This window comes from Camarhynchus parvulus, chromosome 4 (assembly GCF_901933205.1).
Source record: "Camarhynchus parvulus chromosome 4, STF_HiC, whole genome shotgun sequence".
In the NCBI taxonomy this organism is placed as follows: domain Eukaryota; kingdom Metazoa; phylum Chordata; class Aves; order Passeriformes; family Thraupidae; genus Camarhynchus; species Camarhynchus parvulus.
This window is the reverse complement of record NC_044574.1, coordinates 10,783,611-10,855,290: the sequence shown is the minus strand read 5'-3', so window position 1 is coordinate 10,855,290 and position 71,680 is coordinate 10,783,611. Positions and strand designations below refer to the sequence as shown.

At 42.0% G+C, this 71,680-nt stretch overlaps 2 protein-coding genes across 2 annotated transcripts; both read left to right on the top strand.

Moving 5' to 3' along the window:
- Positions 1-9,949: 9,949 nt before the first annotated feature.
- GPR78 (G protein-coupled receptor 78) lies at positions 9,950-15,829 on the top strand. The gene is made up of 3 exons (XM_030947927.1): positions 9,950-10,630; positions 11,347-11,460; positions 15,360-15,829. The coding sequence occupies exons 1-3, from the start codon at positions 9,963-9,965 to the stop codon at positions 15,595-15,597; spliced, it is 1,020 nt and encodes a 339-aa protein (XP_030803787.1). The 5' UTR covers positions 9,950-9,962; the 3' UTR covers positions 15,598-15,829.
- Positions 15,830-32,211: 16,382 nt separating this feature from the next.
- On the top strand, positions 32,212-67,476 carry CPZ (carboxypeptidase Z). The gene is made up of 11 exons (XM_030948264.1): positions 32,212-32,485; positions 44,695-44,718; positions 45,620-45,994; positions 47,123-47,335; positions 49,386-49,582; positions 50,524-50,685; positions 56,455-56,613; positions 60,747-60,882; positions 61,966-62,105; positions 64,717-64,816; positions 66,671-67,476. Exons 1-11 carry the CDS (start codon positions 32,398-32,400, stop codon positions 67,024-67,026), a joined length of 1,950 nt encoding a protein of 649 aa, XP_030804124.1. The 5' UTR covers positions 32,212-32,397; the 3' UTR covers positions 67,027-67,476.
- The last annotated feature ends 4,204 nt before the right edge of the window (positions 67,477-71,680 follow it).

Below are 71,680 nucleotides of genomic sequence, written 5' to 3'. Positions count from 1 at the left end.
CTTGGGAGATAACATAAGATCACTGACAAAAGCTTCATCTCAAAAATAAAATGGGGACAAGTTACAATGAAGAGGAGTGGTCTGTGCCTTATAGTGGTCCAGATCGGTCAGCTAAATAAAAAGAACTGTGTGGTGAGTGCTTTAAAACAGCCAGTGTAAAACCACACTTATAGAACCATTTAATTTACCTTATGTTGTAAAGAAGGTCTTCCCTCTGAACTCAAGAACAAAGTGCTGCAATATGAATTTCCAGGTAACTTTGAAATCAGCCACAGATGCAAACAAATGTTGTTTAATATAAACCTTCAGTTCATAGCAGATTATTTTGCTCCATAATCAGTGTGGTGGGTGTTACCTATGAGGGCATCTGGAGGGCTGTGCTTGATTGTGATTTCCCCTGTTAAAGACATGTTGAACTGGAGAGGGCTCAAATTAAGTACTGGGTATTGGTGGATTTAATCTCTCTGCTTAGAGTAACAAAATTTAGATTACTGGCTCTTTAATCTGGTGGGGAAATGTATAAACCATCCCCTAGCTGAAGTTAATTCTGAAACTCAAACATGAGCCATATCCTTGTTAGCAGTGAGAGAAATTAGCCAGGACAAATGTGGTAGGTTCCCTGCAATTGATTCCCTGCATAATTCCCTTTTTTTTTTGTCATCAAGTTTGAATTTTTACTCATCCTGTAGTAAAAACAAGATAATTGCATACATGTTTCTGAAATAATTTCAGAAGAAATCATCACAGCTGTTCCCTTTATTTGGTTTGATGACCTATAAATCCTCCTAACATACCTTGATTATTGATTTTTAACATTATCTAATTAAAAACAAAACAACACAACTTTTGAGGCTATTATTAAACCCATTTAAAGTTAGCAGACCCCTTGCTTTTGAATACAATTATACAATATAATTGGAAAGGAATAGCACATACATAATCTCACAGAACATAGAGAATTTCACAAAATGAACATAATGGTTGTTCTTGGGACCTTTTTACTAGATATATCCCTTCATAAACATTGAGAAATGCTGGCTTGAATGAGCATATTTGAGGAATTCTACCTTAAAAAGATATCAGAACAATGTGCTTTTCTGAGATATCTCAAGTCCACCGACTCCTCATGAAATTCAGTTTCATATATAACAGCTCCGTGACTTTGGGGGTTCTGTTGGTTTTAATCCCAACCTTGTGTCTATTCCTGGGAGAAGCTAAAGCCCAGCACCTGAAAGTTTCTCAAAATAAATTAGTGGAGTTCTTTTTAGCTTGAGGAATACAGTAAGGGATGTGATAAAAATGAGGACACAGTTTCAGAGAAAACATATCATGTTGAAATACAAGGATTATTAAATAATGCTGAGAAAAAATTCCATGGAAATGTGCAGTGGAAGGTTGCTCTACTAAACAAATATAAAATCTAGCAGCAATTAGCATATCAAACACATAAGGATCAGATACAATAAAACAAGGCAGAATTTTTACCCTGGATTACTCGGGCAGATTTAGGAATTAAACCCAAAAATTTCCTGTCTTAGATTTGCAACTTAATTAGCTCAACTAGTAAGGAAGCTTCTCCAAATCTTGGAACATTCTTTGTGGGAATTAAAGGCATTTTTCAGATTATGTTCTACCTTTTTCTGAAACTGCTGTGTCAAAAATACCAGAAGCTGACTGTGCATTGGAGTGGCAGGGAGAGTTCACTGCAGCTCTACACACCAGTTTCCCAGAACAGCTCTGTGTATGACAACACATATGAGAACAGCATATTTTCACTTGCCTAACTCATAGCATAAAGCTGGATGATGGGTACAAAGCTCTGCTTAGCTGTTTCCAAGACTACTGCTATGTTAATGAAAACAATTATCCACAAGAGAGACAAAATTCTAAATGACCTTAAGAGACACAAAAATGAACTGTATTACCAAAAAAAACCCACTTAGAATTCAGAAAAAATTATTAATTTGAACACATCTCCAAAGAAATTGCAGAGGTTACAAAACTCGAGGGACCTCATCAACAGAAGGAGGAAAAATGTTGTTTTGAAAGTAATTGATTAGTACTGGGCTCACAGGGTAAGAGTTGGGGTACTGCTGATGACCTGTGAGCAGTGAGGTACAACAGAGAGATTCAGCTGTGGGTGATCTCCCAGAGCCCTTGTATGGGAAGGAGCTCATGGCATTTCTTCTCCATCTGTCTGTGAAAAGCCTTCATTCCCATCTTCCTCCCTGAGACCACGGTTTGAGGAGGCAGCATGCAAAAAAAAAAAGGTGGCAAGAAAAGAACCTCTGTGTGGCAGAAGTCCAGCCCAGGGGTCACCCAGCCTCTGCCACCACAGACACAGGTCAGGCAAGGTCACCCCATCCCTTTGTTGGGGTAAGAGAATCCTTCCTGCAGCCTGCCCCACAGGCGGGCAAAGGTGCTTGTAGCAGGTGTAGGAGCAGTGGAGAGCCATTATTTGCACTTGTGCTTTGTTTCCCTATTCCTGTGAATTTCTGAAGATCTTGCTGACTTTGATGGCATTTGTTTGTGGAGGGGTTTCCAGCAGGACTGGGGAATAACTTGTCCTGTGTTCACCTGATGAAAGCCCATCCCAGGTAAGGATGAGAGTGAGACTCAAGGGAGGGTATAAATATTTCTCTGCTATGCTTCTGGAGGGGGACTGGGCCTCTCTTGCATATTTGAAGGGCATGATTGGGGGGCTACATCTTATTATTGTTCCTAAGCAACTCTCTTGCTGTAGCCAAGTGCACAGAGTTTGCATTATACAGTGTCAATTTTGTCCTGGCAGTTTCTTGATTTTCTTTCTTTACCCTACTGAAAGAGGGGCTTTTTGGTGTTGTTTTTTTTTTTTTTTAATACACTCAGTGAAACACACAGTGAAAGGTGCAAGATAATAGAGGCTCCAAGATAGCTGTGCACTCATAATAACCTGTGTTCACATTTAAAAGCCTTAGCCCCTGAGTGTTTCTATGAAAGAAGCATAGTGCAGGCCTATTTATTACCTGCCAATTCCATTTCTTAGAGTGGAGTTGCCTCTGAGCCAGAGTATTTTCTGCAAAAACATGTTCCTGAGGATGGATGTGGGGGTGGGTGGATGGGTGGGCAGGCAGAGGAAAAGGATGGGTGTGATGGGAGGACAGTGCCTAGATATTGCTGTAAAAAATATCTTGGCTATTTATTCCTCGAGGCAGATGGTGCTCATTGGTTACCTTCACCAAAAGGAGCTGTACCTGTTAGTGAGGGTGTGAAGAAACATTTCTGCAGTGAGGGGCTGAGGAAAGGCAAACCAAGGGATTCGAGCAAGATCCTGATGTAGAAAGATTAATGTGTGAAGGTTAAAGGGCTGGGGCAGGGTGAACAACACAGAGCTGTTACCCTGAATTATGGGCACTGGTCTGCTGCATGCCCATAAGATAAATGATGCCTATCCTGCAGGAGGGGTTTTTCAAAGCCCAGAGGCATTGTGCAATAATGCCAGAGAATATTGTCCTGCAATCCTGCAGCCACTCTGCTCATGTGTGATTTCAAACCAAGGTGGCTTGTCTGGCCCAGCTTCTTCTGCCCTTTTGATCCAGAATCTGCTTAAACTGCTCCTGAGCAAACAGCTTAGGACAGAGCTCTCATCTGTGTGCTTGTGCTCCTTCCTCTGCAGCCATCCAAAGGGCTTTGTGCATCTGTCCCTGAGCAGCTCTGCACAGATCCCTGGCAGATCAGCCCTTCCCCTGCACAAGGTGGGGTTAATTTTTTCTTGATGTGCTTGCTTAGAGTGCTCTCTGTAATAAATAACTATAATCAAAATGGCCTCGTCTTAGAAGCTTCATACTGTTTTACAGTCTTATGTTTGATTGCTTTCATTTCCACTGCACTGGTTTCTCAGTAGCTTTAAGAGACTTATCTTGGATTTGCACTGACTCAGGGAAAACAGAATCAAACCATCTTTGTAAGATTGGGGGGAGATTTTGAACAAGTAAGGCAGGAAAAGGAGACTTACAATAGTACAGCAAAAGAACACATGCCGGCTTTTTCATGTGTTGGCTCCTGGAACTTCACCACAACACTAAATAAATTGCCTCAGCAGTTTCTGAAAAATGCCATTTAATGTTTTCTGGCCGCTGAAAGTGCTAAACATTGTCACATTTGTTGAAAATGCCAGTAAAAGGCTCCTGGGAATTTTATCCCCATGCCTGCAGCTTTGATAAATTTCATAACAATCTAGTGTAGTACAGCATTTCTAGTAAGAACTACTGTGTTTGTGAGGTACTGAAAAATACAAAAAAAAAAAAAAGGCACTTTAATCTTTATTCCCATCGGGTTAGAAATATATCTATAAACCAAATCCTTAAAAAGAGACAAAACATATGAAAATGGTAGGCAACTATATGTGCTCTTATATTCAATAACATTCCACTCACCACTTTATTTGTTCTGGAGACTGCAGAAGAATTTTATCTTCACAAAATATAAAATTCTGGTTATAGCCCAAGTCCTGAATGTTTAATTAAATCAGGAGTAACACTATTGTAGAACCAGTCTGGGGAAAGCAAAGACATATTTTGGATATTTTGAAGAACTTGTCCCTGAGCTATGAAAGGCAGAGATTCAAGTACCTGTGCCACTTGCTTGAGGCAACAGCATTCCTCCATTAATATTTCAGACTTGCATTATAGTTGTAAAGCTTCTGGGTGTAAAAGCTAGTTAGTGTTTGTTTACCTCCTGACACAAACTTCACTGAAGTCAATATATTTTGCTGCTCAGTAGAATAGCATATTTTTGCCTTCACACTTTTGCATTGCACTCTAGGAAAAAACAAAAAACAAAAAACAAAAAACAAAAAAAACCCCAAACAAATAAGCAAACCAACCAGCTTGATTCCAAAGCCAAATTTTGCAATCCAGAATTCTGGTTCTACCTTCTGCCTTACATTGTGGAAGAGCAAAAAGGCAAAATGAATTAGTGGGAGAAAGAGGAAGCATTGACACATATCCATACATAACTATTTTTAGAACTGTATGTCAGCTGAAACTGGCTGAATTTCTGTGAATATTTTTGTTTTCCTGTCATCTTCCAGTACTTGTGCACTTCCATTTCCATTAAGAATATAAAGAATACAATCATAGAATCCCTTAGGTTGGAAACGATCCTAAAGATCATCAAGTACAGCGGTTAACCCTGGCCTACCAAGTCCCTCAGTGCCATACCTACATTTAAAAGATATTTAGATATCTTTTAAACACCTCCAGGGATGATATGTCAACCTTTCCCTGGGCAGCCCATGTTGCTTGACAACCCTTTTGGTGAAGAAATTATTCCTACTGTCCAATCTAAACCTCACCTGGTACAAGTTGAGGCCATTTCCTCTCATCCTGTCGCTTGTTACCTGAGAGAAGTGATTGACCCCACCCGTTTATAACTTCTTTTCAGGTAATTGCAGAGAGTAATAAGATTCTCCATGTGTCTCATTTTCCCAGGCTAAACAACCCCAGCTCCCTCAGCCACTCATAAGATTTGTGCTCCAGACCCTTCACCAGCTCTGTTGGCCTCCATCTTTCAAAATAAAATATTGAAAATAAAAATTCTCTTCTGGAATAATTTTGAGATCAATTTTTGCAGACTGTAAGAATCTATCTAGTTTGCATAAACAGAAATATGACAAAAGATTTTTGTGAGTGTAGGCTTTTGATACAGCTACAAGATTATCTGTTGAACTTTGAGATTCCTCATTATAGTACTTAGGCAATTTTGAAGCAATTTCAGTCTGCAGAACTGTGACATGGCTGAGCTTCATATTTCTGCTCCAAATTTTTTCCCTAAAAAGTAGAGGCTTAGTGAAGGAATGTGTGGGCTTTACACACATGGAGTTTTTCTTTGTTCCATTTTAGGAAGATCTTTAGGACAAAGTCATTCCACAGGTGGTAAATGTGCCTACTGGAATTCTGCCACAAGAACAGTCTTTCAGAATTGTATTAGACTGAGTCAGGCTTCACATCTTTTCTATAGGGACTAACAAGATGTCACTTGTCACAATACTACTATCTGCTTGCTTATTTGTCTCATTGTTCCAGAAAGCATAAAATCTATATTTGTGTAGTAGCCCTGCTTGCTCAAAGAGTCTATAGTTCAAATCCTAATAAAACAGGCCTCTGAAAAGAAAGAGGGGGGAAAAAAGAACAAAGGAATAATAGGAAAAAAAGTTGTTGCTGAGACTTGAAGGACTCTGACTTCACTGAAGTTTCATTAGCTAAATGTAATGTGAAAACAATAACACACCTGCAGTCATTGTGGAAGTGAGAAGAGATATCTCTGTGCTTGTCAGGATCTATCAGTACCAGATCTATTTAGAGGACATATTGAAAAATCTCAGGGGTATTAACCAGTCTTACTAACTTTTGAAATGGGTCACTTTTTAGCAAGTGCTCCAGAAGTAAAAACCTTTTTTCATAACATCAGTTCCATGAGTCATTCCATTTCCCCCCATATTGGTTAATATAATTTAATTTCCCTCTCTTCACCTGTCATGAGAGAATCAGAGGAAAAGGGTTGCTTTTCTCTGTACTTTCAAATTAATTGATATAATTTGTTTGAGGTTTCCTTCTTTCATGGTGCTTTCTTAAAATTAGAACCAAATTAAATGTGTTCCTAGCCTTTGCAGAATACATTGATTAGAGCTGAATTATGTGCAGTTCTGATGTACACTGAAATTTGCATGACACATCTCTCCTGGAGTGAAACTAAAAAAGGAATTTGATTCTTACCCTATTTTTTCCAACAAATACAGTCCATTCACCACTAAATCAAATAAGTTGTGGTCAACATTTAGGACAGATGAATGTGTAGATTTAATGAATGATGCAGCTGTTAGAATAAAAGTCTTAAGTACTTACCTAATCTGTGTTAACTGAATAGACTATGTTTATTAAGGGATAATTATTGACAAGAATATCTCTATTTTTCCTTTTCTAAATCGTACTGCAGCAGTCTCTACAGTCCCCAGTTTCCACCAAAACAGCATCTTTGATAAATACTGTAAAATCTTGATAGGGAAAATACATCTGTTTAGTATGACTGCTGTGAGCATTTGGAATTATATAAGCCTTTGTCTGCTGATATATGAAAAGGTAGCATCTGTGTTTCCAGGGGCTAAGGAGGCACTGCCCACATTTGCAAGCCCACCACAGCAAGTCTGAGCCTTCTGGTCTCAGGTAAGTGACTGTTTCCAGCCTCATAAGCTGCAAGTAAGACTGAAAGCTATCTGGTATGAAATGTTACAGGGTTGCTGCCTGTAAATTGGAAAGGGTTAGCAGAGGACTCACATCCCACAGGAACTTATGTGCACGTTTAAGTTGTCACATTGACAAAGTTCCACTGAAAGCAAAAGGAGAAATCCAACAAAGTCATCTCTGCTGGGTTCTTTGAGCCCAGAATATTGTTACAGGGTACTGTAAAACTCACTGTACATCTGAAAAAATCAGAACAATTATTCTCCCATCTTTTTGCCACCTTTTTATTTTCTTGTCTTATTTCAATGTATTCTTCCTGCAACAGTTTTGAGAAACAGTTTGTTCTTCATTTGAAAAGGCCATATGGGAGAAATTATGCATGCATGCATGTGTAGAAGAGAGAGAGAAAGAAACAGACAGAAGTTGTCCTCTCTCTGCATCCAAGAGGAAACAGCTTCTCAGGTAGCTATCCCAGTAAGGAAACAGCACATCTAGGTTGTCTCTGTGATGATACAAAATAGCCCCAACAGTGACACCACTACTCAGACAGTCTCTATTCCCAGATGGCTAACATAAAACCCCATAACCTTGGGATACTGTTAAATGAAAGGTAGGTCATATATGGGTTCTGACTAGTGGGAAGTGTAAGAATTGCTGCTGTGGGGGAGGGAGTAATTGCAGAACCTTTACTCTGTAAGGATACAGCCAGGTTCTCCCATGATGGTTCATTTCTTCCCAACCCTTCCCAAACAGTGTTGGCTCTCTGATGATAGAAGTGCAACAATTGAACGCTGAAGAAACTGATATTGTCATGCTTTTATAGATTTCTTTTCCCTCAAATGCTTACACAGATATATATTGGATTTTTTTCATCAAGCATAAGCCCTGTCAAATGTATCTGCACTTTTTAAACTTTGGAAATGGCAGCTTTCTGATCAAAGAAAACATTCATTTTCTTTCCATCCTGAGGAATAGTACTGCACTGGTTCACTTCCAAATAACACATCTCATGTCTTGCTGCTTTGCTCTTTCCTTAAGACATACAATTTACCATAGCAAGCTTTTCAATTAGGGCCTGATCCAAAACTTTAACTACTCTTGGGGGAAAAAAGCCCAACAAAACCTACATTGCATTCAGGCTCTTTCGAGCAGTTTTATGTACAGTTATTCACACAGTGGTCACACTTGCGTGACAAGGCTACACTAAAGGGACAATATACACAATACAGCATTTCCTTAGGATATTAACAGTAATTTTGGATAGTAGGAAATCTACCTTTTCTTCTCTCCTTTTTCTTCATGTCAGTTCTGGCGATCAACTGTAAAATGTGACAGTGATTAGACATGGCAGCTTTTTTCTGTGCCACTATTTTGATGCACCAAAACTTAGTCTCTTTTCTCTCTCGCTCCTTTTTATTTATTTTTTTTAATCTAAGACAAAGATTCACAGCATTTTTGGGAATTAGCCATGTGATCTACATTTCTGACAGCTGCAGGGGGAATTTCTGTTCTCTTTCTTGTCTGTCTTTTCAGCTTTTGCCAGAATGTGATAACAGAGAAAACCTTTCTGACCACCATACTACTGTGTTATCAGTGTGATTGGAATATAGTAAAGAGAGAGACTTTAGCTTTCCACAGAGTGTGCGAGCACCACCCTAATGTGGGTACTTGTTCAACCAGCTGGGGAGTCCAAGCACTCAAAGTGGGGTCTCTTACCGAGAAACATCACTCACTGTCCAGCAGCGTGATGGTGTGAATACCCAGAGGGCAATCACAGCGAGCATTGTAGGGGAAAAAGGGCAAGCAATCCCTCAGATGGAAGGGGGAAAGCCTGCCAAAGGGCACAGACACCAGATTTTGAACAGGTTTCAGGAGCACCAGATACAGCTGGTGCACTCAGGGTGTGCCTGAGCACAGCGCAGGGATCAGACTCATCCCAGTAACTCATCTCCAGGTCTGATCCTTCCTGAGCTGCACGCTAGCGGAAAGTTGGGCTCCTGCTGCTCTCGCCTGCGATCCGGGAATGGATCAGCCCGACGCCGCGATCCCTGGCTGAGCCTGTGCCTCGCAGCCGCTCGTCTGCGCATGAGTCGCTGCGGGAGGCTCCGCGGCTGGAGTATTTGAGGGGCTGGGCAGGGGAAGATGCTCAGAGCCTGCGGAGGCCGTGCGCCCGGCGGAGCGGAGCGGCGGCGGGGCACGGAGGGGGCGCGGGCGCTGCGGGGGCCGCGCTCCGCGGCCTGAGGGAGAGCGCGGGGGAGCGGCCGTCGGGGCAGCGCCGCTTCAGCACCGCGGACAGCGCCCGGAGCACGGCGCCTCCGGCCCCGCTCCTCCGGCTCCGGGCGCCTCGGGCCCCCTACTCCAGCTCCGATTCTCGGGTACCCCCATCTCCCCCTGTCCCCCGATCCGGCCGCTGCGTACCCTCGGCTCCGGCCACGCTCCCCCGGGCCCCCGCTCCCCGCCGCTGCCTGACTCTGCTGTCAGAGAGCCCCGGCCCCGCTGTCCCTGTCCTCCCCCGTCTGCCCCGTCCCGCAGCCCAGTCGCGCTCCCCTCGCCCCTCCCTCGACTCCGCTGCCCGGCCCTGCCCTTCCCGCTGCTCCCCGCTGCCCCCGGCGCTGCCCCGGCCCCTGCCCCGCCGCCGGCACCATGCGCGGGCGGCCGCGGTGGGCGGCAGGCGAGGCTGCGGTGCCGGCGCGGGTGCCCCCTTCCTCCTGCCTTCGCCCGCTCCAGGCGACCCGCTGAGAGATGGACTTGGCAGGCGTGCTGCTGGCGCTGCTCCTCGTGCTGGTGCTGGTCGTCTCTCTGCTCTCCAACCTCCTGGTGCTGCTATGCTTCGTCTACAGTACGGAGATCCGCAAGCAGGTCGCCGGGGTTTTCCTGGTGAACTTATCCTTCTGCAACCTGCTTCTCACCGTTCTGAACATGCCTTTTACCCTGCTGGGCATCCTGAGGAACCAGCAACCCCTCGGGGGCTGCGTCTGCAAGGCGGTGGGTTTCCTGGAAACTTTCCTGACTTCCAACACAATGCTGAGCATGGCAGCGCTCAGCATCGACAAATGGATTGCCGTGGTGTTCCCCCTGAGCTATACCAGCAAGATGCGGTATAAGGACGCTGTGATACTGATGGGCTACTCGTGGCTCCACTCCCTCACATTCCCCTTGGTATCCTTGTTTTACTCATGGGTAGATTACAACAGCGTTTACGCCTCTTGCACCTTACACCTGAAGGAAGAGACGGAGAGGAGAAGGTTTACAGTGTTCACCATTGTCTTTCACTCCACCAGTTTCATGCTGTCTCTGGTGATCTTGTGTTTCACCTATTTAAAGGTGTTGAAAGTTGCCCGGTTCCACTGCAAGCGGATAGACATAATTACCATGCAGACTCTGGTTTTGCTGGTGGATATCCACCCCAGGTAATGGTGCGCGCTCGGACCCACAGCCCCCGGTCACCCGCGGTAGTTCCCCCGGGCAGAAGCGATATCCCGCCTCCCCAGCACCCTTTCCTGCCTGCCCCGGCCGCATGGCGAGCGCTCCTGCCTCTAGTTTCAGACGCTGCTGACAGTGCCAGGAACGGTGACTTGTGCATTTGTAGCCTTCTCTGTTTGAACGCTAATCGGGCTCTCCGGGTTATGCCACTTGCCTGAGCTCCCTTCAAGCGGGAGGCACTGCTTTGCTGAGTGCGATCGTCCCGGGGCTCGGCGGGGCTGGGGCTATCCTCCCTCACTCCGGGCTGCCCCTCTCTCCCCGAGAGGAATGCCTTCCTCTCTCCCGGGAGGCTGCCCTCCTCCCCTCGGGGCTGCTCTTCCCCCGGACCGGGCTGCCCTCCTCCCCTCGGGGCTGCCCTCCTCCCTTCGGGGCTGCCCTCCTCCCCTCAGGGCTGCCCTCCTCTCCTCCGGGGCTGCTCTTCCCCCGGACCGGGCTGCCCTCCTCTCCCCGGGGCTGCCCTCCTCCCCTCGGGGCTGCCCTCCTCTCCTCGGGGCTGCCCTCCTCTCCTCCGGGGCTGCCCTCCTCTCCCTTCCCTTCCCGGGCGCTTTCGGGCGTGGAGAGGGTTCTTCCCCTCTTCCTTGGGCTCACTTTTCACCTCCTCCCTTTTTGCCTTAACACCCTTACTGCTCTTTTCCCTCCGTAGTGTGAAGCAGCGCTGTCTGAACGAGCAGAAAAGGAGGCGGCAGCGGGCTACCAAGAAAATCAGTATTTTTATAGGGTCGTTCGTGATCTGTTTTGGTCCTTACATTATCACCAGGTTGGTATCCCCTGTAAAGGTGGGAGACTCTGTGGGATCAGGGTGTCCCGTGATGCCCAGGTGCCTAGGGGTCCTACAGCTGATTTTGGGGGACCAGAGCCAAACAGACCCCCGGGACTGGTCTTGAGGACCAGAGGACATAAACACACACACAAACACGCCGCTCCTGTCCACATACCCAGTCCCAGGGGACAGCCCTGGCAGGACCTGGCTCTCCTTCCCTCATCACAGCCAGGTCTGGGCACCTCTGCCAAAAGCAAGCGGCTTTTAGGACAAGTACCGGGAATTAATTACATGCCAGGGGAGATAAAAGCAGTTTAAAAGACTTGCCATCCTTCCTTATTAGCACAACCCTCGCAATAGAGAGGAAAACAGACAGACTTTTCTGATTAGCTTAGGTTTTTTGTTTTTGTTTGGTTTGGTGGTGTTTTTTTTTAGGCATAAGGCCAAGCTTGCTGATGTTGGAAGCTGAGTTGATATAATTTAAATTTGTCCAGCCTGATAATTTGTCAGATAAGGTTTCAGTCTGGAAATATTAATGCCTGCAAATATATTGCTAATGGTGCAGCACAGACTTGTGATGAGGTGTAAAAGTTATCTCCCAGGAAAAGCAATAATTAGACTCCTTAAATGTATAGGAAACACCATGTTCCTCAACTGGGCAGAGTTATAAGTACCCATCCTCGTGGTTTGCACCTTTTGAAGTGTCCATGTATCATTGTTGTTATCTATTTATGCAGTTTTCATACAATAGATGATTATTATTATTATTATTTTTAAACCTTGTGTAAACCAGTGAGCTGGAAGCCAGTGATACTATACTGAATTGCAGCATCCCAGCATTTAACCTTTCATCTCTAAACTGCAATGGGCTACATCTTTCACAAGTGATTTTTAAATACATTTCCTACTTTCACGGTGTGTTCCACAGCCTTGAAGAGTGCTGATTTGTGTTGAGGGAGGTGCACTAGTGTGCAAAACCCCCTGGTGAGGGCTTCAAGGTTGTTACCAAGCTGCCAGTGTCTGCAGCCACAGCAGCTGACAGAAACTGGCCAGCTTCAGTGCTCTGATCTTACAGTCATGCACATGCAGGCCATTTATGGTCAGAGCGCTGCCCTTTTCTGAGAGGAGTAGGGGGCAGGTTATGGCCAGTGCACTAAAGAGACAATATTTTTAACACTTTTAAAGCTACATTAATTTCAGTTCCCATTTATGTGTTGAAAGGGATTCCTTCCTGATTGCCTGGATAACTACATCTTTTTTCTGCAGTTGAAAGGATTATTACAAATATTAACATGACATCACATAGTTAAAAGGTCAGTTCATCATTGTTCAGTACATTTTGAGTCATGTTCTATTCACTTTTACCATAATCAGGATGTAATTATGTTGAGCAAAGTGGATTTTGCCATCTTCTTTCCATCTGACCATTACGAAGCTCAGCAAATTCCAAACGTGGCCACATTTTTCAGGGTGGAGGTATTTCTCATAAATTTCTACAATAAAAGTTACTTCCTTCTTCAGACCTTGCATTTGGCAAATGTGAGATGGTGCATTTTCTATATGTGACAAACTGGTACCCAGTGAATCACTACAGAGAAGGCTGAGGGCTGGTTTATGGAAATGTGTGTCAAGGTCCAGCTTCTGTCTGTCACAGGGACTGAGCTGGTTCAGTGACAGCAGAATGGGAAGTTTTTGGGGAAGACACCCTAAAAGGCTTCTTGTCTCAAAGACAAGAGAGTGCCAAGACAGCACTTCATGAAAGGTGGTGATGGAGCTGAGATTGGAGGACCTGCTGCTGTGCCTTATTCTCTGTTCTTCCTTCATTCTGGTTTTTAGGGGGTGGCACTGAAGCATTCTCTGGGGAGGCTATGTAAAAGCCATCCTCCCTGTTGTCTTGCTCTTGGCCTGGTGACTCAGGTTCCATTGTGAGCTCAGTATTTGCTCCTCACTTCAGAAATTTGAATGAGATTAGGCTCATTAGCAATATATTCGTCTGTTCACTAAGAGACGCCAGATGAATTTAATCTCTTTTGTAACAGCACTGGAAACATGAAAATCATACTAAGATGCATTCAGATGGATATTTCTGACTTGTTTTGGCCAGACCCTTTATCTTATTAAAATCTGTGTAATTTTTCTTCTGTTGGCTTCAGTGCAATTAAGTTAGGATCCGTAATGCCTTAATGGGAACATAGCAATACATCTATGTTCAAGACTAAAAGATATCTTACTCCTCTTATTTAGTGCCTTTGTAAAAACATCAGTTGTGTAAATATCAATTATATATTTATTGTATTAGGATGATATGCAGGATGGGATAAACCTAAGCAATCATGTAGCAAGTGTCATTTATTGTACACTTTTTCTCATATTTTGTATCTTCCTCTTCTACTTATTTTGAATTCACTGGAACTTTTTCTGAACAACTTCAAACAAGTCATTTGTTTTTTTAAATGCACTTGCCATAAAAATTATTTTACTTTTAGTCACATAAATAAGGAATTTTCCTGTCACTTGTAGCAATGTTCAGTCCAAATGATGATAAGTCAGCTTTTCTATGAGGAGGGACTGGAACAACTTCAAAAGTCAACACCCTGAAAGCCAGGAGCTCTGCATTTTGGAAAGAGGACAGAAGGTTCTTCAAGCCTCGAGAAAGCTTCTCATCTTACATCTTCAAACAGTGATGTCTTAGAGTACAGAAAAGGGCTATTTTATCTCCCAGAACATTTTCTTTTCTTCTGGGATGAATAGAGCAAAGTAGAATACTCTTGCTCCTGCAAAAGGTTTTACAAAAGACATACACAAAATAAAAAAGTCCCTCACCCTGTTGTTTCCACCTTCCTGGAGGATTTGCAGATGAGTTGGGTGAGACATTTGCTGGAATAGTCTGAAGGATTGCCCTCCCATCTGTGGAAAAATTCTTTAACTTAGTTGTGGTTTCTGCCCCCATGATTAATGCATCCCTCTCAGCTGAGGTGCTGAGGCCACTAATCATCCGTGAAGCACAGACCAGGAGACACAGGTCTGGATGGAGCTGACTGGTCATATAATGATGATAAAAGTGTTGTCTCCTTGTTTGCTTTGGCCAATCTAGAAGTCATCTAAATGCACACAAAAACTTCCATGGCTAAGTCGTTGTGGGTGTGCTGCTCAGCATACTGTGGGATTGCAGGTGCCAGACAGACCTCCCTGAGGTACTTCCAGGTTGTTTTTCATACTGCAATGGTCTGACATGAATCCACTTTGCATCCGTGTTAATTCACCACAGTGGGGTAATGAAGGTGCTCTGGTCTGGTCTGAGGGGAATGGATTCAGTGACCTAGACCACATTTCTGTGTCATTTGAGATGCTGCATGGCATCCAAGTCCTTTACCTAGGCTGGCAGATATGCCACAGCACCTTCCAGGACCAGCAGTCTGATGCCAATGGGATCATCTCCAAATGTCTCAAGTGTCACTAGACAGCTGTACTCAGGAAACTGAGGTCACTGAGTCTGGGTGCCCTGAGTCACATGTGTCTATCTCAAGCTTGCTGTGGGAGAGAGGTGGTCAATTATGTCACCACAATTTTGACCACTTACCAGCACAGCTCAGTAAATTCAAAAAGTGAGCAGTAAACTGCAGCACTCTCTTATCTCCTCTGCACAGAAGCATTACCACTGAAAACAGTTTTTCCCTCTTTCCATAGTAGGAATTGATTTTGTCTCCCAGTGGCCTTGCTAGGAAAGTTCTCTTTGACCCTATTGAATGTGAGAAGTACAAGACCCTTCTCCTGCAGGGACTGTGTACACAAAGAAAATAAATGGCACTTGAATGTTTCATGAAGCATGAGTTGAGCACTGGGCTCAGTGTGAATATAACACTCAAGTGTTTCCATTTCTCTTTAATGTTTAACAGGTTGATAGAGCTCATTCCTTTTGTTACCATAAATTACTACTGGGGAATTATAAGCAAGTGCCTCACCTACAGTAAGGCTGCATCAGATCCGTTTGTTTACTCACTTTTACGTCAACAGTACAAAAAAGTTCTGATCAACATCGTCAACAGGATACTGAAGAGGGACCTGTATCCCTCATCAGGGTACAACAGTTCTCTCGATACTGAAAACGATTACTGCTTGCACAGAACAAACTGACAACAGGGAAGCACTCCCCTTCCAGGGAGACAGGTGTTTGCTGCTGCTGGAAAACTGCCTTTCTCCTCTCCTGCTGACAGTGGTGACAGTGTCTCCAGGGTGTGAAGGCTGCATGAATGCAACATTGCATCGTGGACTTTCATAAAAAGGCTCCTCCCCGGTCTGCAGCCAAGCACAATTCATGGCAAAGCCTTGTCCCCAGTGAACAGAGTTGGCTTGAGGGGTTTTGAGAGAGCCTTTCGAGGAGCTTAGACAGCTCTTAATGTTTCATGTGTGAAGACTTGGTATGTCTTGGAGTGTTCCATATCAAACATGACATTCCAGTGTCTTCTGGGAGCACAGGAATCCCCACGTTGGAAGTACAGGTTCAGAGTCCTCCTCTGGGAGCCCAGGAATCCCAAAATTGGAAGGACAGGTTCAGAGTCCTCTGTGCTGCAGATGTAACTTGGCAGCCCAGGATGTGCTGTTGGTTTTGAACATCAAAAATAGATATTTTAATTGATTGATTTATTGTATTGGTGCCTCAAGTGAGTCAGCACTTTGAATCTGAGATTGTTATTATTATTATTATTTATTACTAGGCATCATGATTGTAACATAGCCTTTAGGAAGTGGTACATATATATATATATATATTTGATATGCCAGTATTCTATCAAGCATAACCAAAGTCCACATATCTGAGTTACTAATATTTAGCACTTCAGTGGTATGTGATTACAATAATTGGAGCAACAGTAACAGAGACATGTATGGAATTTAGTTAAATAGCACTGTAGTTCCACCACTGAGCTAGTAGTCCTATTCAAGCAAGCTTTTTATTCAGAAAAAAAATCAGTAGAAGTGACAGATACCATTGTGTTTAAGATATATTACTTCAGAAGCTATTTGTTTTCAAAGGAAAGGCTAAAATATATTAATTCTTTTTAAGGGATATATAATGTGTAAAATATTTCATGCATTGGCTATATATGGTGGATTGTCATAATACTGCACAATCTTTTCTTTAATAATGATCAATTAATCTGGCGATTTTAACTGAAAACAAGAGATGTCAGAAATATTGTAAAAAACCTGCTGCCAAATGCCCAGAAATATAAAGCTGCTTTGTTATCGTATGTATTTTTCTCTCTTATTTCTTTTTAAATTTAAATAGGTTTTGGAAAAATGTGGGAATTATTTTTGAACAATATTCCTTTGATTATGTAAGACATTTATTAAAATTTAAGAATTCTATGGCATTCAATAAACTACTATTTTCTAGTTGAGTACATAAGGGAAAAAGTAAAGCAATTCTAAAGTATATTTTAAGAAAAATAAAAAGAAGGATGACAGCAAAGTACTCTTATTTTTTATGTAACAATGCACTTGACCCTAGAAAGCATTGAGAAGGCTATTTCTGGTCAAACTAAGCATATAAGCATGTGATTAGGCACAAATATAATTTTCTCTGAAGCTAACAGTTCTATTTCTATGCTGAGAATTAAGTACACACTCAACTGTTTTGCAAAATCAGTGTTGAGCTGTCAGCACATTGAGAGGGTTTTTCCCACCATCCACAGTGAGGAAGAAGAGTGTCTTGTTCAATCCCACTGAAGTCAAGGAAAGATGATGCTGCCTAACAAATACAATGTTCTCTTACCTCCTGCTTTTAATCTCTGGGGCCTTTATGATGCTCTTTTCTTTTTTCTTTCCCCCATGCAAGTACCTTAGGCCTTTGTGCTTTGCATCTATAGTTCTGCCTGTGTTTAAATTGAATGTACTATAACGGTTTTGTCTTCTTAGTAAAGTATTTGTACTCTCTTCAATTTTGTGTAAATACAGTATTTCAGAAAAAAAAAGTTGTCTGTGGAATCTTTTCAGTTTAAATGTCTTCCTGTCTCCCCATGCCTCCCCCTCTTCCATGCTGCTAGAAAAACCTGATGTTTCAGTCTCTCATTTCAGCTGAAACATAAGGACCTGATAACTCTGTGGGGAGTGGGAGTGATGCTAAATTTTCAGTAATTTTTTTAGTCAGTTTTGTGCCAAAAAGTTTTAATAGCCTACAGTAGCTGTCCATGAATAAACATGAGCTGAATGATACCTACAGTTGTTAGCTCACCCTTGGTTTCCTAAACAAAATGATCCCCACTTTAGGAAAAGAATATGTTACATACAATTAAGTGTATTAAATTGTCACCTTCAAGACATACAAATGAAACAAAGCATTATTATTAGAGAAAATGGCAAAGGAGAAAAAAATAATAAACTTTAAAGCTATTAGAGTAATAAATTTCTAAAGATAATAAGCTATAAACCATGTTTTAAAGGTACAAAACAGAACCTAGTTAAAATGTTACCTCTGGTATTAGGTTAATTAATGATGCTTACATATGCCAGTTGAAGGTGTACACTTTACCTCTCTATCTCACTAAACATTGAGTATTTCTGGAGGTGCTCAGGTCTACATGGGGAAAAAATATTTGAGCCTGCACTAGGTGCAGAACATCTTTTAGATTTAATTTCCACATGGAATTAGCAAGCCAAGATCTGCAGTGCTGCAGACCAGAAACTGAGCAAGGACAATGAGAGCTGGAGTGCTCTCAGTCCTGATTTGCAGTGAAGTTCAACAGCCTTGTTTAGCACTACAAAAAGGCATCTCCCCCTGTTCAGTGTACAGGTAAATTTGTCCTTTCTCTCTTCTCACCACCCACTCCCCACCAGAAAAGGTCTTGCTCTACTTTTCTAACAAAGCTGAAAGTGGGGTCTCACTTTCATTCCTTTGCCTTCCTGACACAGGCAGAACTCATGAGGTTTGTGCTCCATTCTCCATGCTGTGGGTTATTCAGGGGCAGGGGAGCTGGGGGAAACCACACTCTGCCCCCATTGCTCTGGAACCCACAAAAGGTATCCAAGGATTTAGTGCTACATATATCTGACATGATGGGGATATTCAGAAGAGGTTGTGGATTCCCTCTTACTGACACACTGACACTTTAGGTAAAACAGGGGGTACACAGTCCTGACAGCAGGGTTTCGTTTGGAGCAGAAGATTTTCAACAAAGCTGAAGTGTGATATCCAAAATGACCTCTTGCCATTGACACAATCTTGCCAACTCAAAGGTGGTGCACTAGGAAACTTCATCTGGATTCCTGCCCAAGGGCCTGGGGTGCCTTTGCTAAGAGATAAAAGATTAGCAAATAGCAGGTGTGTTGGGGAGGTGGAAATGCCACAGAGGTGAGCAGGAACTGCCTGAAACTGTGATTTCCATAGCAGGAGGTGCTGTCTCACCCACCTGTGGCTGAGGGGAAAGGATGGCAAGCTCTTAAAAGAATGTACAAGAAAATTTCTCAAACCAGTAGGGCCCCCAGAAACTTCCTGGGCTGTGGGTTTTCAGCTCCTGGCTGCAATTCAAATTCACAAAGTCCTCTACTCTTCTCCAAACTTGTATTTTGTCTGCAAAGACTGGAGCTGAGAACTGCACCTCTCCTGAATGAGATCCTCCACCTAATGGCAGGCAGGGTATAAACTCTGCAGCACAAAAAACCTTTAATTAGTCCATGCAAATGAGGAGACACTAAACTTTAATTCCTAACACATGTTCACCAAAATATTTCCAAGCCTGATGATTTGGATATTCTCAGGTGAGATCCAGGATGGCATTTTGAATCTGCCTTTTCAGACGAGGAAATGGAGTTTGTGTGCCTCATTTTAATAGGTGAGTGCTCTGATACTCCTTTATGAAAAAGAGGGTCACCTCTTCAAAAAGAAAATAAAGCTTTTTTTTTTTCACATAAGCTCTGAGACTGACAGACTGAGTTTCTGAGGCAATAAAGTAAAAGTATTGCTTAGACTACAGATTCCCAAAAGGTATGAGCTGGCTCCCAGTCTGCTAACAAAACTAGTTTTCTTGGATGAGAACTTTAGTGTCTCTGAGCTTAGATGGCAGCTGAGCATTGAGGACCTTGAATTCTGTGAATTTTCTCTCCACAAATTCCTTAGCCTCACTGAAAAGCAGACATGTAACTCATATGAGTAAATCAGCATCTAATAAACTTCTGCAAATAATCTGTGCTGCTCAGTGATTACTGAATACATATTTACCTTGTCTTAACGTGAGTAATGCTGGTATTGAACTTAAATTTCAGAGCTAATTGCAATGTCAGGCTTGTTACATGCTTAAATCTGTTTACAGCTGGAGTCCATGAGCTCAAAAGTAATTTCCAACTTAAATGGCTCCATGATTTTAAGTGACAATCCAAGTTTCTTAATGTAAGTGCTTGGATATGACCAGAGACTGAGAATGCTCTTTTACAACCGTAGGTTAAAATCAGAGCTCTTTGATAAATTTAGCAGTATTGAGCTTTATTGAAAAAAAAAAACAACCAAAAAACTATAACAAGATATTCAAGCCCCTCTATGTGAAATGCTTAAAAAAAATCAAACACAAAACACAAACTGAAGAGAACTATCTAGTGTGAGTGGGAAAGTTTGATTACATCATTTAGAGGGCATATTTTCTGTTGTATTTGAGGTGCTTTTCCCCCCCAAAATAATTACCTGCCCTTGTGCAGATGCAATGAACAAGCAACTGTGTGTCTGTCTCAAAAGCACATAGCATATTTCAGTATTGTCAAGAGCAAATGGCTTGTTCAATCTGGTTCAGGAGGACACCTGGTTTGTGGGAAGTGTTAATTACACAAGTAAATCAGAGATTCTGGTTTTATTTTTGGAAAGTAGTCCAATTAATATTTAATGGCTCAGCTGGAGACACAGCAGAGATGACCTTAAGAAAGGTTGTAAATATATGAATATCTTTCAGTAGCAGAAGCCTGGGGGAGCAAAATGTCACCTGGCACAGTATATGCAGCCAGAGCTGAGCGGGAGCTGCTTTTCCCTGTGGCTTATGAATGGGAAACAGGCCAAATGACTGGTCCCATTTCTGCATATCCCTGATTCTTCTCCCTTTAATGTCAGATTTTCCTTGCCAGGACAGAGGGTGCGTGATGCAAACTTGGTGCTTCTGCTCTTTTCTGTAAGTGAGCAATGCATGAACCACGAGCTGCTCCCAGCCAGGCTTCTCATACATTCTCTATGCAAATGAAACATATTGCAAAGCAGGTATGTTGGATGTCAGAGGGTCCATATGGTTTTAAAGGTAGTTTTGAGTGTTGAGAACTACAAATCATTCCAGTCCACTAACATCACTTTTTAACTAGATGTCTTTTGCCATAAGTGAAGCACCTTCATTTCAGGGTCCAATCCATTATCACAAGACTGCAAATTGTTAAGCAGTCCACTGTTGACAATAAAGATGCCAAAAAAAGCCCAAAAACATTTCCTTTGGGATAGAATCTAAGTTTTGTAGTGCATGTTTCATCCATCTCACTGCATCCTACTGTGTCATTTACAGGTTTGTATCCAGCAAATTTGGAGCAAACTATCCAATACATCTTTAAGTTTCCAAGTTTCCTTTCCTTTACCAAATGGATTGAAATCTTCAAACACTTTCCAAGGAAGCCCCTCATGCCTAACACTAGAGTGCTTTTACTTAACCCACTTTCCCAATTTAATTTTTTTTCCAGCCAAGGCGTAGCACTCAAATTGTACTTCAATGAAGCCTGACCGTAAGTGGCAGACTCATTACCACCTTCTTTTCACTCTTATAATTCCTGTCATTACACATCCAACCTCTCTCTTCTCTTTGCTTGCAGCTGTCAGCCCTGATGCACATTTTCAGAATGTTCTCTGAAACCCATTTAACTGCTCAGCGCCCTTGCTCCATGGCATGGGACTGGAGATTGGGTTGGGTGGTTTTGTGTGTGTGCATCCACGGAAATATTTAAAAATGTTTTAGGTCTTATGTTTCATATTTGTCTTTTATCATGGGAAAACAAAATGTTGATTGGTGACGTGGCCTTTGTGTTACAAAAGGCTGTTGATCACTCCTTGCAGTTCTTAGCTCAGACTGGCTTTCAGATTGAAATCTGGCTTTTCAGCAAATCAGACCGTTATTGTTATCATTGTTAATGAAGCCTGCTTTAGGCATTTAAAATATCTTTTGGGCTTCTCACACAGAAGTCTGAATACTTCATTATCCTTTTATTCTTAATACCTTGCTGGAAGCCAGATAAGTATTAGAACTGCTAATCTCAGGACACCTGAGGCACAGACAGATGAAAGACCACACAGCCTGGAAAGGATCAAATTGCATGAAATGTGGTTTAGAAGATACCTAGGAATGAAAGACAAATAAGGTCATCCTGAATCTGTCTGTTAATATTTTGATAAAAGTTTCTTAAAAATGTGCTTGTCATAATGGTTAAGCATAGCTCAGAGTTGACAGTGGAGATGAATTTTTGGGAGAAATATATTTAGGATACAATAGGATGTTCCTCCTCCTCTCATCCTGAGGAGCTTGCTGTGCCAGCACCATGCAAAGAGGGGAGTGGCAGACACCCCTCACTCATAAAACACAGCTGCATGTTGAAGTTACAGCTCCCTTTTGAGCTTTTCTAGATGGAGTTTCAGCATTCTTCTCTGTGTGTGACAGCTCAACCTGGGATCTCTCTTCTTGGAGAACACCACCTTGGCCAGGCTGGAGTTCTGGTAGAAATTTGAGCTGCTGTGTATGAGAGAGAGCAGACTGCATGTAGAGGATGGTGAAGTTCAGTGGGGAGGGCATTTATCACAAAGGAGGGAGGATGCCTCTGCCTCTTTTCTGAGGGCTGCTTATATCCCATCTGTGTGTGACATCCCACTCATTTTGTTGGTGGTCAGAAAATAAGTTTCCTGAATCAGATAATAAGTTCAGGGAAAGGTCCTGATTTTACTGACTTCCAGTGGAGGTAAATCAAGATTTTTCTTGAAGGTTTTCATCAACAGACTCCAAGTCTAAATTTGCAGAAATTTGTGGAGAAGGTCATGTAAGGTCACCTCAGTTATGAAGTCTGCTCACTGAATGAATCACATTAAAGAAAAAAAAAGTTTGATTCTTGTACACCCTAGTGAGCCACCTTAACAGCACCGAATGGAAATGTAATCTAAGGTGTACATTTTTCTAAAAGTGACAAAAAAGACATCAAGCAGGCTGAAAACACAGATGGTGTGGCTGTGGAGGAGCCGGCACCGCAGTGCTCTGACAGCCTCTTACACCCCTGAGCCCTTTTCTCCCTGAGCTTTCTCAGGCTGCTGTGCACATTCCTGCTTTCCTCTCTCTGATGAGCTCCTTTCTTCCAGACCCAGAGGAACACAGGGACAGTGGTTCTGAAAAGTGATTCAAACCCAGGGTAGGTTCCTTCCTTCTTAAACCCCCTGTTTATTCTTATTCCTAAATTACCTCCTACTCCATTATTTTAATCTCTGGCCTTAGAGCTGAACAGAAACATGAACAGCATTTGCTCTTTGCATCTCTGCCAGCCTGTCTTCCCTTATCTACTGCTGGAAGCTCAGCCAATTCCCATGCTTCCTCCAGCTTCATCAGCTTGTAAAGTTTCTACCTGCCCTCTGGTTTCTCATGTCAGCTGAAAGGCAGGCTATTCAGACCCTTCTTTCCTTGATGCATCATTTCCTTGGGCTATTGTGATGGTACTCTCACTTTTTCTTTTCTTTTTTTTTCCTTTTACCTGTGGTTTTGGTTTTCTGTGGGTTTTTTTTTGTTGTTGTTTTCAATCAGTTTTCCACTGACAGGCTTTTCAGTTTTTAATTTTGGACACCTGAGCAGGATTGCAAAATGCATGTTAAACAAACTAGGAAGAAAGCTGTGCCCCTCACTTTTTTGTGCTCAAGAAAACAAGCTGATAAAGGATTAAACCCAAGAATCTTACTGAATCTACTTTGTCCCTTGGGATTACAGCCTACCAATTTCTGCAGTCAGTGGTAATATGTCTACTGTCACATTCTCACTTTCAGATAAAATTACCAGATACCCATTTATGGCTGAATCAAGGTATTCAGCATGAATTCCTCATAAAAATAAAATTCTTATTGTTAGAGCTTCCATAAATCTTCCCACCTACTGTCCTAATAAGCATAATGAAGGGAAGATTGGATGGAAATGCAACCTACCCCATGTGGATGCATAGTGGGTTTCTCCAGGCTCTTTCTGCAATGGCTGAATGTCTGTAATTGCCTTGGCACTTCAGAGCCTCTCTGTCCAAATCTGAAGCTCTCAGATTCAGCTCTTGAGTGTCAGCCACCTTTGGATTTTCAGTTGATTTTCATATCACCATATGAACCTGCAAAAAACCCAGATAAATGGATCCCAGGACCTTCAGCTTTGTAATTTCCCCCACTGCCATGACACTGATTTGACGAGCCCTGGGGGTAGCTGCTGTTTGGCAGCTGGAAGTAGAACAGGACCAACAAAAGCATGTAAATAGTTTACTCTGAGACCCTGGCTTCCTCACAGAAGTTGGACTTGCCCTCTGGTGCCATGCGGTTTACTCCAGTGAGAAAGAAGTTGTGATTCAAGCTCTGTCTAGCACAATAATCTGCAAGGAAATGCAAAAACTCAGGAATTTCTTGGGATATCTGTTCTCCAAATTTGTCTTTCTTAGCAGTACTTTAACAGAAGGTCCTGACTAATAAAAATTTTGACCAGTAAAGTTAATTTTTTTGATGAGACGTTAGTTCTTTTTTGTTCCCTAATAATAATAAAAGATAACTAAGTGATATGAATGATTGAGGGAAGTTAGAAAAGTGCAAATTCCCAGTTTTCATGGAGATCTCAGTGTCACAGTAGCTCAGGTTGTGACTAGAATGGCCAATGACAACCTTGGAGCTGCTAAAGGTCTTGTCCTGAAGCCTTGTAGACTGGAGAAATCTCTCCCATAGAGTTCAGTTTGATATGAGGATAAAAAGGCATTTCTCACACTTGTTCAAAATTAGCAGTTCTGGGTCAGCTCTTTAACCAGGGAAACATGATGATATCAGTAGCACTGGGTTACTTTAGACTGGCAGAGATATTATTCCAGAATGCTGGGTTTTTAGAAAAGCAGAGAGGAGTTTTTGAGTAACTGATGGAGCTGTTCCCAGAGTTTAGCCCATGGTATTGTTCTCACAGTTCAGCCTGTGGCTAGTAATTAAGACCTTATAGCTGATTTTTTACTCTCCCTATTGCCCTGTGCTCATTCTCTTGACCCTTCACAACTGTGTCTTGGCCTGCTTTACTCAGGTTATTTTTTCAGACTCCTGACTATCAAATTATTCATTATTTGGCCAAGAAAAAACCAAATTCAACAGCTCAAATTATTTCTCATGATGAGTCAATGCTCAAACCCCCATCCAATTTGTTACCTCTCTGCAAATCCTTTCCAATTTGTTCATGCTTTTCCCAGAATGGGAATACTCATGCTTCTCATGTCATTGAATGCAAAATAGCCTGACTGAAGGATGACACATGGCAGTGCTTGCAGGACTCTGTAGCTCTCTGATGGACCCTGGGACAAGGCAGGAGGCAGTCCTGAAAGTGACACAGCACCACCACCCTGCCCTCCCCACACAGAACTCTGTGTAACTTACATTTGAAATAGAAATCTAGAAACCAATGAGTTTTTACAAATGGCTTGGAGAGCCAGGATGCTCCATGTGGGTCTGGCATAGTTAGCCCATGTTGATGAAGCTGGGAGAACAGCACTGGGGTCAGCAGGCTGTTCGTGATGGCTCTGTGGGGTTGGGTATTGTGCAGCTGGAAATCCTGGCAGTATGGGATCCTGCATGAGCTCCAGGACAGCTTCCAGCCTGGTCTCTGCCCCTCTGATATCTCTATCCAGCACCTTTGGTGCCCGTGGGCAATTCAGCACATCCTCAATCTGAACATGATGAGTCGAGCATGCCTGAATACCACAAGATAGAGACATTGTCTTCCAATAATTTTCTGGGGGAAAAAAATGATGGTTTTATATTTGGTCTGAAGTTTCCACTGGAAGATGTTTTGATACACTAATAGATGTTTTGCAAATTCTTTGAATAAATGCAGAAAATAAAATTTTAACTAAAACTCCTTATCTTTTAATATATTCTCTGTTTATTTTTAATAGGCTGTGCCACTCTAAAGAGTTGGAACCTTGATATAAAAACCCCAAATATTAAGACACATATTAGCATGGCACAGATATTTAGTGTGGTATAGATTCTCAGTATACTGCTATGTAATTTTAAAGTGCTTAAATATATTTTTAAACATTTTATATTGACTAATTTAACACCATTTTTCTCCTGATGTTAAGTCAGACCCATGTCTCAGAAGTGTAATTCTGAAAGTGAAGTTAAAATCCTCAGAGCTGTCATGTCAGTATCACCTGAAATGGCTACTGGTTCTTGCTCTCTGAGATGAACTCCCAGTTTTCTGGGGAGTGCCAGCCTTGGAGGAATTTATTTTTTCTTTGGAAAATGACAAGGATCTGCTTTAAAAACATCAGGGTCTCTTAAGTATTTCCCCCATCGGGTATCCACAAACTACAGCACTCCAAATCACTTTTTCAAAATGCTTCCCAGCACCTCTGTGAATGTGAAAAGCAAGCCCCAGAGAACTTCTTTTGAATGTTTTGGCATTAATGTTCTGTGAGACAGGGAGAAGAGATGAAGTGAAATGAGTCTCAAAATAGGACTGTCAAGTTCTTTTCTGGTAGAACTTACATTAATTTTTAATACTCCATCTGTGATCAGAAGAAAAGAAAGATCTTTAGTTCTCAGCACAGATCTTTTTTGAGCACACATTTTTTCCTTGTAGCTGTTATATATTCAGTTCTATGATTCACGAACATATTTGTATTATTTTTCTTGCTTTATGGGAGTCAGGCAGAGTCACCTTTGGGCCTCATCTTGAACAAAAACAGCAAAATGCATCACCAGTAACCCCTCAGCAGTAATCCTGCTTTGCTACTTTACATGTGGGAGTAATAAGAGGCAGCCTTTGAGAGGATAACAAGGTCCTTATGTCAGCCCTATCTCTTTAATGATTAAATTTAAATAATATTGTGTGCTTATAGCAGGATCTGGTGATCAGTGCATGCTATTTTGCACATGTTCTGCTGGATATAGAATCATATTTATTACTGTTGTCCCTTTGTGGTCTCGTTCTACCATCTGGTGCCAGGTTCCTTTCCAGTCTTTTGTATCATCGGTGCCTTTGATCATGGATGAATTTTAACTAGATATCATTTTCTCCTGTCATCAAAAGAAACTTTCTGAGCAGCTTCATTTCTTACTGATTAAGTGAAACAAGCACAGAGACCACATGAAGGGTAGGCTAAAGGAAAGGCATGTAGCCAGTTGAATCTTTTGGGGATGGTAGGGCCTTCTCCAGTTTTAATTGTGCTCTTCTGCATTATGATAGGATCAGCTCAGTGAATCACCTGGATGTGGTATAAGCAACTAATTTTGTGGGTCAGTGACTTAGTTAATCTGTGACAAGTCAGAAGATAAAACCAGAATTTAATTATCACTGACAGTACTTGTATTGAATTTAAATAATTTAAATATTTTTCAAGAGCTGCATTTTTAACATGTATTATATTTAATCAGAAAGGAAAGATGTATCTGTGACTATAATATTAAGTGAGGGAAGCAAACCCACCCACTCATTGCTTGCTTTTGTTTCCAGCTTATGAGGAAAAACTGGGGGAAAGAAATTGGCAAGACATGTCAAAATAAAATTAAAAAAAAAAAAACAAAGACCAATTTTGCAGGAAATTTAATTTTTTGAGTATGGTGAAACTGGTTCACACTGAGGAGGTTTACTGGAGCATTATTCTTTCTCCCTTAGTGACTTGGTACAAATATGTACTTGATCAATAATGATAAAAAATAACTGGTAGAGGCTACAGGGAATTTTGAAGTATTTGAGACATGTAGGCAGTTGCAGTCCATGATCCATTCTAGGTTAAAATTTTAGGGTACAATGTGTAGGAAATCAGGAGAACTTGTTCTTGTGGTCTTTTCTTTATGGTCTCTCAATCAATTTCCAGCACTCAATGTTTATGTGTGTCAGTTTCTAAACTAAAGTTTTTAATCCTGCGGGTCATGAGGGGAACAAACTGAAAGTTGAGATAAAAGGTACCACTGAAAAAACTCTCAGTGAGAAAGTTAAAAGCTCCCCAAGTGTAATGTAGATGGTGCCAGAAGGCACAGAGAAACATCCCAAAATATCTGCTTAAGAGCAAAGCTCAGAATAGCCTGTGTATCTTTAGAGGAAATTAGCCATCTCTCTTATCCAGATGCATGTTAATTTGAATTAGAAATCTTTGTTTGGAGAACAAATTTGTTTTCCTTTTTTAACTTAGCATCTAGAAGCTGAAAGAGAAGCCCTTGAGAGCCTTTTCCAGTTCTCTGCTGTTACATGAAGCTCAATCTGTTCATTGGGTGATATGGTCTTGCAAAGACAGGTAGAACAGGGTTGGATTTTTTGAAATATTGCTATTGCTTTGTAGGAAGTTGCTGATTTACTCCCTGCCTGTCCTGAGACCAGTTCCTCTTCACTGCCCTGTTTTTCAGAAACTGAAAAAGGGAGGGAAAAAACCAAAAATAAACAAAACCCACAGAATGCAATTGGTTGCTTCTGTGCAAATGAAAATATCTCCTGGATTAATTTAAACTGCTGTAAAGTCCTAAAACCACAGTTGCTGACTTTGTGCTGGAGCAGATGTGATGTGCTGCCAAACAATTTCTGCCAGCTTCACTAGCACCTAGTAGGGGAGAGAATAACAAGCCATGAAGTAGCATTTTCATCTGGTCTCTGTCTGTTTGTCCTTTTGAAAAGTTATCTAGACAACACTGCTTCTGTTTAATGTTCAACCTCCTCTCAGCAGAGTCAAAATAAAGAAGAACAAGGTAATGAAACCCTGTCTAAATCTAAGATATTCCTCTGCTAAATTTATCTTACAAGAGTAAGAATCATGAGAATGGAAGCAAGTTAAATGTACTGTATTTAATCCCACTTTGAGTACCTGCCAAGGACATAAACCATTTTTGGTATTTAGTCTGGTCTGAGGATTTCTGGATTGCTGCTGGACTGTGGACTGTAGGCTAACAGAAAGGTCAGATCAGGAAAACACAGTCAGCAATAGCAGCTAGTGAAATAATCTACCTTTATTGCAGTGATTCAAATGCAAATGATGGAACCCCGGGGATGTTGTTACATCTGCTTAACAGTCTGGGATTCACTCGTTCATTTTTAAGATCCTTTTAGAATTGGGGTGAAAATTGTATATTTAACCCTAAGCCAGAACTTGTTTTCAACTTCCTAAGATGAGAAGATTTACTAAACACAGCAATGAAAATAGAGAGGTTAAGAAATCCCTCTATTCCCAACCATCCCTGTCCTAGGTGCTTTTAATGCTTTTAGGTTTGGTCGTGCAGCTGTGAAATTCCTGCTAGTCCCATTTGATGTAGTTAGTGTAAACACACAACAAAAATGTGAGAAGGGCAAGTGATATACACAAACTGCTTACAATGGGCTGAAAAAACCACACAAGTTAGAAATGCTGGAAGGCTGGAAATATTGTACAAGTGGTAAGAGCAATATCTGAACTACTGCTCCCCTCAGAAAGGTGCAGGTCTACAGGGGAACCCAGAGGTGACAAATGTGCCAAACCTTCACAGAAAGACACACTGTAAATCGTGGGATCAAATCCATTGGAAAGGAAGAAAAGAACAGGTAATCTAAGCTAAAAGTCAAATAACCCTTTCAGACCTTCTGTTTTCTGTACCTTAGGGCATGAAAGCATGAAAAAAATTATAGATGGTAGTGACAAACTGATAAATTTACCTTTGTTTTTAATTACCTGAATGTCATTCTTAGGCCCCATCCATCCTACTTATGCTCTAATTTTTTTATCCTGGTATCAAACAGACACCCTGATTGAATGTCAATAGTCTGTGAAAGCTGAGGAACAAAGAAGCTTGGAGCTTGCCAGCTACTGACAGCTTTATTTAGTTGATGCAGTGGAGGTTGTGAAGGATGTGATATTTGTGGTGTCATCCAGGCAATGAGGACATGTGCAAGTTCATACAGAAATGAGGGTGAGTCCCATGGTGGCAAGCACACACACATGACTCCAGACAAGCTGGTTTGCCACCAGCACTCATATAAGTGCACAGAGCCCAGTCCTGCTGTCCCTCTGTGGCTGCTCAGTTTGGAGGCTCACTGGTGAAAGCAGAAATGCTCCCACTCTGGCTTCACAGGCAGGCCCACACTCACAGACTCCTCAAACATCAGCACAAGCTCAGGTCATGTCTGCACCCTGGGCCCCTTACCCAGCCACTGATCCACACCTCAAGTCTTTTCAGGTAAGTCCTCTCCTACTTGCCTGCTAATCCAGATTGCACACAGGATTGTGTTCACTTGGGAAATATAAACCCTCCTGGTCTCTCCAGAGGCTGACACCTAGACCTCGCAGCTTACACCTCAGTCTCTCAGCTTGCTGGCATTTTGACCATTCAGCTTGCATATCTAGGTCAGAGAGGGAGATTGCATAGTAGGAGAAAAACAAAAGTTAAGGATTGAACATGAAAATAGACTGGACTTTAGTGATCAGGCACAGGACTCAGGGTGTACAGCCCCACAGCCTGTCTGCATGCAGCCATCCCTTTTATTCTCCTCTGATTTTCCTGCTCTTGGCCTCCCTGATCCACACTGGTTCTTCCCTTTACTCCTTCCCATTATAAGTTTTACATGGTCTGAATTCACTTCTAATATCCAATAATAATGACACTGACCACATTTTAAAACACATGGTCCCAAAGTATGTGGCATCTACATTGGCAATGGTGTCTGAAGTGCAGTGGAGGTGAGAAATCACTCACAAGGACATAGTGCCTAGGCTGGAGGGTAGCAAACAGAGAAAATACAGGCAGGAAAACATGCCAACAAAAAAGAAGTGAAAAGCTAACAGGACTATAGATAGTACAGGATTAGTTCTGCAGCAGGGTTCACTGCCACAAGCATTGGGATGTATGTGACAGAATCTCCCCCCACACTCTCAAGGGCTGCAGAAAACTGCAGTACAGACATGAACATTTCCAAGGGCTGAGGGTTGGCTTCTGTCTGTAGGTATAACCTCTTCTGCCTTTTGTTGTTGTAAAAAATTGAGCCACATCACTTTGTTTAGTTCTGAGCAGCTTATTTTTCCTCTTTAACACAAAATGCACAGGCTGGGCACACAGCAAGCGTCAGGCTTGGACAAACCCTCAGCTGTACCTGAGCACTCAGGCACAAGTGTGGCACATTGGTACTCAGAGCAGCCAGTTGTTGGGGAATTAGGCAGAAGGTGAAGTATTCCTTCCCTTGGAGGCCACACTTCCAGTGCTTTGTTGTTACTTTTTTTTTTTTCTTGATGGTCCAGCCATGCTGCTGTGTGATCAGGACAAAAAATAAGGCAGGTAAATAGTATTCTTGTCCTTGGAAGTTTGTTCTTTGAACCCTGATAGGCTTTGGTACTGTTTAGACAGGGCAGACTCTGCAGTCTCCAGATCTAGAAGGAAATCCTGGAGATAAAAACCCAACCTGCCTTGCAGAGCCTGGAAGCAGAGGACATACTTGACTGCTGAGCTTCTCAATGCATCCCTTTTAAATGAGATGAGACATCAATTACTTTTTGAGACACACACAGCATTCTCCTGCCCTGTCAGCCTCTTTAGTGGTTTCCCTGCAGGGGGTTCATTTGATTACATTATCATACAGCACCATAACTCCCTACTGATCTCCAATACTGAGCAGCAGGAGCCGGCATGCTCTGCCTGCAAGGACAGATTCTCTGCTCTCCTGTGGAAGCAGATATCCTTCTCAAAGGAACATGTGCTGCCTGAAAAAGACAGGATGCTCTGGTCTGTTTTGGTCTAGATTTTGAGGGAAAATTCCCTTTTTTCTGTGACATGGGATGTTTTCTGATGTGTAGGTAAGAAATGAGGAATTTGCATCTTAATTAAGGTACGCTTCTCCACCATACCTATTGCACAGAAATTAAAACATAAAATACATATTTCTTTAAAATATACTGAAAAAACCCCACCAAAACCAACCAAACAAGAAAATTAAAATATCAATTTACTATCAACTTAATGTAGATTTACTGTCCAGTTTAAACCTTATAATGCTGTCCTAGAATCTTATCTAGTTGTTTGTGAAGTTATTTTTTTAAGAATAGACAGAAAATACTGGAATCCCTCCAGACAATTCGATCTTATCTTAAGTAAAATGCCCAGGAGGAGCATGCAGAGGGGGATCCTGGTGGCTGTTTTGTGTGTTCCCATTCTCTGTGTGCCGGAGGGATGCAGCTCAGAGTCCTTTCACTGTCATGTTATGTGCTAAAAATGCAGTTAAGTATGTGATGAAATACCACAGTTTGAGGAAAGTTGCTTTCAGTTGTTTGCTTTTCTCTGTCTCTTCCCTCTGCTCCCTCCAGACGGTTCTCTTGGCTTCAGGGAGACACACATTCATGAATGTCCCTTGTCCCTTAGGAAAAGCACTGCATGGAGACCAAAGGGACCTGCAGGGGCACAACCCTGCAGGATCCCCCCTTTGCTCAAACTGTTTATGGAATTGTAAACCAGGCTGCAGGAGGGAGACGGTCTGGAGGCAGAGGGGAGGGGGAGCTCATTCCTCCTCCCTCTGTGGCTCAAAGCCTTTTGCTTTCCAAGCTGAAATGCAGCTGAAATCTGACGCCTGGACTGCACACACTGTGAGACGTGGGCATGCCCTTGCAGTGCACTGATTTCCTCTGCAGCTCGGAGAGCCGGAGCCGCGCTGAGGCTCGGCAGAGGAGTCACTCCATCAGGCACTGAGTGCCACATCACTGTGCCGCTGAGCAAGGGGCTCCAGCATGGTCCTGAGGCTCCTGCTCCTCCTCGCTGGGCTGCTTAGGGCCACCAAGCCAGCACCCCACTGTGAAACCGGCCAGGAGACCCTAGGTAAGGCTAACCACCCCTAAAGTCCTCCTTCATCTCGTCCTCCTTCTCCTGCAGATAAGTAAAGAGTTCCAGCTTCAAGGGGAGGGAGACAGGAGCTGTCACTCTCCCCTAGAGATAAGGGGGATGGACTCTTTGGAAATCTGCATACTGCTGATGGTGAAACTGGGAAGCATGGATGGGAAGGTGGGAGGTGTGTGGCTGTGCAACAGAAAAACAAGGCTGTGATGTCAAGGCTGATAAAGATTCCTCATCACTGTCTTTAAGGCTGTCACAGAGGTGTCTTTCTGTCAATCTGTGCAGCTCCCAGTTGTAAGGACCCCTCCTCACTCTAATGGGGAATGTAGAAGGTTCACCTCTACTCTGGCCTTGCCTTCTAGGAATGTGGTAGTCAGATTGCAAGAAGGTGACCTTTTGACCTGCTGTATGCTTTTCTGCTTAAGGAAAAAAAAAAAAAAAGCTTTTCCTTACATTTAGCTTTAGGTCATTTATTTCAAGTCCAAAGTATGAGATTTATTAGGATCTGACAGCTGTAGGGTGTGTTTTAGCTTGCTATAAGCAATATGGAATTTGTTTGAGTTGATAGGCTGGAAAAGCAGATTTACCCTTTAGAATAAAGGTTAAACATGAAAATGCTGCTAAATTAATTGAAAGTTTTGATTCAGAACAACTTGGCTAATAAAATATATTAACAGTGCCTTTTAAAAATACATGTTTTTTATCAAGTGTTCTTAATTATGTGGGGACAGTGCAGACACAAATTTCAGTGTAGTGACAAGGTCTATTCCAGGAAAACTATTTTCAGAGACTCTAAACTTAAAATGAGTCAGAAAAATATTTATTTTATGGGATTACAGGAAGAGATAAGTTAACCTGAAACTGACCTTAATGTTACCCAAGGAAATTCGAGTATATTTCAGTGCTTAAATATAAGCCATAGACTGTCACTGGCATTGAACTGCTACACAGTACAGTCCATGTGCCATGTACTGCATATAATTTGAGAGTGCTGTTCCCATGAACATCAAAGTGAGGTCTACCACAGCCTAAAGGGATTTTATTTTTGGATAAAGCTGCACAAAGAGAAGAGTTGTAGACTATTTACAGCCAATTACAGGAAGAGGCTGTGTGGTTTGCAGCACGACCTTTCTCTGTGAGGTATGATTCTGCCCCAGTTCCAGCTGATCAGGGTCTTGCCATGGGATATTAATCCCAGCAACCACAAATGTATAGATCATTGAGGGGTGACTCTGAGAGTGTTCTGTGTGTGTTGGCAGCTGTGGTGCCTTTAGGGCAGGGCTTGCAGAAAGGCAGCTGAATATGCTGCTGGAGGGATGGCTAGAGGCAGGGAAAGGGAGCTGTCAATGGCACCACATTGTGTGCCACGGAAGGGTCACACTGCCCACTGCAGGGCTGTTGGGTCAGACAATAAACAGGCAGCTTGGACATTGAGAGACCTGACAGATTTCTCCAGGGTCTTTCTTTTCTAAAGGGGGGATAAGATCATGTCACGGCACATGAAAAGAAAGGAGCCTGTAGTGATGCACATGTTCACAAATGGACCTTGCAAGGGTCTCCTCTCAGCGTTCAGGGCATAGGCTGTGTCTTCAGCTGTAGCAGTGGGGTTTTCTCTCCTGTTTTGGGATCCATGGTGTAGGTCTTGCTGTATCCCAATGGCCAGACCTATAGTGCCCTGTAAGAGGAGACCAGCCTGGAGTTGCTCTTGCAGGAAAGAACAGCAGGAGCGAGTACAACTGTCTGACTCCCAGCAAGGCTGGAGCTGCTTTCTGCAGGCTTCCTGGTGGTATTTGTTCTGCAGTGACTCATTTTGCTTTTTTTTTTCATAAGAAGCCAAAATGAAACATGATTTACTATACCAAGATCCTTTGAAACTGCTTTGTGCTTTTCTGTTAAGAAAAATAAGGAAATGATTACTGTCATCCAGCTCCACAATATGGCACAGGCATCATACACTATGTAGTGAGCTTTTTGGGCAGCATTTGGGAGCTGTGGCACTGAGGGAGGCCAGATGCTTTCTCCCTGGCTGTGTCCTGTATCCCTGGGCAGTCAGTAAACTCTGTCTCTCTCAGATAAGATGCTAGAGGTGTCACTGTCAGACCCTTATGAGTTTAACTAGCCTCTTAGCCTATAGTTTGGGTGAGAAAAGTACAGTTTAGCATGTTTCCTCTGAGAAATGACCAAACATTTTCAGAGGGAGCTAATAAAACAGGTTCCTCTTTAACCAAGTTGTGCATCTCTGCTGCTGACTGATGTAGTCCAGTGGTAATTAGTTAAATGAAGTGCTTTATAAATATTGACAACAAAACTAAAAACCCACAGAGGCAGACTGAAGTGATATGTTTTCAAATAGGTGACTTTCCTTACAGCTGCAGACAATTCTACAATTGTGATGCCACCGGGGTCAGGCTGAGGCTGTATAATAGAATCGTAGAATGGTTTGGGTTGGACGGGACCTTAAAGGTCATCTCGTTCCAAGCCCCGTGCCTTGAACACATACACCTCCCACTAGATCAGATTGCTCCAGCCCCCATCCAGCCTGGCCTTGAACACTTCCAGAATGGGGCAGCGAAAAACCCTTTATCCATAGTGATGCTAAAAGCAGCAAAGCCTTTCCTTTCCTGTTACTTGTGTTCAGGGAGCCCTTTTCTGGGGAATTCCAGGGGTACAGGGGTGTTGCAGTGGGGTTGCAAACCACCGGCTCTCACAGGGCGTGCGGGGAGCCCAACCCGGCTCGGCCCCGGCCCCGGGCTGAGCCCCGCCGCTGCCTGTGGTGCCCCCGTGCGGCCCCTGCTCGGCCCGTCCGCACGGCTGAGGGCACCGACCGGGCCCGCCTCAGGGCCAGCGGGGCTGCCCGAGCCTTCTGCCGCCCTCCCGGGCCTTCTGCCGCCCTCCTCGCCCGAGCTTTCTGCCGCCCTCCCGGGCCTTCTGCCGCCCTCCCGGGCCTTCTGCCGCCCTCCTCGCCCGAGCCTTCTGCCGCCCTCCCGCGCCTTCTGCCGCCCTCCTCGCCCGAGCCTTCTGCCGCCCTCCCGGGCCTTCTGCCGCCCTCCTCGCCCGGGCCTTCTGCCGCCCTCCCGGGCCTTCTGCCGCCCTCCTCGCCCGAGCCTTCTGCCGCCCTCCTCGCCCGAGCCTTCTGCCCCCTCCCGGGCCTTCTGCCGCCTGCCCGAGCCTTCTGCCGCCCTCCCGAGCCCTGCCCCAATGCCTGAAGGCTGTTCGGGCAGGGGCACAGGCTGGCAGATGGAACCATGGAATTGCTACTGGAAACCGCTGTGATCTCGAGTTAAACCATGAACCCAGCACCACCGGGTTTCAGCGCCACACCAGGTTCCCGGGCAGCACATTAACACATCTTCTAAATCCTTCCAGGCATGCTGACTCAACCAGTCCTCAGGGCAGCCTGCTCCAAAGATTGACAACCTTTCTGTGAAGAAATCTTTCCTAATATCCAACCTAAACCTCACCTAGAGCAACATGAGGCTGTTTCCTCTCGTCCTTTTACTTGTTACCTGGGAGGAGACTGACCCCAGCCTCACTACAACCCCTCTTCAGGCAATTTTAGAGAAGGAGAAGGTCCCCCTGAGCCTTCTACTCTCCAGGCAGGAGTCCAGAGGAGTGGAGCTGTTTAACCTGAAGCTGTGGAGGTAGGAGAGCGGCCAGAGAGCTCTCTCAGCCATTGTGGCTGGTTGGCACACCTGTCACACCTCCTCCTCTTCCAAACACCTTGTTGCTTTCATCATTTTGTCTTTCTCCTGAGACAGACATTGTCCCATCCTGACCTCCTCTAGCCAGTGGAGATGAGAGAGTGGGGAGGTACAAGGAAGGGAGATGAGGAGTGAGAAACCACCAGGGCAGGGGGCAGGGGACAATTACAATATGTATTCTGGAGCCCAGAACAGATTTTGTGGCACTGGCTCTTCTTTGAGCTATAAAATTGAATAAGACTGACAGAAAAAGTGTGTTCTCATAGAGATGTTATACCTTTCTCCTCTTCTTTGCAGCTCCAAACTCCACAATGTGCCACAGTTTTTGCTAAATAAAAGGCAAAAAAAGGTAAAAGTTATTTCCTCCTATGACCTTCACATGGCCCTGGTCCACGGGACCTGAGCAAATTTGTTCACCTGCTGTGGATGTTTCTCATGCTGGTTTCCTGGTGAAACCTGTGCACACAGAGAGGCAGAGCCTCTCCAGCTGCTGCTGCTCCTGTGATTGCACTGAGTGACCTGGCAGTGGGCTGGGGTCTTCCCCCCACCTCAGTGGGGTGGTGCCTCATCCTGCTGTGGCTGGCACTGGCAGGTGCTGACATGGAGCATGGCCACAGGACTGTGCTGCCACGTGTGGGAAAGCCCAGGCTGCTGGAATCTCACTGGCTGGAACTGAGATGCATGTGTCCAAGTTGTGTCAAAACAAAAAAATGCACAACTAGCATCTACATCATGCTCACTCACAAGATGAGAAATTCCTGCTCTTTGTGAAGCCAGTTGTCATCACTGAATCATGTGAGCTCTACTGAATTCCTGCCAGTGGCTCTAGGATTTCTACACAATTATTATTTTTGCAACACTGGCCTTCAGCTCCTTTTTAACATGGGAAATGGGGTCAGAAAGAGGGAAAAGTTTATATTGAAAATAAAAGACACAGGTATTTCCTTATACTGCTGAAATGATTTATACATGATTTTAATGTGAAGGCAAAGTTTTCTTCAGAATATTTGTACAGACATCTCTAAAGTGTGGGGGTGTGCATACGTAGCCAAAACCTGAACAAAATCCCACTGCTCTTAGTCTCAGCTAGGCTTTTAGCAAGACTTAATAACACTAATGGTTGATCCCCTATAACATTTCTAGACAATACCTCTCCCTTCACACAGTCACAGTGTTTGAGGATGCTGGCTGGCTGACAGCTGCCATGGTCCCCTTTGCGCTGCTGGTGCCTTGTGAGAGCCAACCCCTTCTGAAGCCTGGGCCAAATGCTGGATGAATGTCATGTGTTATTGCCAGATGCAGGGCTGGGCATGGAGGTACCATCAGAAATCACCTCTCATGTTGTGAGCAACTTGTTTGAAGCTGGTGGGCCATGTCCTGGTCTCTTTGCTGGGCTTTTATGACCCAGGGTTTTTATCACTGCTGAATCTTGTTTGGACATCCTCCTAGTTGGATGCAGCTATCACAGATCAATGGAGTTTAGGACTTGGGGTTACTTTGTCCACTTCAAAAATAAAGCTGAAATTTCAATCCCTTAATTTATACTCTTTTAACTCTACTGATATAATTGACACCCAATTTTTAGGGTTATAATAGGATACATTTATCTAGGAGACAATATGAGACTAAGGCACATATTTAAGTCAAGGTTGTTAAATTAACTGTCAATCTTTTATAACATAAAAGTACCACATTTGGTTAAAACTTTACTTACAGAAGAATCAGATGTGGTGTTAATTATAATAGTCCTCATACTTCTAAACTAAAGAAAAGACAGAGTTGATCTAGGGGGATGGATACACTGTTTAAAGAGAATGGGATGATATTTTGGAAAATGTTTTGGAAAGATTATGGCAGAAAAGATAAAACCCTCAATTTTTCAGACATGATCCTCTCTGTCCCATGGCATTCAACAGAGTTGGGCTTGCTTAAAGGAAATCATCTAACTGTGGTAGGTTATTGGCCAAAGCACGTGGAGAGTACTACATCCTTAAACCATGGGAACTGAGCTGTAAGGAGTGCATGGTCACCAAGTAAAGCTATGGGGGCATCACAGACCCAGATTACCTGATAGATAAGTGTTTTTATCCTTCGCCAGGCAACCTGGCAAAAAAATCTGATCCTTAGATGATAGTTGTAGAGATTTCCTGACCTATTCCACCTTCTTACCCCAGCTAATTTTAATGCCATCATCCCCAGATTTGAGCTTTTTTCTTCTTTCTTCACTGAGAGTTGATTTCCATGTGTCTCCAGACCATCCTGATGCACAGGAAATCCTTGTTCAGCAGCAGCCCTGTCATGTGTGAAGCTCACTAAACCTTCAGACAATTTGCCAACTGCTGGACCACTTTGTTGTCATCACCTTTGTTGCATTTTGTTCTCTCGATGGGTAATTTTTCCCTTGCAACTTGGAAAAGATCTCAACTGAGGCCAGAAAAAGGCATTTAGTAGGTTTTGTTTAGGGAATTATGTTTATATTCAGGATTTTCAATTCCTGAAGGACTCCTTGGAGCAACACTTACAACCAGAGACACAGGTGGGGTGATACCAGAGTCACTAGAGGCACCAAGGCAGTGGTGGGGACAGACAAACAGATAAAAATACTCTTCATCAGTTCTTTTAGGCACCACCTACAACTGCAGACATGTTTAAATTGCATCTGAACAACCAGAAACAAGGGAGGATTACAGGTGCCCGCTAAGGCTGTCTTTGTGCCCTTGCCATGTGACAGGTCTTGGCGTGCATCTGCACAGATTTTGACCTGTGGTCTGCAGGCTGTGACCTTACATCACCCATGGAAAAGCTGCAGCACCTTCTCACTGGCTCCAGAGCAGTCCTGAGAGAAACAATCCTGAAAGAGCTGATTGCAGTGTCATTGCAGTGTCAGCTGTGGGCACACCTTCATAATTCAATAAAAATGGGTGTTTAACCGAATGCCAGGCAGCAGGTGGGTTAGAAAAAAGGGTGATAGGCAATGAACACCGGCTTGGATCTTCCTGCTGTGATCTTGCTCTGCAAAATAAAGGCAGAGGAGGCATTAATCTCTTTCAGGTGCTTTCAGGCTTCTTCAAGTGAGGGAGCAGGGTTAAAGGAGGGCTGCACAGAGGTCTTGGGCACTGCTTCTGCCTGCTTCAAACACATCCCTCCCCCAGGCAGTTACTGCAATTGCTGGAGGGTTAATAACATCTCTTCAGTCCTCTTCTCACAAAACATTTGATGTATCCAGAAAATGGAGTTAACCATGTGGCTGCTTTTTGCAGGAACTCCTCTCTCCTCCAGTTTTCCTGGAATTTCTTTTCTGTGGCTGGGAATCTTCTCCACTTCTGCCTCTGCATGTGTGCCTCAGGTGTGTGGCTGCCTTCTCTTCAGGGCTTTCTGCTCAACCATTCTCCCCCTGCCCAAGCTGCTCAGCTCTCTCATTACTCTGCCCCTAGTTCCCTTACATCTCCACTCCTTCCACACCCTTCTCCTGATGAATCTGATCCGTGTAAGTGTTATATAATGGATTTTTCCTGCCCTTGTCCTTTTGCTGCAGCTAGGAGCTGCTCTGGAAGATTATGCTTTGCCATTTGAAGGTGCTTTTCCAGTGTTTGTATCTTGCTACTGATACTAAGTTTTGTCTTTTTTGTGAAAAAGGCAGAATATCACTGGAAGACTGACTTGATGAACCATGTGAAACAGCCAGGAGAATAATAGTAATGTGATAAGCAACTGAACTGCTTTGTTTGGAAGTGGAAAGTGGAGGCTTTCACTATAAACAGACTAAAATTAATACATATGTTCTTCTAGTTTAAAAATTTGTAAGAAGGCCAGAAAGCTGTGAGGGTGTATGCTGGTCTTTACAATATAAATTATCTGATCCATTTTGATCTGTACTGACCAGCACACCCCCCTACCAATCTGCCTCCCTGAATGACTTAGATATTTCGGATTTAAAACCTGCCCTTGGGCTTATTCCAGATCATCAATTGCACAAGTCTCCTGTTGGCTTTGCTCTTGAAACTGGCCAGTCCATGGTACTAGAAGTAGTTGTTGAGCTCTGTTGTCTGGGTTAGGGTTAATCACAGCAGCTTGCTTCCTTTGGTGCTGAATCATCAAGGGGAAAAAATGTAAGCTTGGCAGTAAAATATGTATGTGCTGCATTGTAGATTTTCAAGCTTGCCTTTGCAAATTAAAACCAGAAGCGTATTTTATAGAGAGAGCTCAGAAAGCTTGAAATGGCTTTTCTCCTCTTCAATAAGTTATTTTATCCATAATCTTAAATAGAAGCTGTGCTACTGAAAGGACTTTTGTAGCTGTGGTGGAATAGTTAGAGTACAAAAATAAACATAAAAAATTGAAAAGGCTGTTCTGGGTCAGGAAGAAAAAGGTCCCTCTGTACCAACCTGTCGGTGGATGGGACTTTGAGAGGGGGTGACACTGTCTTCCTTTGAGCATGGGGAAACCTTTACACAAAAAAACCTAAAAAAAAAAATTTTAGATTCTTTCAAGCACAGAAGAAGCAGCAATTGAAGCCTGACAAGTGAATTGGGAGACCTGAGAAACTCTTTGTATATCAGCCCATGTCATTTCTCTTATGAAAATGAAGCAGGGAGTGCCTGAACTCTTCTGGCATTGCCAGAGCTTAGAGAAAACGAGCTGTCATGGGCAGGGATGGGGATTTTCTGGTGATTTCTCTGTGCAGAGACCCAGGCCAGTGGGTGCAAGGTTGCAGGAACAGACCGTACAGCCTGGAGCTGGCCTTGGAGAGCTTCCTGCTCCTGGCTCTCCAGGCAGGCAGGCTCTGGCCCAGCTACGTGTATCCACACTTATTTATGTAAGCACACATCCTGCAGAATTATCCTTGGCCCCTGCAGAGCTGCACCCTCCAAAACATATGTAAGCATTGGTGTTAGGAAACTTTGGGAAAGTCAAAACACCACATCAGCACACATATTTAAGGCTGGCTATAAAGCAAGGTTTGGTATAAACCAGACCTTTTCTCTCTTGATTTATGTATACTGGCTCCTGATGACCTGAAATCTCAAGCTGTTTCAGTCCTGGCTGTTTACAGGATAGAGCTGTGGCTGATACCTGGGTCATACAGCAGCTTGCATGATGGGGAGAGGTGGCCAGAAGTTACATGAATGTCTTTAGTAAGAAGAGACAGAGAGAAAATGCCACAGTATGCTGCAATAGTGTGAGGCTTAAATCTAATTTTAGCTTAGATCTAGATTTAGGTTTAGATCCATGTCACTATAGGACACGAAACAAAACAACGCAGAGACTGGAATCTCCAAAGTAAAAAGAAGGATGTTTAATTTCTGACTCCAGCATTTATAGATTTTCAAAAGTGACAGTGGCTTGGAGGATGACAGTGCCGCCTCTCCAATGACACTCAACAAACCATCAGTCCATCAAATTTCTCCTCCTCCAGAAAAGAATGCAAAACAATAATTATTTAGAGAAAAGCATGTGAGAAAGTTCATTACAAGAATGTAAACATCAGAAGGCTTAGAAGAACTTAGAAGAACTTAGAAGAACAGGGTGACAGATCCAGGTTTAGGACCAAGCAGCAAGGAGCTGCTTTTGCTAATCAGTGAGCGAGTCTTGATAGCTTTGAGTTTGTAAGGGGCATCCTGGATCACAGGTCGTGGAAAAGCTTTACCCGCTAAGCAGGGGTGTTGCAGAATTACCTCTGCTTATTACATACTGAGATGAATGATTTCAGTTGCAATGGAAAAGATTTATATGGATTTGGTGCCTCATCTGAAAAATAGATTTATCCTCTTCAGTCAGCATTTTGTTAATGAGCATTAGCCATGTTGCTTAATAGATTTCTTCTCCCTATATAGATATGGTAAAAATATCAAAGTGTGGATGACATGTAGCACAGTCTGGAACCAGAGCTGTCTTTCCCTCTCCTGTGCTAACATCTCCTCCTGCTCACAAAAGGAGCCAGTCCTCAGGTGAACCCTGGGACAGCATATCAGTGGAATTTCACATCTCTTCCATCAGCAGTCCATCGCTTCCTGATGCCTCTCCTGGCCAGCTGGGCAGAAAGAGGCATCTGCTAAAGGCAGCAAGTCTGCTGCTGTTCAGGGAGCTGGGGCAGGGAGAGGCAGCACTACATCCAGACCCTGCCTGCTTCATTTTCCCTTTGTTTTCCTCTGCTTGCTCCAGTGTGTTGCCAGAACACCTTTTTGCTCCAGCTGAATAGGCAGAATTCTGAGATGCCATTGAGAACAGGGCTGTGCCACATCTCAAACTGATTGATGGGTAATAGCACTCCTGCACAGCAAAAGTGTTTGGGGAGACTGTGTGTGCCTCAGTTTCATTATTTGATCATTGCCGATCAGAGACAGAAACTATCAGGATATTTGTAGCTTGGTCCTGGAGCCAGCAGAGGGGGAAATGCCTCTTACCTTTGAGGAAATGTGAGCCGTTGTAGAAGAACCATTCACATTCCCCAAATACCCACAAAGAACTGCACCCAGCACATACAACCCTCTAGTCTAAAATAATAGCTACAATACATTAATTTTCTTCTCAGAAGAGGAAAAAAAAAAGGTGTCAAATATTTCTCATCTTTGTTACCTCAAGGTAACAAAGGGGATTCATTGCTAATAACCCTGGTGATAAATGGAGATAGTGTCACCCTCCTACTCTCCTCATTGGAATGTGGCTAAACTCAAGCCAGTCCTCTCCACACTACATTTTCCCCTCTGTAAGGAACGTTTTGCTGACTCTAGACTTATGTCCAAGGTTTCTCAAATGTGAGTGTGATGATGTTAGTATATAAGACCATCCAGATTCAGGGGGCAGTAACATCCAATTTTATCAGCAGGATTAATTGCTGGAGCTCTTACTAACAAGAGATCATTTCTTTCTCTCTCTCAACTGGCATTGTACAAAATGCTATTCCTTGATTATCCCCAGATGTAGCACTGTGTGCAGTATCTGGCTGAGATGAAGCTTTTTTAGAAATGCCTTGACCTTAATAACTAACTCACAGAGGGGATTGTGCCTAGCTAGGGGAAACAATGAAATCCTATAATGGATTCATCACTGTTGATGAACCAGGTATTATTTAATGCAATTATCATGATGTACTGAGCCAGGAAAGGAGTTTGTATGGATATAATTTTTTCTAGCTTGCTGCTTAACAGAACTTGTTGGTGTTGGGGATGGGCTACTTCTGCTAGTTCTGATGCCTCATTTATTTTATGAGGTAATGTGGCTCAATTACAATCTATAATATAGAACCAGACTGATTTCCAATTAAATGTCTCCCTCCAATATAAAATCCCAGGGTTAATTTTGTTCTTATTACAATGACTTTATTTTGGCTAAAGAGTGATCAACTCATTAGCAACACATATGCAGATGATTACGTTTAAACAAATATGCCAGGAGTAGAAGTTCAAACTCTTTAGCAGGAAAAAAGGAAAACATAATGACTTTGGTCTTGTGAGGATAAATGCTCAATTTACTGAGCAAGAAGCTGGGATGCCTGTCCCCCCAGTGAGAGCAAGAGGAAATAGCAACAGCAGAGATCCCCAATGCACCACAAGAAGGGTGAACCTGGTGGTGTTCAGGCTGGCAGAGTGATTTAGCTCCTAAGAGGCACTGGTGAAACCAACTCCAATACTTTGGCAGAGATAGGTTTCTTTAGCTGCCAGTATTGGAGAAGGACAGGACTGAATTATTGGCTACAGGAGCAAAAGCACCAATTGATGAGCAATTGATGGTCACCAAACCATGCTCCTTCAAAATCAAGAGAGCATTTATTTGACCTAGTAAACAGAAAGCAGAGATCTGTTGGCTCATTGCAAACACAGTGTGAAGGAATGCACCAGGGAATGAGAGAGCTGCTTAAGCTAAAGGACAATGCTGGCACAACAACAATGGATATAAACTGGCCACAAATACTTTTAAACAGGAAATTAAAAGGCAATTTCTGGCCGTTAGAAGAGTGATCTTTTGGAAAAGCTTTCCTGTGAGAGTAGTTGGGGAGGGAAATAATTAGCTTTAAGATATTATTAAAAGTGTGATAAAACCCAAGTGCTAGAGATACTATTAAGTAGGATGAAGAAGGAATAAAGTCCCCTCATATCTACCAAAGGCTGAATTGCTTTAGCAGGAAAGGTATCCACAGCATTATAAGGGACAAAAATATCTTTTAGAGGAAATTGATAAAACACCTTGATATTTATAGGACTCATATGGCCTTTTAGACTAACCAGATTAAAAAATACCTAGGTTTTGATTAGTGAAATTTCCTAAGCACCTAACTGTGTGTGGATGAAGGGCAATGGGGTTTCTCAACTCAGCCTATTCTGTGATTCTGTGATATGTGCCTGCTGGGAATATGTGCTGGTTCCTGATTGGTTCCTATGGCTGGTATGGCTCAGTCTGAGCTGCAGCAGATACCAGATCAGACAACTCCTAACACAAAGGAGGAACCATATGTACCCACTCTGTAATCATTTTTCTTTTCCTCTTTATTTACAGGTCAATGTCAAACTGTACAGAAAGGTATGAAGTGTCTTTCCTTGCTGTTCTTGGAGAACCTCAAAAAAATAAGTATTCCTTCATAATTTCCTGACAAGTATACTCATTTTGGTGCTACAGTGGGCTTTCTGACAAGAGAAATGTGCTCTTTCATGCATTGCTGTATTTTGCTGCTCTGACAACAGTGTTTCTTACCAGCCAGAATCATTACCAAGAGAAGGACACTCAAATGTAGACCCATTACTTTAACAGCCAGTAATTTTATGAAGAGATGTCTTTCTATTACTCTTTTCCACTTCTAAGTGGATTGAGGGTGTTATCAACACTTATCTTTCCTAAGACCTCCTAACCTGATTCATTAAAATGTATTGGGTTTATGAGAATATACATGTAATCATATTCTGGGTCTGTTTGCCTGTGAGATAAGCACCAGAATGACTTTTCATCTCTGGGCAATTTCAATCAAACTTCGTGGAGGGTCTGTAGTTTCAGAGATATTAAACTGTACAAATTTTGTGGGGCCAAGCAGAGAAAAGAGGTAACTTAGTGGTACATTCCCCACTAAAGAAGAAAACTTATAGGATCTCACACCTACTAAGGGAATCCATATGACTGTTCAAGGGCAGGGGAGAGAGTCATATCACAGATACACTTTTATTCATTTTCTCAGCAGCAAATTCCCACCTTTCTTAGAAATTCTCTGGTCAAATTCCTAAACTCAGTTTATATCTCCAGAACCAAGCATGCTTCTCATCATCTTTCTATAAGTGGTTTTAAATGTGCAATTCAGTTTGCAAACTATTCCCAGCCTACTTGACACCTAAAGAAATAAGTTCACTTGAAATGGTATTTGTTATGTTCTCTTTGTCTACTCAGAATATCAGTGAAGAAAGTTATTTTTCCTGTGTTCATCTCCTTTTCACAGCAAAATGCGTGGATATTGCCCTGAGTTCTTGTACTGATGTTGCCTACACTCAAATGGTGTATCCCAACTTTCTGGATCAGAAGTCTCGAGAAGTGATTGAGTACAGCTCCGAGTACCTGCTCATCAGCGTGCTGCACAACCTGCTCCAGGGAGAATGCAACCCCGACCTGAGGCTCCTGGGCTGCTCAGTGCTGGCCCCACAGTGCGAAAAGGACAAAGTCATAAAGCCCTGCAGGCACGTCTGTGAAAACCTCAAAAAGAATTGCCTCCCTGCCTTTGATGCAATAGACATGGCCTGGCCCTACTTCTTAGACTGTGACCGCTTCTTTGCTGGGGAGGAAGAGGGGTGCTTCGACCCGCTGGCCAAGCTGAGAGGTGAGGAGGTGAGGGAGGGAGGAAAGGAAGGGAAGGAAGGGAGGGAAGGAAGAGAGGGAGGGATGGAAGGAAGGGAGGGAAGGGAGGGAAGGGAGGGAAGGGAGGGAAGGGAGGGAAGGGAGGGAAGGGAGGGAGGAAGGGAGGGAGGGAGGAAGGGAGGAAGGGAGGGAGGGAGGAAGGAAGGAAGGAAGGAAGGAAGGAAGGAAGGAAGGAAGGAAGGAAGGAAGGAAGGAAGGAAGGAAGGAAGGAAGGAAGGAAGGAAGGAAGGAAGGAAGGAAGGAAGGAAGGAAGGAAGGAAGGAAGGAAGGAAGGAAGGAAGGAAGGAAGGAAGGAAGGAAGGAAGGAAGGAAGGAAGGAAGGAAGGAAGGAAGGGTCTGCTGGCACACCTTGTCTGCATGGGGAGGGTCTCCTGACACTCAGCTTGACTTATCCATGGCACAAAATCTCTTCACTTGTCATCTCAGCCTGCTGTCTTTGCAGAGATCTGTAATGTGTCATTAATTTTGTTCAACCTCTTTTAAAGACTTAATTAAACTGTTCTGAAGAATTATCTATTTCTCCCCCTCATTTAAAAAGAGCATCACTAGACAGGCAGCTCAGAGCAAGGTATTTGGATGCATTTAGATGATCCCCATCCTGTGTGATAGCTGTCTATATATTTGAAGTATTTTATTTAAAAACTGAAACTTTAGTGCACTTATAAATCTATGACTGCCTGTCAAGCTTAACAGCTCATTAAAATATTCTCATTAATGATTGTCACAGATGTTTGTTTGCATGAAGATACAGATAGCTGAAGACAGATGAATCTCTTAAAAAAAAGATTCACCAAATTTAAAGCGAAAAATCTGTACAATTTGTTACTGAAATGAGCTAGCATGCCAAAGGTCAAATTTAACTGGAGATTGAACAAATATTTGTTAGTGTGCATATGCATTAGTAGGATTTAAAAAAAACCAATATGTCACAATAAAGTGTAGGATGTACTACATACATTTAAGGTTTTGATTGCAGCTTTATTTTCTATAATTCTTTTACTTATAAAGATAATTTGAAAAAAAATTACAATTTTTCTTACAATCCTCTGAGCACTATGGTTTTAAACATTCTAATGATTTTTCATTGTAGGAGAAGTAGATGCTGAGGAAGATTTGCCTTCAGACTTGCCAGCAACTTTTATTCAGTTCAAACACCACTCCTATTCCCAGATGGTGAGCACGCTGAAGAAGACTGCCTCGAGGTGCTCCCACATTGCCACTACTTACAGCATCGGCCGCAGCTTTGAGGGGAAGGATCTTTTTGTGATTGAGTTTTCAACCAAGCCCGGACACCACGAGCTGCGTGAGTTTGATCAGTGATGGGCAGGCTGCTGCAGGGGAGACCAGATTGTCCAAGTGAAAACAGGCCCTGTTACTGGGACATATCTCAAACTGTAAAAAGCATTGACTCCAAAACATTTCTCCTCCCTTGAGTTCCTGTGTTGCACTGATAGTTGATGATTCCTTGTAGCAATTACAACCCAGCAGCAATTTCTTACTGTTATGGGCTCTGTGCAGGACCATACTTGGTAATGCTGTACCTTGTATCACTGTATATGGTTGCAGTGATATCATTGTTATTTATTTGCACCCAATGCACAAATGTGGGATACATTGACTTGCCCTTCCTATCATCTATCACTTCCTCACTGTCCTTCACATCCTAAAATATACAAGTCTTCTGAGAAGGCCTCAGATAGAGAAGGACATTGACACTAGAAAAGGGATGATTCAGCACAGAAAACAATCCTGCTGAACAGAGATTCATGTCAGTACTATACCTGTCAGTTGGTGATACCAGGAATTTATGTTACCATAGCCGCTGAACAGATGTTATTATACCATTTATAGGTGCTAATATATACACTGAGACATGAGTCCTCACAAATTTTCTGCAGAGGGGAACACCACACATCTCTGTTCTGTGTTTTCATCACTATGACAGCAAGGGCCAGATTTTTAAGTGTTTTAAATTCTTTACAAAGCAGATAACTTTCTAGGGCAGTATTAGGTATTGTTTTCCAGTTACTGGCTCCCAGGTCAAAAATTATACTTGTCTAGATTTGGTGGATTGCTATGGCCATTGCTGAGAGCCTCACATTGCTTCTCATCAGAAGAGCTCCAGCATTAGCACAGCCTCAGCAGTATGGCAGAACTGAACTACATCTGACCTAATACTTTATTGAGATTATGGTCTCAGGTCAGGCTGCTGTGTCCTCTCTGTGCTGTGCTGCCCACAAAGGGGACTCAGGGAGGACAGCAAAGACTGGTCACTTTGTTTACTCTCAGCTGTGCTGCTCTGTGTGATCTAGAGGTATTTTGAGGTGCCTTTAAACTTAATCAGGTCCCAGTAGATGTCATTAACAGAGCAAAGATCTACATTACATTTTCCTGGCCTATCACACTTTGTCTCTTGTTCAAAGATAATAAGTTGCAGGTGTCTTTTTAAGCTTTTACTCCATTTGCCAGGAAAACACAAAGCCTATGAATCAGGCTTTTAAATGAAAACTGTGATATGACATGATAAAAGATGGTAGTTTAACACATTTTCTAGCATTTTTCTCTAAATCTATTGCTTCATGCTGTTCGGGACACCATAAAAGGAGGTAGAAATAGGTCCAGAGCTGGAGATTTTACCAGCCTGAGCAAGTGGCATAATAGCTCTGTGCCAGGCTCCCTCCAGTGTCTAGTGCTCAAGGCTGGCCAGGATCAAAGGCAAAGATGAAGGGATAGACAGGAAAGGGTGTCTCCAAAGTGCATTTATTTTCTACTTTCCATTAGTCTCTAAGGAAGGATGGAAACTGAGAGAATAACTACAGGGTATTGCAAAGTTATGTGTTTCTAATAGGCTTATTCCAGGGCTATTTAGCCTGAAATCCCCTTTTTATGCATAACCCAACTTCTTTCCTAAATAAAGAGGTGATATATTACATATCTGCACGTGGTTTCTAAGATCTGTGGCAAAATAAGGCATTGAAGCCCCCCAAGGTAGGTCAGAGTGCCAGGGTTGTGTTTTGTTCCTCCCCAGCCACGGCTTGATGCTTTTGTTTTCAGCATCCTTTGCACACAATTAATGATGACTCTAGCAAAAGCTCAGAGCAATGATCACCTCTTATGATTTGGAATCCTAATATTTTGGATTGAACTTTATTTCACACTATTTAAACTGTTGCTGAACTGATGTTTAATGGAGAGAAGTTCACCTAGAACTGCTGTGCTATTTGCAGGAATGTGTGCATGAATTTAGCGTAAACAAAACTTTGACTCATCAGTAAGCAACTTGGATTAGTCTGATTTTGGAAGCCACTCATGTATAATCAAATTAAAGCATCTCATTATTTGACATTCCACAGTCAAGCCAGAATTTAAGTACATTGGCAACATGCACGGAAATGAAGTTGTGGGGAAGGAGCTGCTGATATACCTCGCTCAGTATCTGTGCTCAGAATATCTTCTTGGGAACCCTCGCATCCAGGCCTTGATCAACAGCACCAGAATTCATCTCCTGCCCTCACTCAATCCTGATGGGTATGAACTGGCTGCAGAAGAGGTAAAAGTTTTATTATAAGGAGATATTCAGGCCTTCATGTTTCTATAATTCTCCATGGGAAAGAACAAAGTGGGAGGGGAGTGTCATGTAAAGGGGGGAACACTAATAACTGACTGCCAGAATTCCAGGTAGCATTGGTGGTACATTGCTTTCCAAAGATGATGTGAACAGAACTAAGAGGAAGTCAAAGCCATATTTGTCAGTTTTGCTGCCTGCATGTGATGATGTGGGAATGACTGTGTTACTTTTTCACACACTTAGCACTCTCTGCTATCAGTTCTAGAACAAAGTGCCTGACTCACTATAATGACTTACATAGTTTTATAAGGAAATGCCGTTTAATAACATGCTTATGTTCCCCCTCTTTTTAAATCTGTAGGCATAATGAAATGTGAATATTGTCTGTACTGTCAAAGTTTCATAATGGATGGCAGTTTTCAGAGATCAACTCATGTCTGATGGAGACCTGTGAAAACTAAGATTCTATTATTTGTTAACTGACATTCTCATTTCCCCCTCTCTTTTTTCTCTACCACCACTAGCATGAAATTAGACCTTTTTTCTCTGTTTTTGCTCATGTGGTGAGCTCTGTCCATTGTATGAGTCTGGGGTTATTGTATTCTGCCTCATCCTGTCTTGGGGGCATCCAGCTGTATTTTCTTTTTCTCCTCTAACCCACTCTGCATGCTGCTCTGAGCAAGAGGCTCCTGTGTTCCTCTCATGAGTCACATCACTGGTGAGTGAAACACTTCCTGAATGCTAGTTAGTGCATTAATATTCATGGGGACAAAATGTGATTAATTAATAAGCGTGGGTTTTTTAGCAGTACAGACATTTTCAGTTTACTTCTTTTAAAACTTCCCTTTGATTAATCAATTTCCACAAAGTGTTATTTTGAGACAGGGAGCTATTTTCAAATTGGCTTCTGTGTGACAAAATAGGGGGCTGGTTACAATGGATGGGTCATTGGACGACAGACAGCTCAGAACTTGGACCTGAACAGAAATTTCCCAGATTTGACATCTGAGGCTTACAGAAGAGCCGGAATTCGTGGGGCCCGTCTGGACCATATCCCCATTCCACAGTCCTACTGGTGGGGTAAGGTATGAATTACACATTTTATAAACCATTTCTACTGCAGAGCAGCTCAGGAGTTGAGACTGAGATTGCTTGTTCTGAAGTTATTTGCTTGTAATCAGGTTTTATAAGTAGGACTGAAGTGGACAGGCTCGGAATTGGCATGAAAATCATGGTGTAGGTCTGGCCAAAGAGGCAGATGTCACAAATAATTTGGAAAATTTGTGGACAATTTGAACTTTGCTAGTTTAGATTAAGAATAATGACTGTTATGAGGGGGTCACAAGTGTGTAATAATTCATCATTAGTGCTTTAAACTGTGATGCCTGTTAAAGCCTTTGTGGATTTAGTTGTCATTGCACCAAGCCCTGCACAGGTCTGATGCAATAGGAGTTTCTGCCATGGAAAATGTACAAAGGCTGCATGTAAAGCTGTGTGGTGTCATCTTCCATTAAGAGAGGATGTTTATAAATGACTGTAACCATATGGAGCAGTGGAAACAGCCAGTTGAGCTGCAGAGGTGCTGGGAGGGAAAGTTGCTGCTGCAGAGCTCAGAGCAGGATGGAGGCAGCACCACAGGGCCTCACAGTCATCATCACTAAGCTCTGTGTATGTTGTGTCAGGAATGCAAAGCTCAGCCCTACCTGTGTTGCTGGCAGACCAGTGGCCCCCAGCACAACTCTAACTGGACCTTAGCTGCCCTTGAAAGAAGAATCACAGGAAGGTAAATCAGTAGTTCACATATTGGGAGCTCTGCTTTTCTTCTACTTTTAAACTAATTATATTCCGATTCAATATTTATTGCTGGCACAAAGCCTCAGAAAGGTGGGGAACAAGATTCCTTCATCTGATGTCAGCAGAAGATTTGAGAGATCATACTCCAGGTTCCTACTCTGCTGCAGGTGGTCTTATGTAAAGCCAGGTCTAAATCCCAAAGGCATCCCTGATGCTACCCCAGTGTTCTGGTACCCCATTTCACAGTAGTAAAATCTAGATAAAAGCACCTCACTTCATCAAGATAACGTGCATATGAAGACCCAAGGCTGTAAGAGGCTCAGTAATGCACAGTGTCCTAGACCACTAATTTCTGCCATAATTAAGCTCAAGTAGTTTATTCCATTTTTGCATGTAATCATAGATCCCAGACTATGGCACTGAATTTCTGCATGGTTATAAGGTCACAAGCTTAGAAGTTTTCAACTTTTGTCTGAATAATAACAGATAACAGCAAGCTGTGTAAATGCAAGTGGAGTTCAGAGCCTCAGATGGTAAAGAAGGGTTGAGAGCTGCGGAGCAGAGCCTGAGGCCAAATGAAAATAACTGGGAGGGAAAAAATGGGATTTTAAGGGAAAAGTCAGAGAGATTTTGATTCACCCCTGTGGTGAGTTTCCCTAGTTGGATGCCAGGTGCCCACCAAAGCCACTCTTATCACTCCCCTCCTCAGCTGGACAGGGGACAGAAAATATAACTAAAATCTCTTGCGTCGAGATAAAGACAGGAAGAGATTGGTCACTAATTAACATCAGAAGAAAAACAGACTCAAGGAAAATTATTTGTATCTATTTCATTTATTTTGAATTGAATCAGAGTAGACTAATGAGAAATCTTAAAAACACTTTCCCCCACCTCTGCCTTCTTCCCAGGCTTAATTTTGCACCTGAATTCCACACCTGCTTCCCCATTGTGTTGCAGAGGAACTGGAAATGGGGGCTGTGGTCAGTTCATCCCACATTATCTATGGTACTCCTTCCACCTGAGGGGAAGGGCTCCTCAGACCCTTCCCCTGCTCCAACATGGGAAGGAAAGGATGGAGATCTTCCTTCAGCCACGTGCTCCCTCTCTCTGTGTGTCCAGAGATGCAGGGTTGAGGACCCAGGCAACACTGAGGAAGGACAAACGTGTCTTTGACCCCCATTTTTTTGCCAGTGCCTGGTGCAAACTGTGAGCTTGTCCCTGTAACTCTGGATTTCCTGGCTCTAACCTCGTCCCTCTCCAAGTCCACCTTCTGCCTTGGTTCTTCTGCTGACCTGTGAGAGAGGTGGTAGTGGCAGGCAGCCACTTGCAGAAGCCATCTTTACAACCATGGATTTATCTTTCTTAAACACTGTGTAACATCACAGCAGCTTACAGAGGGAAGGGTGGAGGCAGCCCAACATTGCTCTCACAGCTACCACCACAGCTCTGCCCCAGCTGCAGCATCACCCTGGGTTATCTGTCACTGACAAGAGACCAGAGAGCCTTGGCACACAACCATCCCACCCCACCTGAGCTCTACTTCAGTGGGTGTGGACCTGGGGTTACAAATATGTCACTTCTCCTGCAAACCTTTTCTTGTTTTTAAAGAAGAAATAAGATGGCCATCCAAGGTATCCCTCAGAACACCAAAACTCAGGGAACTTCTGGCTGCTCTCCTGGGCTCAAAGCTGGTCCTCACATAAAAAACCCTCAAAAGTCTCCAAATCCATATGCTTTACAGAGCATTTGAGGGAACCAGGCCTGTGGCCTCAGTGGCACCACAAAATCTCCTTGCTAACTGCAGTTTTCTATGGTTCACAAACCTGGCAGTAAGTGCTCTCCCAGCCCTGTGTCTCCTCTGGTGATGGTACCATGGGACTGCCAAATCAGCTGTCCCTTAATGACCTTCAGTTTTGTCAGGCAGATGAGCCCATGGCTCTTACAGTGGTGCTTTGTGCATGCAGGAGCATTAGGTTGAATGTTTCAACACCAGCCTCTGCCCTTTCATTTACTTAACAGTGTTTGCTACCTGCCTTATTAAAGTAATTACCTGAGTGCTGCAGGGCATTGTGTAAAGATCAGGAAGCACAAAGTGAGCTCTCAGCCAGAGTTCCTGCTCCCCAAAAGCCTGGCATCATTTAGAGTGTTTTGTTCCCCTCTTTTATGAATTATTGTAATAAGTGGTCTGAGGGCTCAGACAGACAGACCACAGGCTACATCTCAAATATAGTTCAATTGTCTTGGTTCAAACAGAATTCGGAAGTCTATGCCAGTGGAGGCTGGCATACTCTTTAAGAAAATTAGTCTGGCTGCTTTTTAAAGGGAGAAAGAGAAATCTTTGAAAGCCATGGAGACAGTGACTAATTGCAGTATAATTGAAGAAATGAGATTCAGGTTTAGAAAGGGTAGTAGCCCTTCTCTGTGGTCATGCAGAAATAATTTCCCTGTTTTCTAGTTGTGCTCTGAATTGTTCTTGTGAGATGGATACTTTAAAATTGATCTCATCTAACTTAAAAGCAAAAGCCCCGGTGAAAAAAAAAAAATTAGACTCCACAAAACCCACATTAAAGGAAAAGTCAAAGGCCAGAGTGGCATAGATAACACCTGCTATCATCCAGTGGAGCTGAACCAGAATATGCTCATTTCATGTCACTGAAATGTTATTAGCATAAAAATAGCAACATTGAAACTCCTGTTTTGTCACAACATTGACTTCAGTAAGACACTGGCTCTGTGAGACAGCACTGTCTTGGGGCTTATGCAGGTATCTGCTTAACCAGTTGGCTGATCAGGATGAACAACTGAAACCAGGAGCTCTCAAATAAAACTGTGTATTTTACCCTTGTTCACTGAATTGCAGAAGCAACTTAAAAATCCTGTCAAGGCCCAAGGCTGCAGTTTGAAAGCAGGGCTGAGGCTGTGTCAGGCGTGGCCTCTCTGGCTGGGCAGCAGGAGCTGGGGCAGCTGCAGCAGGACAGGGAGCTGATGGGATTTTGGGGCAGCAACCTCCTCAGAAGGGCTGGTGCTATGGACTTGGAAGGTGTGAGCTTGTTCCAGGTGCTCAACCACCCTGAGAAACTCCCAAAGTGCCCAATCCATGCAGTCACACTTACAGCCTCTTACAAGGCCTCTGGGTCTTCTCTTCAGAAGAGATGGGCTCAAAGGATGGACTTGCAGGGTGCAAGTGGAAGTGGCTGGTTCAGTCCAAAGCACTACTGGGATAAAGGTCATGATCAGGTCATCCCAGGGCACTGTACAAAGGCCAGAAAAACAAATCCTTTGGTGCAGATAGCATTCTTTGGACGCTGCCATGTTTCTTGTCAGGAAGCCTGGGGGCTGCTTTCTTCTCCCACTTCTGCATTGTGAGTGGGTGTGTGAGACTGCTAAAAGTCTTTTCCTTTTGGAATGCCCTTTATCTGCATTTTTTAATAATTTTATTCCATGTCATGGCCTTCGTGGAAACTCTATATTTAATCTTCCCTATTATGTAAAAAACCTTTGATTAGGCTTCTGGTGTGCAAAGTGCATTCTGTGTGTTCCTCCGTTGATCAGACTTTACCTGATACATCCCATTTTTCAGGTTGCCTGTTTAAAATGCAGAAGTTGAAAGCTACAGAGTAGCATTTATCTCAATAGCTATAGAAGGGCATTTTAAGGAAACCCAAACACTAGAAGGACTAATTTAAAAACTATGGCATCTATAGGGAGGTAGTCTCCTGCTTAGATCAGGAGCCGACAGGGCAAGATCGTCTTAAATCATTCCAGGTAAAAAACTGTGTTTAGACATGGCTTTTTCCTTGGCTTTCTGCCTCATTGAAGGAGCATGGTGCACCTTCACAGTGTTTTTCTGTGCTCCACACCTGGGTTTGTGGATCCCCAAAGGTTTTTTTAACAACAGTAGATTAGGGAGTGATCCAAAGAAAACAGGAATTGCTATTGTTGAAACCCAAGTATATAGGTCTTTTGGGGCTTTATTCAGTTGGTTTGGTAGTTTTTTTCTTGTTTGTTCTGGATGTTTTTTCCCTGCACAGTTAGTCACTAGTGCTCTGGAGCCCTGGCTGCCTGGTTTTCTGACAGCTGAGTCAAAGCAAAGGGCGATAAGCAATCCCTAAAGCAGCCCTAAATAGAGGCTGGACTAACTTCATCATAACAGGTATTTCTCATTTTTATAAAACCTGCAGACCTGCAGTGGTGCAGGGTCCAGATGAGCAGCCTCTGCCCTCCTCAGGCTTTCTCCAGGTAATTTCCCCAGCTGCAAGGAAAGGAGCCTCAGCTCTCCGGGGGCCCTGGCGTGAGTCTGGGCTTGCAGGGACCGGCCACCAGATGCCACTGTTATCCCTGAGAATGAAACAACACCGGAGCAGGGCCCGGAAATTCCTCCTCAGAAACGGGATGAAGGAGTCTCCTGCGTGCCGGCTGCCTGAACATCTCTTGGAGTCTGCTGCCCTCTCCCTTGGCCGCTATTACTGAAGGGGGACTGTCAAAACACCTAAATTTGGTGACTTATCTGCCACAGTTCAGTGCAGGCAAACTGCAGGCATTGCTGTGCTTTATACGTATTAGTTTTCATTTATTTACAGATTAACCTGCACCTAAGGATAGCAAATGCATTTTCAACAAGGGATGAGAATGGCAAATTTACCCCCCTATTCCAGTTTATCCATTTAAAGTCAATCCTGCTGATTCAAAAATGAAATTAGTTAGGGAGTTAGGTAAGTAGTGATCAAATGCCACAAGTTTTCCAGCCAAAATTACTGCCATCATCATCTGAAAATGTCACTGTAATGAAAACTTTCTTCTTCTGTCAAATGTTCTATTTCCTTTTTTGTTCCAGACTTTCCACAATGAACAATGTGTATCACCCATTCCATGATGAAAACAGATTTTCTTTCCCCAGTACTTTTGGGCTGGAAAAGCCAAAGAGCTTCAACATTCTCTTTTTGACACAGTCTCTTCTCCATTGGGCTTCATCCTGCAGAGGATCAAATCCCTTTGGAGTTGCATGGCTAGTCACAGCTTTTTTTTTTTTTTTTTTTTTTTTTTTTTTTTCTGGATTTCAGGTGGCCCCTGAGACAAAAGCAGTCATGAAGTGGTTGAGGTCTATCCCATTTGTGCTCTCTGCCAGCCTGCATGGAGGTGAGCTGGTTGTGACCTATCCTTATGACTATTCAAGGCATCCTCTGGAAGAAAAAATGTTCTCCCCTACACCTGATGAGAAGGTAATGTCGCTTTTGCAGGGTTAGGATGTTGGTTCAATTTGTGAAACTATGGAAACATTTACTTTTAATAAATAACAAACTTTAATTAATTTAGATCATGTGCATATGTGGGTATATATATGCATTTATGTATTAAATATGTATAAATAAAATATTTATATACATAATCCAAGAGTATGTATATATATATATATATATACATATATATATATATACATATATATATATACACAATATGATTTTAGCTCATTTGGGTAAAGCTGATGCTAATAATTCCAAGGTCAAGTGCTCAATCCCCACAGAGGTCTTTCACTTAAGACTTGGACTTGATAGTCCTTGTGGATTCCTTCCAACTCAGAATACTGTGTGACTCTAATTTATACACTTACTTAATGTACTTTAAAATATAGGATTGTTAACTCTCTATCAGCTTGGTCTGGAAAGCTTTACCTATCTTTTGTGAGGCCAAATATGGTTTCATAAAGCACAGATTAGAAAAATCCACGTTTTAATTTTTTAAGGGAGTAGGCTGTGATATTTTTACCACTGGTTTCCAGAAGAAAAGGAACAAGCCTGACCAGCAGTGTTATTTTCTTGTGGAATCCATAAAGACTGAGGGGAAAAAAGATTTGTTGCCATATGGTGGCAGCCTTGTAACATTTATTCCAGGTCAGACGAATGGGATTGGTTTCCACCTCTTGTCCCTGGAAAGTTCCCCATTTGGGACTCACTGTAAATCTTCTGTGAAATTTTTTGCCATCTTTCCTATTTCCCTTTGGTTTCCTCAATCTAGTATTCATTGCTGACATGCCCACCAGGAGAACAGCTAGCTTTTCAGCCTTCTAGCTGAGCTAAAAATGTCTCTGGCCTCTTAAGAAAAATGGTTCTTTATATAAACAAAGAACAGTTGAAAATAGTCAGAAGTTGATCTTTGACTTGAAGCATCCTTTATCTTTGAGCATATCTCTGGGCTGACTTCTTCTGAAATGACAGTTCTCACTAACACATATTAAATATTTAAAGATGTATGACTGTTAAACATTTTCTGTATCAATCCATTTCTTCTGAGCTGTACAGTGCCTATGACTATATGTGTATGACAATGATTTAGCAGTAAAATTAAGCAGGCACTGCACAGCAACAAGCCTGTGTAAGAAATATCTGGTGGGTGCTAATGCAAGCTGCAGAACCTCTTGCTGAGAACTGGGGAAATCGTAAAATTATGCTTTTACATGTCACTGCCTGGGCTAGGGCTGCCCTATGCATAGGTGGTGAAGGACTATTGCCATGTGTGCTTCATCCAGCAGTTCACCCCTGGAATGGAAGTACAGCAGTACTTCCATCTTTTCCACTCAGGGACAGCACGTGTATTTTGAGTGGAAGGATGCAGCCACACAGGCAAAGGGGTCTATCCCAGTGTAGTGCACAGCTGGACAAACCCTAATGGAACTCCTGACTTTCAACACAGGGACAGGGAACCCTATACAGGTGACTGCTGCATAGTCAGTGACTGCAAATTCTGGGAATTTGGCTACAAATCTGGAGGTTTAGAACATGCAAGGTTGGGCTGGGGATGTCTTCAGTGAAAAACTGATTTTTCAAATGACTCAGCACAAGAAATCTTAACAGCCCTGTCAGTATCACTTGAAATTTTCCACAGAAATATATAAACCCTGTACCAGTGAAGTGACCTGCATTTAAGTAATGTGATCTACAGCTGCTGCTGTCAGACAACCTGCATCCCAAAATACAGCAGTTTGGTTATCTGCCATACATTGGCCATAACTATTGTTCTGAATGCTGACCTGCTACATTCGCTGTGCAAGGGGAAATTTGCAGACCAGGGTGAAATGCTGCAGAGCAGATGATAGCCAGATATTAAAAAATCAGATTTTGAGAAATATATTCAAACCATGTTTCCTCATTTGAAAATGCATCTGTGCTTCCACCTCCCCATGTCCATCATGGTGCATGGGTGGAAGCACAAGGATCCTCTTCTCTGCTCCAAGACACTGCAGATTTCAAGTCTCTTTTTGACCTGCACACAACCCGTGGCAGTACTGGCTGAGAGCAAGGAGTCTCAAAGCTGGACCATGTCCTTACACTCACATTCTTGCATCTGATTCAGCCCACCTAGAAACTTTCCCATATTTCGGGGTTTGTGGAGATGGATGTTTTAACTTTTTTTTTTTTTAACAAGAAACTGAAATGATGACTCTGCTCACCAGAGCAGAAAGGTCCACACCAAGTCAAGTTCACTCCCTTTGGTGAGCTGAAACACTCCCTTCCCTCCCCATGAAAAACCCAACCTGTGATGGTCAGTGGGGTAAAAGTGCTGGCTGAGGTAACAGCACTGACCTCACTTTACTGAGTGAAACCTCACACTGCCAAAGTCACTGCCAAAGGATTCCTCTGTTTTTCCCCTTTTTGTTCCTCTATATTATACCTAAAAATCTAAGTTTCCTTGAGGTCCATGACTGGTCATACATTAGCTTCTAAGTGATAACAAATGTATTGTTATCCAGGAACTTTTTTTTCCTCTTCTCACTACCACTGGCCTTCCTTCACTTGAACTGTTGGCCAGGCAAAAGCCTTATGCCTCTTGGTATGAAACAAGAGGAGGCTTGGTCGCTGGGAATAGGATATCTGCAGATATCTTTGTAAAAGGTGAGGATCATACTCCTAACTCACATTGGCACCTTCTAAACTTTATAATAAATACCTTCCATGGAATGTTCAGAACTGCGACCCAAATTCCTGTTGAAATTAAAGATATTGAGCCTGGCACTGAACTATTGGCAGTGAAAGTTCTTCTTAACATATTTAATTAACATCTATTTCTTTTCAGCAAAACTTTGAAGGACACAATTTGCTGGTCTGAGCAATATTTAGACACATAGAAACTTAAGGGAGTTGCAAAAGCATTTTATATTGTCTGAATTTTTAGTTTCTGGTCATCAGAAGTATTTCAGTAAAGTATCTTTACACTTACATTAAAATGTCTTTCCACCTTTCCTTGCTCACCAACCTGATCCCGTAATTGGCTAAGCCATGTGATTATTAGAAACAATCACAAATATCAGTCAATGTTGTATGCTTGATCATTTGGGTCTTTATCCTTGATGATAACACTAGGATAAAGCTTTAAACTTGTAAAACTAGGATTTAGCACTAATCCTTTAGCACTAAAGTGCTAAAACTAAAGCTTTAGCACTTTGAAACCTCGGATTTTAGCCACCAAACTTCTTGCACACACTGTCTTAAAAGCAATATGGAATGAAACTCATGATAATGAATAGTAGTATCAAGTAGCACCTGATAACTGCTGTAATTTCAGTGTTGAAATCTGAGTCTTCCCTTAGAAGATAAGGTCCAAATAGACAAAAAGGAGAGGGAGGATTTTTATATAAAGTTGGAATAACCATTGGAGAAGAAGGGCAGGAACATGATTCAAATAAATGGTTTCTTCAGATAACTGCTCTTTCTTCTGTCTTCACTACATGTTCTGCCACTGTTCCTTTCTGCGTGGTGTCTGCTCTGCTCTTCATCAGTGTCAACACACTTTGGAAATCAGTGGTGACATCCTGCATCATCACATCCTATCCTTCACTTTTTGGAATGGTTTCTGCCCCACACAGAAGGAGCTCTCTTTGAGATCAAACTGGCAGGTTTTCCTGTGTGAGTGATGAGTGCAAAGCAAATTGACACTGACTATTTTAAACAGCAGCATTCAGTGTGAAGATTTAGTTGAGCTGAAGGGTAAAAAATATCAAAAACTAAAACAAAACATAAAGCAGGCCTAAATTTCAACTTTAAAAACTGGGACTTGAAGTACAACAAAAATGTCCTTTGCTCCTGCCCCAGGTGGTAGATTGAAGCCAAGTCTCAAAAAATCCACTGTTATTTAATATGTTGTCCCTGGATAAATATATTGGATTGAAGAGAAGAACTCTAGAGAAGAAGACAAATCAAAATTTCTTCACAACAAGCAAAACTTGTTGAGCAGTTCATCACCTCCTTCAGTCTCGAGGGCACAGGGTGGCTCATTGTCTGGACTGACAACAGCAATAGTTAATAACAGCAATGGCAAACAGTTTGTAAAAGCAAAGATATTCCAATCATGTCTGTTACAGGTGTTCAAGATGCTGGCTAAAGCCTATGCAGATGCACACCCCGTCATCTCAGACCGGTCTGAACTCCGCTGTGGTGGGAATTTTGTGAAACGTGGAGGTATTATAAATGGTGCTGAGTGGTACAGCTTCACTGGAGGTAAAACCACTTTACCATCATATCAAGTGAGGTAAAACCTCTGTGTGACCTTTATAAGACACCAGGGTTTGAACAAAATGATTTTATTCATTTCAGTTTGGTTAAGGTCCTACCCATGCAAAATATAATTTTTAGGGGATTTAAGTAGTAAATCTATGTTGGTAATGTTTTTATGCAGTTAACATGGGATGCATTCAACCCCAATGGGACTTGAGGAAAATTAACAAGTTATGCAAGGGTCAAAGTTGTTATACCATATAATATAATATTTTTATTTTCAAACCTGACTTGTAGAAATAAATTCTTAATGCTATGCTCTCATTCCTTAGCCTCATAAGTTTGAATCCATCTTGTAGACAATGCATGTGCTGCTTCCTCATATGTTTAAATAAATTCTGTTTTCAGGGAAAACTACAACAGAGACAAACATGCAATTCATTTGTGCTTCCACTGTTAATTTGATTTCCCCAATAATAGTATTTTGTTTTCTTTAGAATTCCTTCAATACTGGCATGGATAAAATATCAGTGTTCATAAATTTTCAGCAGCGCTTCACTTGTGTTTTCCAATAGAACCCAGCTGGATCCCCAAATAATTATGTTGAAACTAGACATTTGGAGTGCTTTGGGGCATGCGTGAGAATTAGGTTTAGATCTCTTTGGCTTACTTTCTTCCCAAAATTATATCCAATGTCTTTTGTACAGAAACAGTTTTGAACATAATAATGTCAAAAGGTCATTTTTGTTCTGGTGACCCTTGGCAATCACCTCTGATACAGCTGATTATACAGTTACTGTGATTAACCAATCTTTATTGCTCTATTGCTACTTCTTGGCCTGGTGAATAATAATATAAAATTATGCTTTTTTGCCTGAAAGGAGTGTCATGGTCATTAGTTTTTATAGTTGAAACAAGTTATAGAATTCTGAATTTGTTGAACACTTTTTATATATTTGCAAGCACTTTTTACCGTATAATAGCCCACACCCATGGGGACAACATTCAGCTGACTGCAGCAGCAAAGTTCCAGCTAAAAGCTACACGGCTGTTCATGAGCTGTCCTCTTTCTTTTTAAACCTGTAGGTATGGCAGATTTTAATTACCTTCACACAAATTGCTTTGAAGTTACTGTCGAGGTAGGATGTGAAAAGTTTCCTTTGGAGGAAGAACTGTTTACAATCTGGCATGAAAACAAAGGTGCCCTTCTGAATTACATGGAAATGGTACTGCTCTGCTTTTACAGACCTTTTTGCTTTCTGTTTTTCTTTTTCATTCTTTGTCAAAATGAATTTCTTTGCTGTTTTCCTGGTTAACTCTTGAACAATGCTGAATCAAACACCACACTCCTCCAGGGACCCCAGTGCTTTAGTTTATCTAGCAGGACACACAGGTGGTATTTTGTCTATGCTGCAGAAGGGGTTGAGATTGAGGACTGCAAAGGCCTTGAAAATAGTGAGAAAGGGAATTATCTGTGAATACTTTGGGGAGCATTATTCATCAACCATCCACAATTTTAGCACTAGAGAAAACCTTAATATTCAGAAAAGTATGAATCAACTTTCCTTTTGAAGACTTAAGCAATAAGATCTGCTCTCCAGAGAGCTTACCATACCCTACCCTACTGTCCCACAGCAAGAAATTTAGATTCAGCTAAAATCTTGCTAGAAATGCTATTTACACACTTTCCATCTTGATTTCTTTATGAAAGTAGTTATTAAAAACCTCAAGCCAAATCTTCTAAAGGAAGAACTGTGTGTCTCTGAACATTCAAACGTGCCACTTAAATGTCATTTTTAATAATAAGTTTAAGCTCAGCAAAAACAAATACCTCACTGACAATAAGTAAGTGAGCACAGAAACAGAAGTTGCTCATCTTTCTCTCAGCCATTAGTAGATTAGCTTTCTGTCATGCCTTATTTTGACAGAGTATGCAGTAATTTAAAATTGTTAGGAGTGTTTTTATGGCCTTTCTAAGCAACCTATTGCTACTTGTGGTAAGTATTATCATTCAATAAAGTCTACAGTACAGACCACCAAACTCATTTCGTTTTACAGCTGTCTGATGAAAATGAGTTTTAGTGAATCCAAATGGAGCTGGGTTAAATCCATATATATTACAATTGAAGTCTTCAAGATGTAAAGATTTTATAGTGTGAGATACTGTAGAAGTCTGTGCTGGAAAAGCTTTTTGAGTAAATGCAGGACAGTAAGCAAAACAACTTTGCAGATAAGGATGACTGAATTACCCACGATAAGGATTAAGTCTGCCATAACCAATTCAAACTTTTCTTATTCTGATATATTCCAGGCTGTTTGGTGTGTGTACAAATATACTTGGCTCAACACACAGAAGTAGAATTAATTTTCCTAAACACTGATCTCTTCTCCCCATCAGAAGCAATATCAAAACACCCTGCCAAACTCATGTGACACTGATTTGAGGAAAAATGAAAAATAGTACATTTACTAAAGCAAACCAAAGCAAGATTGAGAAAGAAATTTTAGTTTTTTCATTTTTATCCTGTCATGTTATAATTGCAAAATTAGTATTGAAGCTGGATGAGGTCATACTACTTTGAGTATGTCTACACTGTAAATTGAATTTGAGTCCTAGATGACTCTTCTGACCATATTTACTCTCTATCCATATGGTAAATCCCCAAGTTCATGCTGCAAAGCAAACTGCAGTGCATCATTTAAGGGATAGTTTTCAAATCCTTATATTGAGTTGGTCCTAAACTTTGCAGTGAGTAGCTCAACTCAGTATATGGAACAGCTGTTTAGCAAGAGCTGTGACAACACAGCCTCACCTTAAATTAAAAACTGCTCTCACTAGACTAGACTTATTTTTTTCAGATGTTGTATTATTAATTACTGTGAAGTTGAATACTTTAATGATTATTTTTAAACATCTCTATATTCCATCAGAAAAGCAAATGTGCTTTTCCCATTGTTTTGATGCTTTGTGCTTTTTTCTATTCTTCTCTTGTGGCAAGGGTACTGAGAAAGGGAAAGTGAATAGAAGAGAAAAGAGGAGTTGGGGAAGTAAAGAACAACCCAAATTGGTCATAGCTGTTCATAGAAAAAATCAAAATGGAATTATTTTTCACTTAAAAAAGGTCATATACCTTTCCAGATATAAAATATTTTAAATCTGGAACACTGTAAAAAGAGAACCTTAAGAGGCTTAATTTTTAATACTTTGAACTTTTTTTCTGTTTTGTTTTATTTTATTGAACGTCCAGTGTAGCTGTTAGTGCACCTCCTTGTGTGAAAAAAATCACATTGCTCTTTAGTTTGTCACCAAGCACATTTCTCAACAGCTCAAGCAGCTCAGTTCTGTGCTTGTAGAGAAGGGGAAATGGCTGTCATACACACTGCTGTCATGACATTCTGACAGGCAGTGAAGTGTAGGCAGCAGAGTGATGATGAGTCACAAGTACCTGAAGTGATGCCTTCTCATTGTGTTCAGGGCACCAGATTGGTTTTGAAAGCCTTAACTTTTCATTTCTTTGTGGTTCTGTGTCCAGGGCAGACATTCAGAAACAGTGTTTAAATAGTGGTCAGACCACAAGGTGCCAGTGATTTGTGCAGAGAAGGGTCTCTCCAAGCAGAGCCACATACCTATCCCAAAAAAGCTCTGGTTCCATTTTCCCTTTCCCTCAGTCCCCTTGGGACTCCCTAAATAGGCAGTGTGATCTGAAGGGGTATTATCTCCTGAGAGCTCTGAATGGGGTGAACTTTCTGACAGTTGTTTCCTCTCTACAAAGGTTTCCTTGTGATGAGGAGGTGGTATTGCAGTGCCTCCCATCTAACTCTGCTTTGCTTTGCCAGGTTCATCGGGGGATAAAAGGAATTGTGTCTGATAAGTTTGGCAACCCAATAAAAAATGCTCGTATTTCAGTCAGGGGCATTCAGCATGATGTCACCACAGGTAATATTTTTGGTTTAAGATTTTTCCTGGGGCAGAGTGAAAGTACTGGCAGCTTAACCTGCAAAAGTATTGCCATGTTTGGTAGAAATGACACCTTAATGGAAAACAGAAGGCTCAGGTGGGGGTTCTCTTCTGGAATAACAAGAGAGAAGACATGTTAAGCTGACTGCTAAGTCTGTCCTGTCTCTGGGATGATGGAGCTCTTGATGTGAAAAATTTCACCTGGAACAGTCTGCTGCCCACCAAAGCTAATTTGGGGGAATATGGCAACAGCTCTGCTCAGGGGCTGTAACTCAGCATGTGGAGATGTGGAGCCTTGATGGAATAAGTTAGTTGAGATATTGTGAACACATTGTAGGTAGTGCAGTAGGATCCCCTCTGATTTTCACAACTAGAATAATTGCAGAAATTGAAGGGTCTACAACCTTTCCTGTTCATGTGGAAACACATGAATATGTGCAATTTTTGGCACACTTATTATAAGAACATTGAATTATGTCCACTTTATCCATGTGACTAACTGATAAACATATATTGGAGCATATATAACTGTTATTTTTCACAGTCATAAAGTTCTGAGCTCTTAGGCTGTCACTGAAATCAATGCTTTCTTTTTATTATTGATTTCAGTGAGAACAGGGTAGGCCATAGCAGTGCAAAACAGAAGATATGAATGGTTACATTTTGGTCTAATGATTGTTGTTGAATCAATTTGGAAAGCCAGAATGGCTTATAATGTAGTGGATGTTTTCCAGCTTTCAAAAAAACTAGCACTAGAGGGGATACAATAGTGGAGATGATGCAGATTATGGAGGCTGGTGGGAGACTGGCATGAATTAGGGTCTTTTTCAAACTTCTTCTCAGACAATGGCTTCCCATTGGCAGTGGACCTTACAGGATTAAGAATTAAATAAAAATATGTTTATACTGTAGGAAAGAGAATATTTGCTCTGAGTTAGGTGGAGTTAAAAATGCCATATGGTTAAAAAGTTTTTTGATTTTAGTGTTAAAAAGAACTAAGAAATTCCATGAGAAAATAGTATTAATGCAACACTAACTGAACTAAGAGACTTGCCATTCAAAATAAAGGAAATATAAAATAAGGAATAAATTTTTCAGTTTTAAAGCTCCCTGCTTCTCCCTGCAGGGTCTAGCCTTCAGCTGGAGGAAATTTACACCCATTTTACACTAATGGCAATTCATACCAGCTGCAGCTCCAAGTCCATAGTCTTACATGCGAGAATGTCTGCAAAGGAATTGAGTGTAATTTAATTAAAATAGGGATTTCTTAGCTCTTTAGACATTCTAAATATATATGTGTGTATATATTGCAGCCTGGACTCTGCTTTCGCTTTCTTAAGTTTCACTTAGTTTAAATTAATTTCTTTGGGAGTTATTCCTTGTACCCTTGGGAAAAGCATCATGAAGGAAAGCATCTCTTTCCTGTGGTACAGAAACAGCAGGTAGGGACATTTTGTATGTGATTTTTACTCCATTACTTCCCAAGGACCAAGTTTTCTTAAGTTTCACTTAGTTTTAAATTGATTTCTTTGGGAGTTATTCCTTGTACCCTTGGGAAAAGCAGCGTGAAGGAAAGCATCTCTTTGCTGTGATACAGAAACAGCAGGTAGTGACATTTTATATGTGAATTTTACTCCATTACCTCCCAAGGGCCAAGTTTTCACAGGCAAAGTCTCTTTTATGTCATCTAGAGTTTGCCTTCAAACATTTTCCCAAATCTGAGCTGCTTCTATGGCCTACCCCTTAGCTGCCATCTAAGGTAGAGCATGCAGCTACAGGGGATGCGAGGTGAAAAACCGACCTTGTTTTTGTCGTGCCTGTCCCTTTCCCAAGCTGCTGACGGCGACTACTGGCGGCTCCTGCCTCCGGGGACGTTCATCATCAGCGCCCAGGCGCCGGGCTACAGCCGGGTGATGAAGAGGGTCACCATCCCCACCAGGATGAAGCAGGCCGGCCGCGTGGATTTCGTGCTGCGGCCCGCCGAGGCCTGGCCCAGCAAGCTGCTCCGGCGCTCCATGGAGGACGCCTACAACCCTCAGGACCCGCTGGAACTTTTTGACCCTCACGCCCAGCACGGGCAGGCCGAGGCTCGAGGAGGGTCCGCGGCAGGCAGGGAGAAGCCGTGGTGGTGGTCGTACTTCAGCTCCCTGGACCTGCACAAACCTCTGTGGCTGCTCAAGCAGCGCTGAGGGATGGCGCCGCGCTCCTCTCGGCTCGCTCCGCTGCCCTTCCAGACACCCGCGCTGCTCTTGGCAATATTTAAATGTTTCATTTGAAAATATAATATTAATTCAAGCACGCTTGCTTCTTTTGTTTTCTCTTCACACACAACTGAGTATATTCAAGTGGGCTTTTAAGTATTAAAAACAATGGTGCACATCCATTCAAAGGGCAGATTTTATGAAGGTTTTTTCTTGGTAATGCTCTGTACTTCTGCCCATGTAGTTAATCATCACATTCATTATTTATTAGGTTCTAAGTACCTGCAGGAAAATATTCCTGATCCTTTAATGCATTTTTGTACATGTTTTAATACATTAATGATAACACACTAAAAACAACATTCAGAAAACTCTTTTATTTTCCCTTTTTACATTAGCATATTAAGTTCATTACTTCTTCTAATAACAGCTCAAAATATAAGGTCTTTTTTTAAAATTTTAAATGTTTTTACAAATTTAAAAATAAGCTTTTAATGTATTTAGCAAAATACTGGAAAATGCCTTTACTGCTGAAAATACATACTATAAATGTGTGTAGACATAGAAAAATACATGAGATAATTCATGAGGAATTTAGGTTCAAGGCTGACATATTACACTGAGGTTTTTAACATCATGCACTGTTATGAGCCTATGTACATGTAAATGAAACTTACAGACATCAAAGAAATCAAACTTCTTTTCAAGATACTTGAGTAAAGTTCAGTGAACAGTGAACAGGTCTTGCAAGATGCTGTCCTCTCTCAAATATCAGATGAAATGTATTTTTTAAGGTGATATGTATTAAAGAAAAGTCCTTGATTTTGATGAAACACATAGGCCCACACCTTTTAGCCTGGACTGTTAATGAACTCCCTATATAGACTGTATTTCCTCCTCTAAATGCCACACTGCTTGAATGGTGTGATTGTTGGAGCTGATTTACTTTCTGCAGGAGCTGCTGGATTAGCTGTGTGGATTGCCCTATGAATTCTAAAAACTTTTTTTGCTCATCTTAGGTGAAGCAGCCCCATTGCATGAGCCCCATAGTCCACATGCACATATCTTGTTCTGCTGCTTCCTAGGAAGACCCAAGAGATGAATGATCTTAATTCTGCAACCAGATGCTGCACATGGCTAAGTACTTTATTCCCAGTTGTAATCTGATTGAAGTTAGGAGTCTGTTATTCATGTGCTTGGATGTCTGCAGGACTGGAGACTATGTTAAAATGAAAGAAAATTATTTCAGAGCATTAACAAAAAGTAATTATATGGGAGTGAATGTACTGCATGGACATGGATAAGTGTTCCTTGCCCAGGCTTGCCAAGTTAAAGGAGCTCTGAACCCTAAATATGCCAAAGAAAATTGAGCAGGAGATACACCTCCAGACTTTATTTCCAGTAATAGGTATTAGTACTGTTTTCTTTGGTAATTTTTTTCAAAGCCAGCTTCCTGTGAAAACAGTGGTGAAGCTAACAAAATCAGAACAATATGCTAAATTGCTAAGTATTAGCTGCACTTATTAAGCACATAATTTGTTGCATGATTAGAAAGATGTGTTCTCCAAGTACTTCCTAAATTCTCACAGACCTATTTAGAATTTTTTTAAGTGATCACAGCAAACCCAAGCCTGCTCAAATGCAAAACAGAATGACTGTGCAGAAAATCCACTTTTTTCCTGCAATCCTGAGTTGAAAAAGTAGATGAGAGTCAAGACTTGGGAAATATGATTTCTGAGTAAAGATATTTTATTTTGGAGACAGTTTGAAAAAGTAGTTTGCTGTACTGCTATACCACTTATGGTATGGTAGTGAAAACAGTATGAGAGAGCAAGAATAAGGATAGCCTCTCTCCCCACCTCAGTCATAAGAAGAGGTGTCCAGCAGAGAAAAAGTTAAGATCAGAACCTTCTGCAGGTTCACACTCAACAGCCTGTATAGAAGGGATGTATTAAACTTCATTGAAGTAACTGTGAGGCTCTTGGGAAAAAGTGCGCTTCAGTCTTCTGGAGCTATTTAATCTCGTTCATAAGAGCAATTCTTCCGTCTTTAGTTCCCTTGGAGGTGGAGAAGACTGGTAGAATGACTAAGTAGCTCCAAAAAATCCATTTTACTTTAGATGAGATTTAGGACTTATTCATTGGTGCTTTTAGAAAGAAAAGAGAAGAAAAGAGAAGAAAAGAGAAGAAAAGAGAAGAAAAGAAAAGAAAAGAAAAGAAAAGAAAAGAAAAGAAAAGAAAAGAAAAGAAAAGAAAAGAAAAGAAAAGAAAAGAAAAGAAAAGAAAAGAAAAGAAAAGAAAAGAAAAGAAAAAAAAAAAAAAAAGAAAAGAAAAGAAAAGAAAAAGAAAAGAAAAGAAAAGAAAAGAAAAGAAAAGAAAAAGAAAAGAAAAGAAAAGAAAAGAAAAGAAAAGAAAAGAAAAGAAAAGAAAAGAAAAGAAAAGAAAAGAAAAGAAAAAGGAAAAGAAAAGAAAAGAAAAGAAAAGAAAAGAAAAGAAAAGAAAAGAAAAGAAAAGAAAAGAAAAGAAAAGAAAAGAAAAGAAAAGAAAAGAAGCAAAGGAAAGAAAGAGGAAGAAAAAGAAAGAAGGAAGGAAAGAAAAGGAAAGAAGAAAAGAAAGAAAAGGAAAGAAGAATTGGTCAAAGCCAGCCAAGTAACAATGCAATCAAAATTAGTATCACCTTTCTATTTTTATTTGAGATTAATACAGACGTAGTTCTATATTTATATGTGAGAGAAAATATTGGCTTGGATGTGTATCCTGAACTGGATTACATAAATCTTCTCCCATGTTTATTTAAATCAAGCAATGTGTTTAATATCAGACAGTTTTGTTAAAAAAAAAAGAAAAAAAAAACAAAAAAGGCATAACCCAAAATAACCCACTCAATGACTATAATATGGTTCAAAGGATTTTTAAGTGGTGGTGAAATTTAAGCAGCTGTAGGCAGCTCTGTAACTAATACGTGGAAATGAACACAGTGATCAGCTCCCTCATGCACCTCTGTGAGAAGCTCATATACAGAGTTTAATGGAACATAAATTTAGGAGAATATTAAATACTTTTTAAATAGAAAGAGGGATTAAAATGCTTCAATGGAACATGCCCTCCTACAGGTGAAGTGAAAGTAACATAGGGAAGAAGTGAGAAATAACCAAAGCTCTCTGGCAGTCTCCTTCATGCTTGAGCCCTGCCTTGGAGACTGGGCTTGGCCTTTTTCCAGTGCTGCTTTGGATCCTGACAGGTTCAGCAGCCAGACGGTGCTGTCAGAAATTATAGTGTGTGTTCACCAGACTCCCTCTCCTTTTAAGTCAGAGTCTACATAATTTTTTTCAATTACCTTCCAACCACATATTGAACAGTATTGATGTATGTTTTTGCAACATCCTCCTTAATAATTAATTTCCCAGTCTCCATATTTATTTCAGAGGGATCTTCTTTACCATGGAGCCAAACTTTTCTGCACAATCACACTAATAAATGTTTTGACCTGCCAACTGTCCAGACCTCACTGCTCTGCCAGCAATGAATCTTCCCAAGTCAAACCCTGCAAATCTAGCTAACAGCATTACAAGCATAAAGAGCAAAGAGAAAGCTCTGCTTATGTCATATGTGCAATTTCTCTTTCACTCACATGCCAGAAAAAAGCCAAGAACACATTAAAAAAATATCAGCAGTTAAATCAAAAGTTGTGTGCATGAATTATACAAAAGAAGATTTCAGTCTGTTTGTTCCATTCATAAAATCTTTTGAGATCAAAAATAGCAATAATAAACAAAGGCATAAAATTTGCAGCTGTTTACATCATCTTCATTTCCTATAAGAAAATTGTCTTTCAGTCTTGGGCCTCCCACATATGGGAAGGAGCATCTTTGTTTTCCTAAAGACAGGAAAGAAAAGTGTCCTAAGCAAACTGCTGAAAACAGAATTTAAGTGTCAAAACCACTGAGTAATAGAAGCTCTTCCTGCTATCATTTTTCACAGTATTCATGCAGTTTTTCTCCCTTTCATGCCTTGTTTTAGCAGCTAAAGGGAAGCACTCCAAAACAATATTGCAGTCTGTTCTGAAGTACTGTGAACCAGCTGTCGATCAGAGTTTGCCAAGCCAGTGCCATTTCTGTGTCCATCACTCTCGTATTGCTCTGCAATTCAAAAACAAGCCAGAGGTGTCTTCAGTGGTTACAAAAGCATCCATCAAAATGAGACAGGTCTGTGTGTCTCTGAGGTGATGCTTGCAGACAGGCTGGGAGATCTCTGTCATGGGTGGACATTCACCCCACAGCAGTGAAGCGCTGCAGATTCAACCTTTGGGAGAGGAGGAACAACAGGGACTGGAGCTGTTTGAGTGTCTTGGATGGAAATGTGAGCTGAAGCTGATACTCCTCTTTACAAAGCTCCTGTCAGAGGTACTCTCATGCTGTTTTCCTTCACTGTAAGATGCATCTTTTGAAGCTTCCACAGAGTAAAAGGAGTGGATGGGGAGGTTGCACTATACTTCCCCTGCTGTCTTTGTCTTCACAGCATCTTGGAGGAGAGATCCCCTTTGACATTTGTCTTTTCTGATGTCATGCAGTCTCAAGCTGTGCAGGCAAAGGGCTTCTCATTGACCTCCTTGGTGGGGAGCCAGACCTTAGTGAGGAGGTGCT

Bases quoted from the DNA above. Each gene is read 5' to 3' on its own strand.
- GPR78 (XM_030947927.1), top strand. From the start codon at position 9,963: ATGGACTTGGCAGGCGTGCTGCTGGCGCTGCTCCTCGTGCTGGTGCTG. The intron at 10,631-11,346 runs GTAATGGTGCGC...TTCCCTCCGTAG, and splicing joins CTGGTGGATATCCACCCCAG to TGTGAAGCAGCGCTGTCTGA. The intron at 11,461-15,359 runs GTTGGTATCCCC...AATGTTTAACAG, and splicing joins GGTCCTTACATTATCACCAG to GTTGATAGAGCTCATTCCTT.
- CPZ (XM_030948264.1), top strand. From the start codon at position 32,398: ATGGTCCTGAGGCTCCTGCTCCTCCTCGCTGGGCTGCTTAGGGCCACC. The intron at 47,336-49,385 runs GTGAGTTTGATC...GACATTCCACAG, and splicing joins GCCCGGACACCACGAGCTGC to TCAAGCCAGAATTTAAGTAC. The intron at 49,583-50,523 runs GTAAAAGTTTTA...GTGACAAAATAG, and splicing joins ATGAACTGGCTGCAGAAGAG to GGGGCTGGTTACAATGGATG.